Source organism: Somniosus microcephalus, chromosome 5, assembly GCF_052327205.1.
Source record: "Somniosus microcephalus isolate GS21.2 chromosome 5, FLI_Smic_1.0, whole genome shotgun sequence".
Classification (NCBI taxonomy): Eukaryota; Metazoa; Chordata; class Chondrichthyes; order Squaliformes; family Somniosidae; genus Somniosus; species Somniosus microcephalus.
This window is the reverse complement of record NC_140991.1, coordinates 245,610,237-245,682,325: the sequence shown is the minus strand read 5'-3', so window position 1 is coordinate 245,682,325 and position 72,089 is coordinate 245,610,237.

Below are 72,089 nucleotides of genomic sequence, written 5' to 3'. Positions count from 1 at the left end.
CCGCCCCCTCTCCCTCTCAGCCCCCCCACTCTCCCTCCCACACCCCCTCTCCCTCCTGCCTTCCCGCTATCCCTCCCGTCCCCTCTCTCCTTCCCGCCCCCATCGCCCCCTCTCCCTCCCACCCCCACACTCCCTCCCGCCCCCCTCTTCCTCCCGCCACCCATCCCTCCCTCCGCCCCCCTCTCTCCCTCCCGCCTTCCTGTCTCCCTCCTGCCCCCTCTCTTCCTCCCGCACCCCCTCCCTCCTGCCCCCCTCCTGTTACCCCCTCTCCCTCCTGGCCCCCCCACTCTCCCTCCAACTCCCCCTATCCCTCCCGATCCCTGCTCTCCCTCCCGCCCCCCCTCTTCCTCCCGCACCCCCTCTTCCTCTCGCACCCCATCCCTCCCTCCGCCCCCCACTCTCCCTCCCGCCCCCCACTCTCCCTCCACCCCTCCCCCCACTTTCTCCCTCCCACCCCCCTCTCCCTCCTGCCCCCTCTCTCCCTCCTGCCCCCTCTCTTCCTCCTGCACCCCCTTCCCTCCTGCCCCCCTCCCGTCACCCCCTCTCCCTCCCGGCCCCCCCACTCTCCCTCCAACTCCCCCTCTCCCTCCCGACCCCTGCTCTCCCTCCCGTCCCGCTCTTCCTCCCGCCCCATCCCTCCCTCCACCCACCCTCTTCCTCCTGCCCCATCCCTCCCTCCGCCCCCTCCCTCCCACCTTCTCCTCTCCCTCCTGCCCCCTCTCTTCCTCCCCCCTGCCCCCTCTCTTCCTCCCCCCCTCTCCCTCCTAGCCCCCCAACTCGCCCTCCAACCCCCCTCCCTCCCACCCCCCCACTCTCCCTCCCGCCCCCCCACTCTCCCTCCACCCTTCCCATTCCCCTCTCCCTCCTGCCCCCGCTCTCCCTCCCGCCCCCATCCCTCCCTCTGCCCCCACTCTCACTCCGCCCCTCCCACCCCCCTCTCCCTCCTACCCCCCCGCTCTCCCTCCCGCCCCCCTGCTCTCCCTCCCGCACCCCCCGCTCTCCCTCCCGCACCCCCCACTCTCCTTCCACCCCTCCCACCCCCCTCTCCCTCCTGCCCCCCGCTCTCCCTCCCACCCCCCCTCTTCCTCCCCCCCCATCCCTCCTGTTGTGTATGTACCTTTAAGAGAAGAACTGATTCTATACTGCAGTACCGGCAGTGACCACCCCTGTATATAAAGCCATAGCAGGCTTCTGTATTTCAGTCTTAAGTTACTCTCTGTTTAGTAAATACCTGTTATTATTGTCCTCCTGCAGTCCGTGTATTATTTATACTCGGACACGACATTGGCGACGAACAGGTTCGAACTCACCTGCAGTACTGCATCACCTCACGGGGATCTTTCCCTGAGAAGAAGCTTCTTGGAGGTCAAAGTCAGAACAACAGGCGTCGACCGTGGGCAACCGCCCAAGGATCCATCGGAGTTCGGAGAGTTGCAGGAGAGGCTGTGGAGAGCTGGGCTTGGCTCCCCAGTCAAAGTGTTCCAGCAAATCGTGCTGGTAGCAGGTAGTGCACTGACCCTTCCAGACTGCGGCGGGCTCGAGCTCGATCGAGCGGCTCTGCAAAAGGGGCCGTGCAGCGTCGTCGGGAGGAAAAGAGAGAGAGAGAGGGTGGAGCGCACAGGGCACGGTCGGTGCTCAAGAACCGGGCAGCGTAGCGAAAATAAAACAAGGGGAAGGAAAAGTGAGACGCGCTGAAGCCGCGGGTCGCCGCCATTACCCTGCAGAACGCTAGGAGCAGCGTGGCAGCAAGGGGAAGAAGGAAAAGCGTGGGAGGTGCCATTTTATTCCATTGGGGAAGAAGGAAAAGCGCAGGAGGCGCCATTTTAATCCATTGGTGAAGAAGAAAAAGCACGGGAGGCGCCATTTTAAATCACCCAAGATGCCGAAAAGTGGCAGTATCGCTGCTTTCGACAACGAGGTAGAAGACTGGACCACTTATGTGGAAAGAATTGAAGTGTACTGCAAGGCAAATGAGGTGGCCGATGGAAAGAAGGCGTCGGTATTATTAAATTTGATGGGCGCGAGAACGTACGGCCTATTGCAGAATTTAATTACCCCAGCTAAACCAATGGAGAAAAGTTTTGAGGAGATTGTTAATATCTTACAGGAACACCTAAACCCTACACCGCTGCTGATAGCAGAAAGATTCAAGTTCCATAAAAGAAACCAGCACAAAGATGAGAGCAATGCTGACTATCTTACGGAACTACGCAAGTTATCGAAGCACTGCCAGTTCGGAGCAGGACTGGCAGACACCTTACGGGATAAGTTTGTCTGCGGGCTCCAGAGTGAAGGAACCCAGAAACGACTACTTTCGGAAAAGGACCTGACGCTAGAATAGGCTTTCAGCGTGGCAGTATCCTACGAAGCAGCAGCACGGGTAGCTGCGGAAATACAACAGAAATCACAGGAATACAGCACTAACGAAATGGCGTATGGAGCAGAAAAGTGCTATCGCTGCGGCAGAACAACCCATGATCAGAAGGACTGCTGGCTTAAGGACAAAGTATGCAGGCAATGTGGGAAAATGGGACACATAGCAAGAGCCTGCAGGTCGGGAAAGAAAACCAACACTACAAGAACTACTAAGGAAAAGTACAAGAAAGTAAAGAAATTGACAGACAGTAGTTCGGAAGATCAGGAGAGTGATAAGGACTCCGGGAGCAGGAGACTAAGTTGTCTAAAGTTGCACAACGTGATTACAAAGGAGGATCACCGAACCATTTGGGTCACCCTCATGATAGCAGGGTCCCCAGTAAAGCTGGAATTGGACACAGGATCAGCCCTAACTGTCATGAATCGACGAGACTATGAGCGGCTATTCTCACACATGCCCTTGAAGGACACGTCCATTGTATTGAAGACATACACGAGGCAAAAAGTCTACCCCAGAGGAAAAATAAGGGTGCCAGTTGAATACAACGGCAAGGAAACACAGAAGCTGTACCTATATATACTACAAGATGGAGGACCACCATTATTGGGACGTGAATGGATTCAAAAAATACAATTGGATTGGCATTCCATTCAGGCGCTAACTGTGACTGATAAAAAGGATGATGACGTCACACCTGGGCGACTGTCAAAAATTCTAGCTGACGCGAAAGAGGTGTTCCAACAAGGACTTGGGACTCTAGAAGGAGTAACGGCAACGATAAAAATCGAAGATAACGCAAACCCAAAATTTTTTAAGGCCAGACCGGTGTCTTACGCGATCCGCCCAGCCGTTGAAGCAGAGCTGGAGAGTCTGGAGCATTCGGGTGTGCTGTCCAAGGTGGACTGGAGCGAGTGGGCCACACCCATCGTTCCTGTAATGAAGAAATCATTGAGCAGCACGCCTGGGGAACCGAAGAAGGTTCGCATCTGTGGGGACTTCAAGGTAACTGTGAACCCAGTCCTGCACACAGTACAATATCCACTTCCACGGATAGAAGATATTCTTGCCTCACTATCTGGAGGGAAACGCTTTACAAAGATTGATCTGGCACAAACGTATCTACAAATGGAGGTGGAAAAAGCATCTAGGAAATACCTCACGATAAACACTCACAAAGGCCTTTACCAGTACAATCGACTGGTATTCGGGGTAGCATCAGCCCCGGCTATTTGGCAGAGGGCGATGGAACAAGTCCTGCAAGGGATCCCAGAGACCCAGTGTTATTTGGACGACATCCTGGTTACGGGCGAAAATGACTGAATACCTTGCCAACCTGGAGCAGGTGCTCACTAGATTACAGGAATATGGGCTACGAGCCAACTGCCCCAAATGCGAGTTCTTCAGGAGACAAATCTCGTAATGTGGCCACATGATTGATGAGGAAGGGTTGCATAAGTCGCCGGACAAGGTTGAGGCTGTAGTCAATGCTCCAGCACCGGAAAATGTGTCGCAACTGAGATCGTTCCTCGGGTTGGTGAACTACTACCATAAGTTCTTGCCGAATTTATCTACAATTCTGCACCCACTGAATGCCCTACTGCAAACTGGAGTAACATGGAAATGGAGTGATGAGTGTAAGCGTGCCTTTCAGAAATGTAAATGCCTAATCACTTCAAAAGAAGTATTGGCCCACTACAATCCAACACTACCGATTCGGTTAGCATGTGATGCGTCTCCCTACGGCATCGTAGCGGTGCTGTCACACAAATTCCTTGACGGTTCAGAGAGGCCAATAGCCTTTGCGTCGTGCTCATTAACCTCAGCCGAGCGTAACTACGCCCAGATTGACAGGGAGGCCCTCAGCCTGGTGGGGGTGAAGAAGTTCAATCACTATCTGCACGGGCAGAAATTCACCCTACTGACTGATCATCAGCCCCTGATCTCCATTTTTAACCCAAAGAAGGGCGTTCCGGTGATGACGGCGCAACGGCTGCAAAGATGGTCACTTTTTCTAGGGGCACATCAGTACGACATAGAGTACAAGGGTACGAAACAGCATGGAAATGCTGATGGGCTGTCGCGCCTACCGTTGCCTACGGTAGAGGAAGCACCTGCAGTGGACCCTGTTGAGATATTCCATGCGACCATAGTCGAATGTCTACCTGTTACAAACTCAAGTATAGAGAAGGAAACCCGAAATGACCCAACACTCTCTCGGGTCTATGATTTGATGGTGAAGGGATGGCCAGCACATGGTGACTCACTGTTGCCAGCATTCTCACCAAGGAGAGAACAGTTGTCAGTGTGCCGGGGGACCTTGATGCTTGGATCCCGAGTGGTAATTCCACCCAAGTTGAGAGATAGAGTGCTCAATGAGCTTCATGAGGGTCATCTGGGAGGGGTAAAAATGAAGAGCCTAGCCAGGGCGTTTGTGTGGTGGCAGGGAATCGATAAAGAAATCGAGGATATGACCAAGAGATGCACAGGATGCCAGAAGGTCCAAAACGCTCCACCACAGGCCCTGCTACATCCATGGGAGTGGCCCTCATCTCCATGGCAATGGGTACACATTGATTTTGCTGGTCCATTTATGGACTCAATATTCCTAATCGCTGTGGACGCCCATTCGAAATGGCCAGAGGTCATCAAAATGTCCTCCACCACCACGGAGTGCTATTGCAGTCCTACGGACCGCTATTGCAGTCCTACGGACCATCTTCGCCAGGAATGGCTTGCCAGAACAGATTTGCTCCGACAATGGGCCAGTGTTTGTGTCAGAGGATTTCTGGAGGTTTCTGAGGAATAATGGGGTGAATCATTACACATCTGCCCCATATCATCTGGCCACAAATGGATTGGCTGAGAGGTTTGTTCAGACCTTTAAAAAGGCCATAAAGGCAATGCATTATGACGACATACCACTACAACACAAGGTGGATAATTTCTTGTTTGCTTACCGGAATGCGACACATGCAGTCACCAACCAAGCTCCAGCCACAATGTTCTTCAACCGAAGGCTAAGATGTCGCCTGGATTTGCTCAAACCAAACATAAGACGAGATGTTGAGGATAAGCAATTCCGGCACATAAATGAGAAGCCAACCAGGAGCTTCAAGATAGGGCAACCAATCTTGGCCTGCGACTACCGAACAGAAAAATGGCAGCCAGGAACGATATGCACACAGCAGGGACCACTAATGTACACAGTGGACATTGGAGTGAGCATCGTGAGACGCCATGCTGACCAGATTCCAGAGTCACAGGAACAAGCCAAACCCATACCACGAGCAGGTGCACCTGGTAATCAGCCCGAAGTACAGATTGCGTCTACCTCAGAAGCAGTGGTATTGGAAGCTGACGAACCAACCAATGACAATGAGCCAGAATCAACTCCGCCGCAAGAACAGGATACTCGAGAAAGGCGCTATCCAGTCAGGATCAGGAAGCCTCCTCAAAGACTGAACTTATAAATGATTATTTCAGTTGATGTATATAGTACAGAGAAAATTGTAATTGTAATTAGTTATTATTTAGTTGTTAAATGAATGTTATGTACTGTTTATCTAAAAGGGGAGGAATTGTTGTGTATGTACCTTTAAGAGAAGAACTGATTCTATACTGCAGTACCGGCAGTGACCACCCCTGTATATAAAGCCATAGCAGGCTTTTGTATTTCAGTCTTAAGTTACCCTCTGTTCAGTAAATACCTGTTATTATTGTTCTCCTGCAGTCCGTGTATTATTTATACTCGGACACTACACCTCCCTCCGCCCCCCACTCTCCCTCCCGCTCCCCCCACTCTCCCTCCCGCCCCTCACCCCACTCTCTCTCACCCACTCCCTCTCTCAATTTGGAACGGGCTTCCAGATGCAAACACATTTTTCGCCACTTTAAGCCCCCACCCACACCTAAACCCACGCACTGCCCCAGGTTCAAATTCTGCCCATGGTGACTGTAGATATATATATATAATATAGTCACTGTCAGCACCTTGTCACTGTTGACCAGTACACAGAGACATCACTTTGCCGGCATTGCAATAATTTAAAATTCTAGTGATCGGTCACACTCACTGCTGCTGCAACATCTCTATTAATTTGACCTCAGCAGGGGTCATTGACTGGTTAGACTGGTGGGTTCTACTACTGGGTGGGGTAGTCAGTTTGACTAAAGCTGACACTGGAGTCTGACTTAAGGAAGATAAAGGCTGGAATCTTTAGCTTGGAGTCGGGTCACGTGCGTGCTGGCTGCGTAGCGGGTCGCCATCCCAAAGATTTCAACAGTGCGTTCTGCACTGCGTGTTTAACTCAATGGCACCAGTTGAAAGAGTCATGCACATTTCCCGGCCCAATTAAATGGAGGGGGTCTGATGACGTCACCGATGACTCATTTTCAGTGCGGATATTTAAAGCAGCCTTGCGCACATCTCATTTGAAGGTTGCTGTAGGAAAGTACAAGGTGCTTTCAGGAGCTCAAAATTGCTGAATAATATTGACAATTCTGTGGGTCGTGCAGACACAAAGACGGAGGGCAGCGCCAAGATTCCCAGATGCCTTCCTGGAAGTGCTGATCTAGGGAGTAAGAGCGCCCAGGGAGGTCCTCTTCCCTGTCAATGGCTGAAAAAGACAAGCCAAAGACTCTAAGAGGGCATAGCTAGAGATCACAGAGGAAGTCAGCAGCGGGGATGTGGTCAGGAGGCCGTGGACCCAGTGCCGCAAAAGATTCAATGATCTCACGAGGTTGGGAAAGGTGAGTGCAATGCCACAATCACCTACATCCTGATGTTCCTGTCATCCCAACCCTATCACTCTGCCTTCCCAAAGCTACTGCTGCACATCACTCCTCACACCAACCTACCTTGCAGGTCCACCCATCCCTCTCAGTCTATGTACCTACTCACATCCCCATCTGACTAACCACCACTGACACTCACCCTCATCCTAATGCAATCATAGCTAGTAACACCACAGAAGGAGGCCATTTGGCAATGTCAAGCCACTCCCTCATAGTCACCCTCTACAGATGTAGCCCATCCATTCCTTACACTCATTCCATCGCTCTCACTCAAAGTTCTCTTCTTTCCCTCCTTTCAGGAGAAGAGAGCCCACAATAAGAGAGAGAGGCAGAGGACCGGAGGTGGCCCTTCAGTCTTCAGTAATTTGACTCCAGCAGAGGAGGAGGCCCTCAAAATCTGAAGATGCTATGCATGCTGCACCTTGTTCCTCCTGCAGCTCCAATCCTTACTCCTGCGCTATGTTGTGTAGCGCACCGCGTACGATGATGATTCTGGAGACCCTGGCTGGTGCGTACTGAATGGGTCCTCCAGATCTGTCAAGGCATCTGAAGTGCATCTTCATCAAGCCGATTGCTTGCTCCACGACACATCTGGTGGACAGATGGCTGTTATTATAAAGCTCCTCGATTTCATTACTTGGCCTCCTCAAGGGTGTCATTAACCACATCGTCAGTGGATAGCCCTTGTTTCCAAGCAGCCAGCCAGTAAGTCTGTTTGGATGTGCAAGGAGCTGAGGGAGGGTGGACTGGCACTGCATGAAAGAGTCATGACAGCTGCCAGGGAATCTGGCATACACATGTATGATGATCTTTTTATTGTCTGTGTGGAGTTTGCACATTCTCCCCGTGTTTGCGTGGGTTTCCTCCGGGTGCTCCGGTTTCCTCCCACAGTCCAAAGATGTGCGGGTTAGGTTGATTGGCTATGATAAAAATTGACCGTTAGTGTCTATCTGCATTGTGGGGTTTCTGTGAGTTTCTGTGAGTTTCTATGAGCTGCATATTGAGGGAGTGGAAGCCCTTGCGGTTCACAAACACTCCTGGGTGATGTGGGGGTGCCTTGATTGTCACATGTTGGCAGTTGATGATGCCCTGCACCTGTGGGAAGCCAGCCAGAGCCACAAAGCCGAGCACCTGCTCAGTAACATTGGCTTCAGCAGTGGCAAAGTTTACATAAGTGGCTGACCTGTGAAGCATGGCATCGGCCACCTGCAAGATCCTGCAAATGGCATGATGAAAATGCACTTCAGATGCCTTGACAGATCTGGAGGAGCTATTTGGTACGCACCAGCCAGTGTCTCCAGAATCATCGCCGTATGTGAGGATTGGAGCTCCGGGAGGAGCAAGGCACAGAGCGCACAGCCTCTTCAGAGGAGGAGCAGGAGGAACAGGTGGAAAATGAGGAGGAGGAGAGCAAACCTGATGTGGAGATGGCACCATCAACGGCACACATTGCTGCCCTGACACCCATCAGAAACCCAACCAATGAAGCCCAAGAGCGCGACAATGAATACCATATGACCACCAGATGTGTGTTTGAGAAAGCCAACGGCATGCTGAAGATGCACTTCAGGTGCCTTGGCAGATCTGGAGGCAACCTTCAGCATGCACCAGCCAGGGTGTCAAGAATGGTCGTGGTGTGCTGCGCACTGCACAACATTGTGCAGCAGCGAGCTTTGGACCAGTAAGAGGAACAAGGCGCAGATCCTCTTCGGACAATTTCGAGCAGGAGGAGGAGGAAAATGAGGAAGACAAGGAGGAAGAAGGTGATGAGGGCAATGCTCCACCAGCTGCTCACATTGCTGCCTGGGTGGCAGGGCCCTTATTAATGCAAGGTTCAGTGGACTGATGTCAGAAGCAAATGCAATGACCACTTTTCCCACCATCCCCCGCCATGACACTGACACAAAGCAGTCCTGCAAACCACCCCTTGCACATCCCCTCATTGGTCCCCATCAATTAATGTCTCCCCATTCATCATCAGGCAAGTTAAAAGGCACCCAGCAACCAAGAATGGGCAACACGGGAAAGTGGTACAAAATAATAAAATTTATGTACTTTAACTAAACAACAGAAATGTAACAACATTACATTTTATCATACACCATGTGCATACCCTTGTGCAACTACAATGCTTTCCTCTTCATTTTTGTTCCGCTTTTACCTGGTGCAACCCCTGTGGCTTCAGCAGAGGTAGAGGCAGGCTGCTCAGATCACTGTTCTGACTGCTGAGATGCTCTTGGCTGACGACTATGGGTTTCGGAGCCTGTGAGGACCCTGCCAAAGACTGCTCCACCTGCAACTATGCAGGAGCAGACTCGGCCATCGGGAGACTGGGTGGGGGGGGAGGTGGTGGGGGCGCAATGGGTGAAAAGTGGCAGTGCATTGAGTGGACTCCCCACTTCCATGTCGTCTTTCACCATCATCCCTCTCATGGCCCAGCCGCATTTCACTACTATCACTGTGCTGGAGAGCACTTTTGTGCAGATCTGTGTGGCACGGTAAGGCCAAGGCTAAGGTATCTGTCATCCTATTTAAGGTGGTAGACAAGTTGGCATCCAGAGTCTGCACGGCCGTGGTCAAGGCATGAATGGACTCACTTGATTGCAGTGTTTGATGTCTACGGAGCTGGCCACTCTCTCCATGGAAGAACACATCATCGCAAAAGTCCTACAACATCAACACACTTATGCTTGAGTTGACCTCCTCCATTCTCTCTGCAATCGTGGTCAGTGTGCTTGGAAGGCCTGTCAGTGCATCGCACATTCTCTGCTGCTGCTCAATGATTCTCCTTTTCATCGATGACCCCTGGGGTACTGCATCTGTTTCCAGATGAGCAGAGCTCGGCGAGGGCTGTGCCCTCCAACACGGACTCTCCACTGTTCTGTCTGCCACCACCATCTACTCTTGCTCACTTGTGAAGTGTGAGTCACCAGGTGAAAACACAATCATCTGTCTAACTGGTCCCACTGAAGTGTGAGTCTCTGAGCTGGTGCATGGTAAGCACAAGTCCTGTGACGGTGCACCCTCAGAACGAATCAGCTCCTCTGAGGAATCATCGTCTGCGACATCCAGGGACTGTTGCTGCCTGTGTGAAGGCTCTGTCAGAGAGAAAAGACATGAATTAGTACTGGCACGATAAGTATCATTATGGAGATCATCATATTTCACTCGCTGTTGAAATCAAGTCAACATGACTGAGTACCATTGACTTGTGGGTCATGATATTTAATTGTGTCGAGGTAGCTGGGAGGTCCCCGTCTCCCCATCTCCGACGGCCAGGGACTCTGAAACTACACTGATCTCCAGCACCTCATCCTCTGCATTTGTGAGCTGGGAAACCTGTGGAGGTCTACCGCCAGTTCTTGCCCTCTCCCTCGTGTTCTGTGCTCTCTTTTCCTGCAAAGAGAGAAAGAACAGACCTCTGAGTGACTGTAATGCCATCTGTTCACCTGATGGATGCAGTGCATTTGGTGAGGTGACTATCAGGAAGAGGCATGAAACTGCATAAGGATGAGGGTGAGTGGGAGTGGTGGATGGATAGATGGGGATTTGAGGAAGTGCATAGAAAGAGAAGGACTCCATGCCTAATTCTCCAATCCAGCTTCCTGTGGCGATTTGCAATTCAGGGGCATCTCAGATAGGAAACAGAAATGGAGAAAAGGAGGGAGGGAGAGAGGGAGATGGTGGAAGGAAACAGGTTGAGGGTGAGAGGGCCTTTGGTCTTTCACCACCTGCCCTTGGGGAAAATGAGTGAGAGTCGAAGAGAGTGGATGGAGTGTTAAGGGTGAAGGAAGTGACAGGGAAACAAGGAGTAGGGGTTTAGCAGGTAGTTCAAGGGGGAATAGGTAAGGGGTATGATGGAAGTGAGGTGGTGGGAGAAAAATGAGTGATTGGGGAGGAAATGGGAAGCCAGCTACTTACATTTTCCCTGCAACCACACTCCAAGTGCAGCTTACGCTGGTAGTTCCTTTCCCCATCACACTATTCCATACGGACCAATGTACACCTGAAAGGAAAGAAAACAAGTAAATACAGAGACAGAATAAAAATGAAGAGTTGTGGAGAGAGAAATCAAAGGGAAGAGAAAGAGAGAGACAAAAGCAGAAGGAGAGAGACAGAGGGAGAAGCAGCAACACAAAGACACCAGGGACAGGTAAGAGAATGACTATATTCTCCATTCTCCAACTTGCTATGTGCAGTGATTGACTAAAAATAACATAAAATCAAAGAATGTCATTTAAAAACAAGGACAAATATATTACTTTAAAAAGGGGACAAAATAAGCATATATTTCATATCTATCCAAAGATAGCTTATTAAAAATTTTACATTTGCACACCCTAATCCTGCCCTCTAACCCCACTTCATTGAAGATGATACTTAGTCTTGACTCCATATGGGCAACACCACAGGATGTCGACTAATGCTAGTATAAAATACAAATACATCTTTTTAAAGTATAGAGAATAAAAAGTAGGGGAAACAGTGTGATACAGTTACTCCAACCTCTTGATGATGACCTCTATAATGAATTTGTTGCTTACATCAGCCTCACCCATGACAAAAGTAAGTATAAACTTAAAAGAGATGTACACACAACAAATGATAATCAGTGAACTGATTATCCTTTGTGATATTCTTGCTTCAGACTCCATGACCTACCTTTTGTTGCTGTAATATGATCTACTTCAATATACTTGAATCCACCTTTTGCCTGCTTATTGTTTTAGATTTTTCTAAAGCACAAAAAATGCTTAAAGGGGCAGTTTCACGTGAAATAAATGCTTGTTGAACTCTTCTCGTTGCTTTGTAAAGGGAGAGACCCAGAGGGTACTGTATTATTTTCAATATGGTGATGCCTTGTATTTCGATGAAATTTATGTCATCTTGGTTTGAGCTTGCAAACAATTGAAAAATGTTTTGCCTATTTTCATGAGGATCAATTAAAAGAATTATATTCCTTTAAAAGAATAGAATAAAGCAGCAATATTACCATAACGGCAAAAATGGGGTTGAGCTGGCCCATGGCACAGGCTCAGTGCTGGAGTTGAACCATGAATTTTGCAAATTTCCCTAATTTGAATAGGCTACCAGCACATGAAAAGCTTGCCAAGGAAGCCTGGCCTGTAGCATACTTCATGGGGTGGGGGGCGGTGTTCGCAATAATGCAGCTGCTACGTGTGAGCAAACCTGCTCCATTTAATGATGAAGACTTGGAGATCCAACTGCAGGACACATGCTGTCATGTTTCAGGAGTTTTGACCACTCTTCTACACCGAAAGGGTTTGGGGTTTTGAGTTATATTTAAAAGTTGCGTTTAAAAAAAAATCATTTGCCCCTGGAAAGGGGTGCAGGGATCATAATACCTGATCAACCGGTGCCCGTTCAAAGTAATGCATAACTTTGTGCTGCCTGCTGATTAATATGACTATGGTATTCAGCCCAGTGCTGAACTCGCTGCTGAGTGGCTGACCACTCAGCAGGGGGCCCAAGTTCGGGCGAGGCAAGCACCAATTAAATCTAGCCTGCACTTCTTAAAGGCTCTTAAATGGGAGGTGCATTCTGTCTGCAGCAGCTCATTCAACTGGCTGGGGAAGAGAGTGAGAGCAACAAAAAAAAACAATGATGTCACAAAAGGGAAGACAGCGTGCTCCAAGGTTCCCCAATGTAGCACGGGAGGCCTTGGTGCAGGAGGTGAACATGAGGAGAGAGGTTCTGCTTACACAGGGGGCCACGAGGCCCTCCAGGCAAATGCATAAAATGCAATGGGAGCTGATAGTCGTTGTGATGAATGCCAACAGTATTGTCCGAGGACCTGGACGCAGTGCAGGAAGAAGGTTAATGACCTCACACAAGTGGTCAAGGTCAGTAAATTCATCTTCAAATGCCATATCCCACCATCTGCATCACTAGCCACAGACACTGCTCAATGCACCACATCCCCATCACTCACCTACTAACAATCTCTACCAAACATGACTCTTACCTCACATTCATAGCTTCACCTCACTCTCATGCACTTACCACTGCTGCAAGACTCACATCAACATCTCACAGCTTGCACACACTGTCAGCTATTCAACCACGGCAGACACATCACCCAGACACATTGCACCACACCGACTGACACACTTCACCCAAACACATTGCACCACACTGACTGACACACTTCATCCAAACACATTGCACCACACCGACTGACACACTTCACCCAAACACATTGCACCACACCGACTGACACACTTCATCCAAACACATTGCACCACACCGACTGACACACTTCACCCAAACACATTGCACCACACCGACTGACACACTTCATCCAAACACATTGCACCACACCGACTGACACACTTCACCCAAACACATTGCACCACACCGACTGACACATTTCCCTTTCTCTTGCAGGCAAAAGTGGTTCATAACCATCGGGAGCAGCAGCAGACGGGTGGAGGGGAAGCTCATCGGGAGAACCTGACAGAGCTGGAGAAAGTAGTGCTGGAGATCATTGGAGGGGCCAACACAGAGTCCGTGGCGAGAATTGCTGATGATGACAGTATGTTCATACCTAATCCTTCTTCTCATATCCCACTTCCCCCTCATCCCACAATCTCTTCTCACTTACAAGCTGCTGATGATGTATGCATGGATAACTTGCTTTCCCACCCTCCCTCACCACAACCCTACCATTGTAGCTTTCTCCTTTCAGATACCCAAGAAGTCCCACCAGCACAGCTAGTCCCCAAAGTGATGGAGGAGGAGTGTGAAGTAGAGGAAGACACACCGTCACCAATGTTCCTCCTAAGGGCCCGTGCAGGAAAAAAAATTAGAGGGAACATTGACCGTCACTGCATCTGACACTTGCAGGCACCAGCTCAGAAAATGTCACTGCGAGCACTTTAGAGGGTAGTATAGAGGCAGGATCTGCATGTGGTGAGTCATCGGGCACGAGTGGGGGCTGCAGCCAGGTCAGGGGGAAAGAGTAGCTCAGATGCCAGCTCCTCGGAGAGCTAGTTTGCACATGAGTTCTGCTGCACAGGACTCAGATGAGGACCTCGATGGGGCAGCCTTCAGAAGGGTGATGGGCATGCGCACAGAAATACATTGTGCAATGGCATGTCTGCTAGAGAGCCTCTTGTCAGTGTCAAGGAGCATGGAGGAGACTGGCTCCAACATTGCACGGGGCTTTGCGTGGAGCTTAGAGCCCATCATTTCCAAGAGAGAACTTGTGCACCAAACCATGATGCTGCGTGTGATGGGCGATATCACAGCTTCCATTGCAGCACAGGCAGAAGCAGCCCAACATCTCATTGCTGCAGTGGAAGCTCAGACTGCTGCCATCATGGCTTGGTTTACGAGTATGGAAAGGGGCTTGCAGGGTCTCAAAGCACTCCAGCAATGGGTCCCCAACAGATGGCTAGGAATGCTGAGGTGCCACCCCAGGGGAGTAGCAGTGGCTCCATGGAGCAAAAACCTGCTGTCCTTGCTCAGGATGACAGCATTCCTACTCCCACCACTGCCACTCCACCAGTGCCAGCCATGGCTCAGTTAGTAGCACTCTCGCCTCTGAGTCAGAAGTTTGTTTTTTTATTAATTAATGGGATCTGGGTGTCGCTGGCGAGGCCAGGATTTAATGCCCATCCCTAGTTGTCCTTGAGAAGGTGGTGGTGAGCAATCTTCTTGTACGAGGCCCCTTGGGTCAGAGCGATCATAATATGATCGAGCTCTCAGTCGAGATGGAGAGTGAGGAAATTGAATCAGAGACTAAGGTCCAGAACTTAAATAAAGGGAATTACGAGGGTATGAGACGGGAATTGGGTAAGATTGATTGGGTGGTGTTTCTGGGGGGATTGACAGTGGAGAGACAATGGCAAGCATTCAAAGATAGAATGGAAGAATTCCAGAACATGTTTATACCGGTTTGGCATAAAAATAAACCTAAAAAGGTGACTCAACCGTGGATAACGAGGGAAATTAGGGACAGCATAAAATCAAAAAAAAGGGCATATCAACTGGCAAAAAAAAGCACCAGACCGGAAGATTGGGGGCAGTACAGGATACAGCAAAAGAGGACAAAGGGATTAATCAGGAAGGGGAAAATAGAATACAAAAGTAAACTTGCAGCAAACATAAAGACAGACTGCAAAAGCTTTTATCGGTATATCAGGAGGAAAAGACTGGTAAAATCCCAAGTCGGTCCCTTGCAGTCCGATTCGGGAGAATATATAATGGAGAATAAGGAAATGGCAGACCAATTAAACTCATACTTTGGTTCTGTATTCACAAAGGAGGACACAAATAACCTCCCAGGAATATCGGCAAACATAGGGACTAATGAGAGGGAGGAGCTGACAGAAATTAGTATCTCTAGGGATATGGTGTTGGGTAAGTTGAGGGGACTGAAGGCCGACAAATCCCCGGGGCCTGATAAACTACATCCTAGGGTACTTAAGGAGGTGGCCCTGGAGATAGCAGATGCTCTAAGGATCATCTTCCGGAACTCCATTGACTCGGGAACAGTACCCGTGGATTGGAGGGTAGCTAATGTTACCCCAATATTTAAAAAGGGGGGTAGAGAGAAAGCAGGGAATTATAGACCAGTAAGCCTTACATCGGTTGTGGGCAAAATGCTAGAGTCCATTATTAAGGATAAAATAGCGGAGCACTTGACAAATGGGGAAAGGATCGGACAGAGTCAACATGGATTTACAAAGGGTAAATCGTGTTTGACTAATCTGCTGGAATTTTTTGAGGAAGTAACTGGTAAAATAGATGGGGGAGAGCCAGTGGATGTGGTGTACCTTGACTTCCAGAAAGCCTTCGATAAGGTTCCACACAAAAGATTATCATGCAAAATTGAGGCTCATGGGATTGGGGGCAAAGTATTAACGTGGATAGAGAACTGGCTGGCGGATGGAAAACAGAGAGTTGGAATAAACGGCTCGTTTTCGGAGTGGCAGGCAGTGACCAGCAGGGTGCCGCAAGGATCTGTCCTGGGACCCCAGCTGTTCACAATATATATAAATGATCTGGATCAGGGAATTGGATGCAATATTTCCAAATTCGCTGACGACACTAAACTAGGAGGAGGGGTGGGCTCTGATGAGGATGTCAGGAGGCTACAGTGCGATTTGGACAGGTTGGGGGAATGGGCAGATACGTGGCAGATGCACTATAATGTGGATAAATGCGAGGTTATCCACTTTGGGGGTAAAAACAGGAGGGTAGATTATTATCTAAATGGCAATAGATTGGGAGATGGGGAAGTGCAGAGGGACCTGGGTGTTCTTGTGCACCAGTCACTGAAGGAGAGCATGCAGGTGCAACAGGCGATCAAGAAGGCAAATGGTATGTTGGCCTTCATATCAAGGGGGTTCGAGTATAGGAATAGGGATACCTTACTACAGCTGTACAAGGTGCTGGTGAGACCGCATCTGGAGTATTGTGTACAGTTTTGGTCGCCCCATCTGCGGAAGGATGTTCTTGCCATGGAAAGAGTGCAACGGCGATTCACCAGGCTGATACCTGGAATGGCGGGAATGACCTACGAAGAGAGATTAAATAGTTTGGGCTTGTACTCACTGGAGTTTAGAAGATTGAGAGGGGATCTCATCGAAACATATAAAATTATGGCAGGCCTGGACAGGCTGAATTCAGAGAGAATGTTTCCAATGGCCGGGGAGCACAGAACCAGGGGCCACAGTCTAAAAATAGCGGGCAAATCATTTAAAACAGAGATGAGGAAGAATTTCTTCACTCAAAGAGTGGTGAGCCTGTGGAATTCCCTGCCACAGAGGGCTGTGAAGGCTAATTCAATAAATATTTTCAAGAGAGAATTGGATATATTTCTGAAGGTTAAGGGGATTAAGGGTTACGGAGAAAAGGCGGGGACGGGGTACTGAACTGGTAAGATCAGCTATGATCTCAGACGAAGATCAGCCATGATCTCATTGAATGGCGGAGCAGGCTCGAAGGGCCGAATGGCCTACTCCTGTTCCTATCTCTATGTTTCTATGTTTCTTGAATCGCTGCAGTCCGTGTGGTGAACAAACACCCACAATGCTGTTAGGGAGGGAGTTCCAGGGTTTTCACCCAGTGACGATGAAGGAATGGCAATATACTTCCAAGTCAGGATGGTGTGTGACTTGGAGGGGAACTTGGAGGTGGTGTTGTTCCCATGTGCCTGCTGCCCTTGTCCTTCTAGGTGGTAGATGTCGCAGGTTTGGGAGGTGCTGCCGAAGAAGCCTTGGCGAGTTGCTGCAGTGCATCTTGTAGATGGTGCACTCTGCAGCCACGGTACGCCAGTGGTGGAGGGAGTGAATGTTTATGGTGGTGGATGGGGTGCCAGTCAAGCAGTCTGCTTTGTCCTGGATGATGTTGAGCTTCTTGAGTGTTGTTGGAGCTACACTCATCCAGGTAAGTGGAGAGTATTCCATCACACTCCTTACTTGTGCCTTGTAGATGGTGGAAAGGCTTTGGGGAGTCACGAGGTGAGACACTCGCCACAGAATACCTAGCCTCTGACCTGCTCTTGTTGCCACAGTATTTATGTGGCTGATCCAGTTAAGTTTCTGGTCAATGGTGACCCCCCAGGATGTTGATGATGGGGGATTTGGCGATGGTAATGCCATTGAATGTCAAGGGGCAGTGGTTAGACTCTCGCTTGTTGGAGATAGGCAATGGCAAACATTTAAAGATCGCATGGATGAACTACAGAATTTGCTCATCCCTGTTTGGCATAAAAATAAAACAAAAAAGGAGACTCAACCGTGGCTATCAAAGGAAATTAGGGATAGCATAAGATCCAAGGAGAGGACATATACATTGGCCAGAAAAAGCAGCAAACCTGAGGATTGGGAGCAGTTTAGGATTCAGCAAAGGAGGACAAAGGGATTAATTAAGAGGGGGACAATAGAGTATGAGAGTAAGCTTGCAGGCAACATAAAAACTGACTGTAAAAGCTTCTATAGATATGTGAAGAGAAAAAGATTGGTGAAGTCAAGCGTAGGTCCCTTGCAGTCAGAATCAGGGGAATTTATAATGGGGAACAAAGAAATGGCGAAGCAATTAAATACATACTTTGGATCTGTCTTCACAAAGGACACAAATAACCTCCCAGAGATGTCGGGGAACATAGTGTCTAATGAGAGGGAGGAACTGAATGAAATCAGTATTTGTAGGGAAATGGTGTTAGGGAAATTGATGGGATTGAAGGCTGATAAATCCCCAGGGCCTGATAATCTACATCCTAGGGTACTTAAGGAAGTGGCCCTAGAAATAGTAGATGCATTGCTGGTCATCTTCCAAAATTCTATAGACTCGGGAACAATTCCCATGGATTGGAGGGTAGCTAATGTAACCCCACTATTCAAAAAAGGTGGTAAGCCTGACATCGGTAGTGGGGAAAATGTTAGAGTCCATTTTAAAAGATGTAATTGCAGAGCACTTGGAAATCAGTGACAGGAACGGACAAAGCCAACATGGATTTACAAAAGGTAAATCGTGCTTGACTAATCTACTGGAATTTTTTGAGGATATAACTGGTAGAATAGATAAGGGAGAACCAGTGGATGTGGTGTATTTGGACTTTCAGAAGGCTTTTGATAAGGTCCCGCATAAGAGATTAGCGTGTAAAGTTAAAGCACATGGGATTGGGGGTAAGGTACTGACTTGGATAGAGAACTGGTTGGCAGACAGGAAGCAAAGAGTTGGAATAAACGGGTCTTTTTCCGAGTGGCAGGCAGTGACTAGTGGGGTACCGCAGGGATCGGTGCTAGGACCCCAGCTATTCACAATATATATTAATGATCTAGATGAGGGAACTAGATGTAATATCTCCAAGTTTGCAGATGACATAAAGCTGGGTGGGCGTGTGTACTGTGAGGAGGATGCCGAGAAACTCCAGTATGATTTGGACAGGTTGAGTGATTGGGCAGATGCATTGCCGATGCAGTATAATGTGGATAAATGTGAGTTATCCACTTTGGTGGCAAAAACAGGAATAGATTATTATCTGAATGGCAATAGATTGGGAGAAGGGGAAGTGCAACGAGACCTGGGTCTCCTTGTGCACCAGTCGCTGAACGTAAGCATGCAGGTGCAGCAGGCAGTTAAGAAGGCAAATGGTATGTTGGCCTTCATAGCGAGAGGATTTGAGTACAGGAGCAAGGATGTCTTGCTGCAGTTGTACAGGGCCTTGGTGAGACCACACCTTGAGTATTGTGTGCAGTTTTGGTCGCCTTATCTAAGGAAGGATGTTCTTGCCATGGAGGGAGTGCAGCGAAGATTCACCAGACTGATACCTGGGATGGCAGGAATGACGTATGAGGAGAGATTGGGTCGATTGGTCTTATATTCGCTAGAGTTTAGAAGAATGAGAGGGCATCTCATTGAAACTTATAAAATTCTAACAGGACTAGACAGACTAGATGCAGGAAGGATGTTCCCGATGGCGGGGAGTCCAGAACCAGGGGTCACAGTCTAAGGATAAGGGGTAAGCCATTTAGGACTGAGATGAGGAGGAATTTCTTCACCCAGCGAGTGGTGAACCTGTGGAATTCTCTACCACACAAGGCAGTTGAGGCCAATTCATTAAATATATTCAAGAAGGAGTTAGATATATTTCTTAAGGCTAAAGGGATCAAGGGATATGGGGAGAAAGCGGGGACAGGGTACTGAATTTGGATGATCAGCCATGATCTCCTTAAATGGCGGAGCAGGCTCGAGGGGCCGAATGGCCTATTCCTGCTCCTATCTTCTATGTTTCTATAGTCATCGCCTGGCACTTGTGTGGCATGAATGTTACCTGCCACTTATCAGCCCAAGCCTGAATGTCGTCCAGAATTTGTTGCATGAACTGCTTCATTATCTGAGGAGTTGCGAATGGCACTGATCACTATGCAATCATCAGCGAACATCCCCATTTCTGACCTTATGTTGGAGGGACGGTCATTAATGAAGCAGCTGAAGATGGTTGCGCCTAGGACACTGCCCTGAGGAACTCCTGCTGCGATGTCCTGGGGTTGAGATGATTGGCCACCAACCACCACATCCATCTTCCTTTGTGCTAGGTATGACTCCAGCCTTTGGAGAGTTTTCCCCCCGATTCCCATTGACTTCAGTCTTACTCGGGTTCCTTGATGCCACACTCGGTCAAATGCTGCCTTGATGTCAAGGGCAGTCACTCTCACCTCACCTCTGGAATTCAGCTCCTTTTTCCATGTTTGGACCAAGGCTGTAATGAGGTCTGGAGCCAAGTGGTCTTAGCGGAACCCAAACTGAGCATTGGTGAGCAGGTTATTGGTGAGTGTCGCTTGATAGCACTGTCGACGACACCTTCCATCACTTTGCTGATGATTGAGAGTAGAATGATGGGGCGGTAATTGACTGGATTGGATTTTTCCTGCATTTTGTGGACAGGACATACCTGGGCTGTGTTGTGTATGTACCTTTAAGAGAAGAACTGATTCTATACTGCAGTACCGGCAGTGACCACCCCTGTATATAAAGCCATAACAGGCTTCTGTATTTCAGTCTTAAGTTACCCTCTGTTCAGTAAATACCTGTTATTATTGTTCTCCTGCAGTCCGTGTATTATTTATACTCGGACACTACATTGGCGATGAACAGGTTCGAACTCACCTGCAGTACTGCATCACCTCACGGGGATCTTTTCCTGCGAAGAAGCTTCTTGGAGGCCGAAGTCAGAACAACGGGCGTCGACCGCGGGCAACCGCCCAAGGATCCATCGGAGTTCGGATAGTTGCAGGAGAGGCTGTGGAGAGCTGGGCTTGGCTCCCCAGTCAAGGTGTTCCAGCAAATCGTGCTGGTAGCAGGTAGTGCGCTGACCCTTCCGGACTGCGGCGGGCTTGAGCTCGATCGAGCGGCTCTGCAAAGGGGCCGTGCAGCGTTTTCGGGAGGAAAAGAGAGAGAGAGAGGGTAGAGTGCACAGGGCGCGGTCGGTGCTCAAGAACCGGGCAGCGTAGCGAAAATAAAACAAGGGGAAGGAAAAGTGAGATGCGCCAAAGCCGCGGGTCGCCGCCATTACCCTGCAGAACGCTAGGAGCAGCGTGGCAGCAAAGGGAAGAAGGAAAAGTGCTGGAGGCGCCATTTTATTCCATTGGGGAAGAAGGAAAAGCGCGGGAGGCGCCATTTTAATCCATTGGTGAAGAAGAAAAAGCGCGGGAGGCACCATTTAAAATCACCCAAGATGCCAAAAAGTGGCAGTATCACTGCTTTCGACAACGAGGTAGAAGACTGGACCACGTATGTGGAAAGAATTGAAGTGTACCGCAAGGCAAATGAGGTGGCCGATGGAAAGAAGGCGTCGGTATTATTAAATTTGATGGGCGCGAGCACGTACGGCCCATTGCGGAATTTAATTACCCCAGCTAAACCAATGGAGAAAAGTTTTGAAGAGATTGTTAATAACTTACAGGAACACCTAAGCCCTACACCGCTGCTGATAGCAGAAAGATTCAAGTTCCATAAAAGAAACCAGCACAAAGATGAGAGCAATGCTGACTATCTTACGGAACTATGCAAGTTATCGAAGCACTGCCAGTTCGGAGCAGGACTGGCAGACACCTTACGGAATAAGTTTGTCTGCGGGCTCCAGAGTGAAGGAACCCAGAAACGACTACTTTCGGAAAAGGACCTGACGCTAGAACAGGCTTTCAGCGTGGCAGTATCCTACGAAGCAGCAGCATGGGGAGCTGTGGAAATACAACAGAAACCACAAGAATACAGCGCTAACGAAATGGCGTATGGAGCAGAAAAGTGCTATCGCTGCGGCAGAACAACCCATGATCAGAAGGACTGCCGGTTTAAGGACAAAGTATGCAGGCAATGTGGGAAAATGGGACACATAGCAAGAGTCTGCAGGTCGGGAAAGAAAACCAACACTACAAGAACTACTAAGGAAAAGTACAAGAAAGTAAAGAAATTGACAGACAGTAGTTCGGAAGATCAGGAGAGTGATAAGGACTCTGGGAGCAGGAGACTAAGTTGTCTAAAGTTACACAACGTGATCGCAAAGGAGGATCACCGAACCATTTGGGTCACCCTCATGATAGCAGGGTCCCCAGTAAAGATGGAATTGGACACAGGATCAGCCCTAACTCTCATGAGTCGACGAGACTATGAGCGGCTATTCCCACACATACCCTTGAAGGACCCGTCCATTGTATTGAAGACATACACGGGGCAAAAAGTCTACCCCAGAGGAAAAATAAGGGTGCCAGGCGAAGATGGTCCGTAGGACTGCAATAGTTTTCTCCGTGGTGGTGGAGGATATTTTGATGACCTCTGGCCATTTCGAATGGGTGTCCACAACGATTAGGAACATTGAGTCCATAAATGGACCAGCAAAATCAATGTGTACCCGTTGCCATGGAGAGGAGGGCCACTCCCATGGATGTAGCGGGGCCTGTGGTGGAGCGTTTTGGACCTTCTGGCATCCTGTGCATCTCTTAGTCATATCCTCGATTTCTTTATCGATTCCCGGCCACCACACAAACGCCCTGGCTAGGCTCTTCATTTTTACCCCTCCCAGATGACCCTCATGAAGCTCATTGAGCACTCTATCTCTCAACTTGGGTGGAATTACCACTCGGGATCCACGCATCAAGGTCCCCCGGCACACTGACAGCTGTTCTCTCCTTGGTGAGAATGCTGGCAACAGTGAGTCGCCATGTGCTGGCCATCCCTTCACCGTCAAATCATAGACCCGAGAGAGTGTCGGGTCATTTCGGGTTTCCTTCTCTATACTTGAGTTTGTAACAGGTAGACATTCGACTATGGTCGCATGGAATATCTCAACAGGGTCCACTGCAGGTGCTTCCTCTACCGCAGGCAACGGTAGGCGCGACAGCCCATCAGCGTTTCCATGCTGTTTCGTACCCTTGTACTCTATGTCGTACTGATGTGCCCCTAGAAAAAGTGACCATCTTTGCAGCCGTTGTGCCGTCATCACCGGAACGCCCTTCTTTGGGTTAAAAATGGAGACCAGGGGCTGATGATCAGTCAGTAGGGTGAATTTCTGCCTGTGCAGATAGTGATTGAACTTCTTCACCCCCCACACCAGGCTGAGGGCCTCCCTGTCAATCTGGGCGTAGTTACACTCGGCTGAGGTTAACGAGCGCGACGCAAAGGCTATTGACCTCTCTGAACCGTCAAGGAATTTGTGTGACAGCACCGCTCCGATGCCGTAGGGAGACGCATCACATGCTAACCGAATCGGTAGTGTTGGATTGTAGTGGGCCAATACTTCTTTTGAAGTGATTAGGTATTTACATTCCTGAAAGGCACGCTTACACTCATCACTCCATTTCCATGTTACTCCAGTTTGCAGTAGGGCGTTCAGTGGGTGCAGAATTGTAGATAAATTCGGCAAGAACTTATGGTAGTAGTTCACCAACCCGAGGAACGACCTCAGTTGTGACACATTTTCCGGTGCTGGAGCCTTGACTACAGCCTCAATCTTGTCCGGTGACTTATGCAACCCTTCCTCATCAATCATGTGGCCACATTACGAGATTTGTCTCCTGAAGAACTTGCATTTGGGGCGGTTGGCTCGTAGCCCATATTCCTGTAATCTCGTGAGCACCTGCTCCAGGTTGGCAAGGTGTTCACTGTCATTTTCGCCCGTAACCAGGATGTCGTCCAAATAACACTGTGTCCCCGGGATCCCTCGCAGGACTTGTTCCATCGCCCTCTGCCAAATAGCCGGGGCTGATGCTACCCAGAATACCAGTCGATTGTACTGGTAAAGGCCTTTGTGAGTGTTTATCACCACCTGTTGCAGGCCCAGTCTGGCAGCTATGTCCTTCAGGACTCGGCCAACTCGGTCAGTAGTGGTGCTACTGAGCCACTCTTGGTGATGGACATTGAAGCCTGGAAGGACCCGGTGGCCAAACAATTGAGGGCCACGGTGACCTTGAGTGCCACTGGCAGCATCGTTGTCACCCTGCTCTGAGGCTGTAGGTCTGGTTGCAGGAAGTGGCAGAGTTCTGTGATCACCTCCTTGGTGAAGCGGAGCCTCCTCATACACTGCTCCTGGCTTAAGCGCAGATAGGCGAAGTGCTCTCGGAAGACCCTAGCTGGGTAAGGTGTGCTGGTGAGAGCCCTCCTGCCCCTCCTCCTCCTCCCTCTGTGAGCATCTTGTCCTCTTCTTCACAGCCTCCGCTCCATCTCCCTGTCATACTCGAGCGAGAAGGGGACTGCAAATAGAGCCCCCATGACTGGGGGCAAGGGGTGTGAGCTGAAGCCTTTAAATGAGAAGCAACACCCTCTCCATTTGCAGCAACACTCCCTCTCACATGAGCAACTTTAAATAACTGTAGGAAGCTCCAAACAGTTGCACAAATTTACAGACAGCCAGTAGAAATGAAAAAGCAAGTCAGCTGCAAGTTGTTGCTGATCCCTTTAAATAGCGCTGGTGGGGGTCCTTCCTGTTGCTGAACGTTTGGTCAGCTGGTCATGATTAGGAGAGGATGTTAAATGGAGCGGCGACATCGAAAATGGCAGATCGTGCGTCAAATCAACGTTACACACTAATTGACATCACAGTCTGCCTCATTACCATATCTGCAATGAGTGCAGGCAATGGCAGAGCTGCTGAGCTGCCCAGAATGGTGTCCTCCTCGGGACCTGCCAGGAGCGGGCAGAACCGAGGCGGCTCGGAACCCGCCGGGAGCGGGCGGAAGCAAGGCGGCTCGGAACCCGCCGGGAGCGGGCGGAAGCGAGGCGGCTCGGAACCCGCCGGGAGCGGGCGGAAGCGAGGCGGCTCGGAACCCGCCGGGAGCGGGCGGAAGCGAGGTGGCTCGGAACCCGCCGGGAGCGGGCGGAAGCGAGGCAGCTGCCATTTTTTCTTCCAAACCAGCCTTAACGGCCGGCGCAAATGGGTCCAATTTTTCAGACTCAATCCATTTACTTTTGTCTCTACTAATGCCTCATTGTTGTTATTTCTAAATGTTCTACCCTAGTCACAGTACTGTGTGGTCTCACAGTAGTAGTGTGAAAACTGTAACTCCCACCTCTGTCTCTCACACACACACATGATTACCCAGAGGAGCTGGCACTCTCTGATCCTTGCTATCTGTTTTTTATGTGTTTCCTGGTGTACAGGGGCTATTGTAGTTCCACAGCAGAAGAGTGAAAAACATCTTTTGTATGCATATCTCTGTCTCTCACACATATAATCTATCCACAGCAGCTGGAAATGAGCAGCACCCCAGCCCGGTGACATTTCTAAATGAGCCCCAGACTTGAGTCAGAAGGGCAGAACTATCTGGGGGGAAACTTTTTGAATCATTTTTATCAATAATTAACCAACTTTACAGGTCAAGTTAGTGATTTTTTTTCCTTATTGTGAATTTTTATGTGTTATTATGTCCTGGTCCTGCAATGAAGGAACATAGCTGCATTGATAAGGGAAGAACCATCATCAGAGTTATGAAAAATGGTCATAGCTCATTTTATCTAGTTAGCTTCTTTTCCTTTCTTTTTATCAGAGACTGAGGTCAATTTTACACATGCATATTCATTTAATGAATGGAAAATCATGGGGAATGAGCCTGTGATTTTCCAATATGCACTCCCTGCAAGTGCCGATTCACAAAATCTACCCTGCCAGCCTATTAAGTCTATTAAGTCTGCCTTCTGTTGCCTAGGCCTCTGGAATTCCCTGCCTAAACCTCTCCGCCTCTCTACCGCACTTTCCTCCTTTAAGACGCTCCTTAAATATCTCCAAGTTTGCAGATGACACAAAGCTGGGTGGGCGTGTGTGCTGTGAGGAGGATGCAGAGAAACTCCAGTATGATTTGGACAGGTTGGGTGATTGGGCAGATGCATGGCAAATGCAGTATAATGTGGATAAATGCAAGGTTATCCACTTTGGTGGCAAAAACAGGAAGACAGATCATTATCTGAACGGCAATAGATTGGGAAAAGGGGAAGTGCAACGAGACCTGGGTGTCCTTGTGTACCAGTCGCTGAACGTAAGCATGAAGGTGCTGGTTAAGAAGGCAAATGGTATGTTGGCCTTCATAGCTAGAGGATTTGAGTACAGGAGCAAGGATGTCTTGCTGTAGTTGTACAGAGCCTTGGTGAGACCACACCTTGAGTATTATGTGCCGTTTTGGTCGCCTTATCTGAGAAAGGATGTTCTTGCCATGGAGGGAGTGCAGCGAAGATTCACCAGACTGATACCTGAGATGGCAGGAATGACGTATGAGGAGAGATTAGGTCGATTAGGCTTATATTTGCTAGAGTTCAGAAGAATGAGAGGAGATCTCATTGAAACTTATAAAATTCTAACAGGACTAGACAGACTAGATGCAGGAAGGATGTTCCCGATGGCGGGGGAGTCCAGAACCAGGGGTCACAGTCTAAGGATAAGGGATAAGCCATTTAGGACTGATGAGGAGGAATTTCTTCACCCAGAGAGTGGTGAACCTGTGGAATTCTCTACCACAGAAGGCTGTAGAGGCCAATTCATTAAATATATTCAAAAAGGAGTTAGATATATTTCTTAAGGCTAAAGGGATCAAGGGATATGGGGAGAAAGCAGGCACGGGGTACTGTATTTGGATGATCAGCCATGATCTATTGAATGGCGGAACAGGCTCGAGGGGCTGAATGGCCTACTCCTGCTCCTATCTTCTATGTTTCTATGTTTCTTAAAACCTACCTCTTGACCAAGCTTTTGGTCACCTGCCCTAATTTCTCCTTATGTGGCTTAGTATCAATTTTTTTGTCTTATAATACTCCTGTGAAGCACATTGGGATGTTTTACTACGTCAAAGGCGCTATATAAATACAAGTTGTTGTTGTTGATAATATTTTTATCAATGTGTGAGGCTCTTTTTCGCTCATACTGTTCACCTTTTGTATAAACAGTTATTTCATCAATGCCCCTTATTTGATACAATTTTAATAATATATGTTCATTATGTTGCTTACCATTCAGAAAAACGTTTTGATTAAAAATTGAGATAGCAGATTGGTGATGAATTGGTTAACAATAGTTTCCTCTGCAAACCACTTAAGCATTTGGATCTGAGGAAGGTAAAGCTTTGAAAACAACAGTTCACAGCATTGCAGATGTTAATCTATTGTCATGTTAAAAAAACATATGTAGGGTCAAAGGAAGTGTGAAAAATGAGATCAGAGCTGCTTTATACCATCTTCCCTCTGACAGTGTTAATGATGCATATCAGTGTTACCTTGTCCTCTTTGATAGGTCTTGTTTTCTTAAAACATCAGTCTTTCAGAGTGAGTTATGGCTTGCTGCAGGTTAGTCAGTGAAATACAGCATTGAAAGGATGAGGGAAGTGTTGGGAGAATATTTAATGTGGGGAGAGTACTTTTACAGTTAAACATTCATCTTTAATGTTCCTGGCTTTCATACACCCAAAATGCATATTGGGAATTTGGGTGGAGATCCTCCTCTATTTTCCATCGCAGTAGTTGGGAAATCATGCGGGATGCATGCCTCATTTCCTGATAGGCACTCCTGCTGGGAGTATTATGGATGAAAATTTACTTTTTAGTTTAAAGTACTTAGACGGCAAAATTCCTGTGCTTAGCGCCGGCTGTTAAGGCCGGTTTGAAGAGAAAAATGGTACTTGCCACACTTTGAGCGACTTCCGGTGTGGGCTGCGCTGGTCGCCATATTGGCAAGATCAATAGTGCAGCTGTTGCCTGTGTGCGCCGGAAGAATTCAAATGAGGCAGGTCGTTGCTGATTTGATGCACAACCTGCTATTTTGGACATCGCCACTCCACTGTATGCCCTCTCCTAAGCGTTGTGTTCAGCTGCACGACAGACCCACCGCCAGTGCTACTTAAAAGGACACACGCAACTTTGAGGTAAGTTGTTTTTTGCTTTTGTACTGGTTCCTGTTCAGTTTATATGAGTAGTGGCTTGGTGTAAGACATTTAAAAAGTTGTTAAAGTGTGCAAGGAGCGCCGGGAGTGCTGCTGGACATTTGCAAGATGTTGGCTGTTAAAGGAAGGCCTCTGAGAACACCACTTGCTCCCAGTCCTGGGGGGTTTGTTGCAGTCCCCCTGGTGTTACAGCATGACATGGAGATGGAGCAGAGATAGCAAAGGGGACAAGCTGCTCGCAGAGGGAGGAGGAGAAAGGCTGTCAGCAGGCCTTACCCACCTAGGGTCTCTAGTGAGCACTTCTCCTATCTGCCCCTAAGTGAGTAGCAGTGTATTCGTTGGCTCCGCTTCACCAAGGAGGTGGTTACAGAATTCTGCCACCTCCTGCAACCAGACCTGAAGCCTCAGAGCAGGGCATGAATGGCGCTGCCAGTGGCCGTTAATGTGACCGTGGCCCTCAATTTCTTCGCCAGCAGATCCCTTCCAGGCTGGAGCAGGAGACACAGCTAACATCTCACAGCTCGCCATCCATCGCTGCATCCGGGAGGTCACAAAGGCTCTGTACACTAGGAGAAGGGACATCATTGTCTTTCTCTATAAACAGAGAGAAGCAAAAGGAGCATGCACATGGCTTTTCCAGGATATCGGGCTTCCCCATGGTACAGGGTGCCATCGACTGCATACACATAGCATTGCCAAAGCCACATCTCAATGCGGAGATGGACCGTAACTACCACTCTATGTTTTATATGTTCTTCTATGTTTCACTCACTTAATGTGCAGTTGGTATCGACCACACCCAAAACATCATGCTGGTGAATGCCCGGTATCCTGGTAGCAGTCATGATGCCTTCATCCTGCGCCAGTACAGTATACCAGGAATATTCCAGTCGCCACGTCAAACCTGAAGATGGATGCTTGGCGACAAGGGCTATCCATTCCATACTTGTTTGCTGACTCCCCTCCAGAACCCCACCACTCGTGGCCAGGAATCTTACAATGAGAGCCATGCTGCCATGAGGAACATCACTGAGCAGACCATCGGGGTGCTAAAACAACAGTTCCGCTGCCTTGACTGCTCGGGAGGAGCCCTCCAGTACTCCCGGAGCGGGTATCCCATTTCGTCGTGGTCTGCTGCATCCTCCATAACTTGGCCATCATGAGGGCGCAAACCTTGCCACCATGGGTTCCACCACCACCTCGTGAGGAGGAAGAAGAGGAGAAGGAAGAGGAGGAACAGAGGAGGCAGACTGCCAATCCACAGTCCAGATGGGCTGTCTGTGAGCGCATCATCAGACTCCGGTTCCCCTGACTTAAAACACAGATCCCCGTTGCTCAACACTTCCCCACCTTAGCATCCCTCTGTCATGGCTCATCACAGTGTCCTCTTGGCTGCAATCCTGAAATGAAAACCAACACAAAACAAACATTCCAAACAAAAATTATCAATCAATCAAATGGTTCAGATGAAAGTCAACTAATCACCCTGTGTATTCCCTTAGTGCCTGTCTTGCGTGTTCCTTTGTCTGTTCTAGTTCTCCTACGCAGTGCTACCCGAGTGACTGCAGGATGGCTTGTGGAAGGCTGCTGACTTTCAGTGGGGGAAGACTGCAGGTGGCCTTGGACGACGACCTCGAGCACCTCTGGGCCTAGAAGGCCCAGCTTCAGACTGCACCATCTCAACATGGGTGGCAGCTGTCTGGGCTGGCTGGCTGGCTGAGAAGCAACAACAAGGGCACTGGCTGAACGGCAGTGGTGGGAGGACGAATGGTGTCATCCTGAGAGAGGACATCAGGTTTGTCCTCCACGGAGCCACTGCCACTCCCCCGGGGCAACGCCTCAGCAATCCTAGTAATGTGTTGGAGGACAGATTGCTGGACTGCTGTGACACCCTGCAAGCACTTTTCAACACTGGTAAACCCAGCCATGATGGCAGCAGTCTGTGCTTGTGTGGCAGCAAGCTGAGCCTGCATGAGAGCAGTCTGAACTTGCCCGGTAAAAGTTTGAGCTTCTACTGCAGCACTAAGACGTTGGATCATTTCCGCTTGTGCTGCAATGGAAGCAGAGACATCAGCCATCACATGTTGCATCCATAGGTGCGCGAATGGAGTTGCCCATCACTTCCATCCTGGAAATCATCTTCTCCAAGCTGTGCGCAAAAGCCTCTGCAAAGTTGGTGCTGGACTCCTCCATGCTCCTCGACATCGACAACAGGCTTTCTGGCAGGCCTGCCAATGCACCAAGTAGTTCATTGTGCATACCCATCAGCGATCTTCTGTAGCGATCCACCCCAGCGAAGTCCTCATCTGAGTCCTGTGCAGCAGAAGCCATGCATGAGCTCACCCTCCGGGGAGCTGGCAACTGCGCTATCCGTTCCCCCTGACCTGGCAGGAGCCCACTAGTGCCTGGTGAGTCACCACATGTAGATCCTGCCTCTATACTACCCTCTAAAATCCACGCAGTATCAATATCTGAGATGGTGCCTGCGAGTGACCATGTCTCTTCTTTCCCATCACTCTCCTCTTGCTCTTGCTGCACTGGCTGGGCAAGTTGGAGTTCTTGGGTATCTGAAAGGAGAAAGGCACAAGGGTAGGGTTGTGGTGAGGGGAGGGGGTGAAAGCAAGATGTGAATACTTACACCATCAGCAGTTTGTGAGTGAGAAGAGATTGTGGGATGAGGGGGAACTTTTGCTGTGAGAAGCAGGATTAAGTATGACACCGTCATCTTGAATGTTTTCAACATTGCTGCTTGCCACGGCCTCAGTGACGCCCCCTCCAATTATCTGCAGCATCGTCTCCTCCATGGGGGTGAGGACAGGTAGCCTTGCCTATCCCCCACCAGTTCACTGCTGCTGTCTCCTGTTATGAGCCACCTTGGCCTGCAAGAGGCAAGTGTGTCAGTGAGTGTAGTGCAATGTGTTTGGGTGATGTGCCTGTTATGGTTGAATAGCTGGCATATAGGCCCCGATTTTCTGCCAGCCGTCGGGCGGCTTTTCAGGCAGCCAGGGGCTGAAAATTGCCGAAAAAGGGGGTCGCGACCCCACACGCCTGATTCCCCGCCCCATCCGACTTTCAGACCACCGTTTCTCCACAACCCGCTTCAGCCCCGCCTGCCGCTGGCGGGACTGGCCGTCGGAACACTAATGAGCAATTATTACCTTGTTTAAGTCGTATTTCAGGGGCCGTTGTGATTTTGGGGCTTTCCCCACATCAAACACGCCTGCGGGGAACCCCGCTGATGAAACCTGGCGTGAAGCTTGCCGGCTTGCTTGCTGTCAGCTGCAGGTCATTTGGAAAAGCTGCGATTTAAAGGGACAGCACTTGTATGTTGAAGGACCTTGTTGCTGCAGGCTTGGGGCTACTTCTTCAAGGCTTAGGCACAGCTGTGGAAGGTTGGAGCCTCAGACACTTCTCCAATGTGATCTCCTGGGAAGCCCCTCTCGCCACCCTCACTCAGTGCTTCCTCAGCGGAGGCATCTACCAGAAGCATGGGACGCCTTTTCTTCCTTCCCTTCTTGCCATTAGAGGATTTCCAGCAGCAGAGGCTGCAGCAGCAGAACCAGGAACAGCATGATGAGCACCAGGAGCACCAGGCTGCTGCTCACTCACCTGAAGCTGCGCAGACCAGAAGGGGTCAGCGCTTGGAAGTGGCTTGAGAGCACCTTGTTGCACTTTAGGGGGCCATGGGGACCCGTATCTGCACTGGCAGTCCTACTCAGAAGGACTTCCATGAAGATCTGGTTTCTCTGTTCAATAGATGGCCAACGCTCCTCAAGAGATGTCATTCTCTTATGAGCACTCCCCATGTTTTCCGTACCCTGGCGAGTTATCTCCTCCATGGAGGTTGCCAACCTTTCCATGGTGATGCGTTCATGTGCCAATGACTCCACAAAGGCTCTGCTCATGGTCGCTATGGACTCCTCCATTCGCTCCACACTCGCAACGACCCTGGAGACAAAACCTGCCAGAGACTCCTGCATCTGTGCATGGAGATCCATCACCTCTTCTCTTGCGGATGGACCCAGAGGCAGAGGGTCGACATGCAGCGCAGCTGAGCTGAGCTGGCAGAGTCCTGTGCCCTCCGATGAGGACTCTCCACTGCTGTCCCTGTCTCCAGAATCTGCTGAGGCTCACTTGTGAGCTGTGAAACACCAGGTGACAACACTACTCTATGTCCCGAAGGTCCCCCCGAGGTGTGAGTGTCTGCGCTGGTGCTGGGTGTGCTTACTTCTGCTGACGCTGCGCCCTCAGAGGTTGGAGCTTCCTCTGAGGAGTCTGGTTGCACAGCCTCTTCCTCCTCCACAGTGAGGACGGGGGCTCTGGATGGTACTGTGGGGGAGTAAAGGAAGGAGTTAGAGATGTAATGCCAAGGTTCTTCTGGTGACTCCCAGCGAGTTGGCATCTGCTGACACCTGCATCCATGCAGCATTGGTCTCAGTGGGAGGCCTCTTCCTCCCTGACCTAGGGAAGAGAACCTCCCCGTGGGCCCTAACCCCATCCAATAATGCCTGCAGTGAAGCCCCATCGAATTTGGAGGCAGCTCGGGGTCTGGCACTGGCCACAGCTGCTGCAGGCTCCTCTGCCATCCTGTATGGTTCATTTGGAAGCCTTCAGAGGATGCAGTGCTTGCTATGGACCTTGAAAGCACCACAAATGATGACATCATACTGTGGGGCTTTCTGACTAGAAATGGACAATTAGCAAGGCTGCCCACATGCTGGAAATTAATTGGCCACTTGAGGGAAAATTGCGTGGAGCTGGCTGACACATTTTTTGTGTGTCAGAACCCCACATTCGGGGAAACCGACCATTTCCCACACAATCCACAATCGGGCCCATAGTGTGAGATGTGGGTGTAAGGTTTTCAGCATAAGTGTGTGAGGTGAGGTGAAGCTAGAAATGTGAGGTGTGCCTGGTGTTTGGTAGAGATTGTTGGTAGATGAATAATGGGGTGAGGCGCATCAAGCAGTGTGTGAGGCTAGTGGTGCAGTTGGTAGGAGACGGCTTTTAAAGATGCAGTTACTGACCTTGACCACTCGTCTGAGGTCATTAAACTTCTTTTGACACTGGAGCCATGTCCTAGGGGCGACACTGCTGGCAGTGACTACCTCGGCAATCTGGTCCCACATCTTCCTAACAGTGTTTCTGGAGGGCCTCCTAGCCCCCTGTGGGTAGAGGATCTCTCTTTGAGTATTCACCCCCTGCACTAAGGCCTTGAGTGCTGTGTCCGAGACCCTGGGTGCCCTTTCCCTGGCCTGTTGAGCCATTTTCGTTTGTGCTGAAGAAGTTTTACAATTTTTGATAACTAGAAGACAGATCACCTTTTAAGAGGTGCAGACAGCCTTTAAGAGGTGCAGGCTAGGTTTAAATCAAGCTAGCCTCGCGTGAACATCACGAACTTCGGCCCCCTGCTGAGCGCACAGCGTGAACAATGCTGCGCAGTGCGCTGCTATCATGCAAAGTAGCAGGTAGCCCGAAGTGTGCTTGCTGTCTGCACAGCTTTCAACGGGCACAGGCCAATCGTGCATCGTGATCCCCATGCCTGTTTCTTTACCTAATCGAATTTAACCACCCCAGTTCTTTGTATACATTGAAAAAATACATTGTACCATAAAAATATTCTTTGAATAAAAAACCTGACTTATTTCTCACCTCTACTTTGATCTGCTTGCTTCTGGGTTGGTCAATGGCATCACCAAGGGTCGGCAACACAGGTGGGCCCTATATAAAACAATGAGAACTGAGCCAGAGCCACCTGAACCAGGGGAAAACATTTAGGGGCCAATTTTCCTGGAGCCGTCAGGCGGGTTCTCAGGCGTGTGGGGGAAATTTTTTTTTTTTTTTAAATCGCAAAAATAGGGGGTCGCGACCCCCCCGGCTGATTCCCCGCCCCGTCCAATTTTCACCCAGGCGTTTCTGTCCGACCCGAATCAGTCCCGCCTGCAGCAGGTGGGAGTCGTCTTCAGGCACCTTAATCACCAATAATTGGCATCTATAATGCCATTTTAAGGGGCCCTTGCTATTTTCAGCCTTTTCCCACGTTAAACACGCCTGGTGGGAACTCCGCTGATGAAACCTGACGTGAACAATATCGGATTGCTGACTATCAGCTACAGGTCAATCAGGAAAGAAGAGATTTAATCAGACATCATTTGTAGGTTGCAGGACCTTGTTGTTTCAGGCTTGGGGCAACTTGTTCCAGGCTTAGGCACAGCTGTGGAAGGTTGGAGCCTCACACACTTCTCCAGTGTGAGCTCCTGGGAAGCCCCTCTCGCCACCCTCACTCAGCGCTTCCTCAACGGAGGCACCTACCAGAAGCATGGGAGGCCTTTATTTCCTTCCCCTCTTGGCATTAGAGGACCTCCAGCCCTATTCGCGAAATGACACATGCCACAACTGCAGAAGTTGCCATCAGAAATTTTATTTACAATAACCAGCTGATGGCATTTTTCAAATAAACACAACATTTCACCCAAGTGACTACCCTTGTGACTATTTGTGCTTTATTTTCCTCTTACGTGTGCTCCTACGTAGTGGTTCCCCTGTGGCTTCAGCAGATGTGGAGACCCCTTGCTCACTTTCCTGCTGCTCCTGTCTCGACACCTTGGGCGGGCGTCCTCTGGGATGGCGAGCCTGTGAGGGCTTGCACGCAGTCTGCTGCTCCTGCAGCTGTGCAGGGGTTGAGACCTCTATCTCCGTTGGGTGTGGACTCCGGCGGGGCTCTGACCGAGGGCTCTGCAGTGGCATGGAAGTGTGAGCACTTGGAGAGGAGCCCCCACTTCCTTGAGGTCTGCCACCAACCTCCCTCTCATGGGTCAGGTCCCCCTCAGTGCCTGCAAGTGGCTTGAGAGCAGCTTGCTGCACATCAGGGGGGCCATGGGGACCCGTTTCTACAATGGCAGTCCTACTCAGAGGGCCTGCCATGAAGGTCTGGTTTCTCTGTTCAATAGCTGACCATCGCTCCTCCAGAGATGTCAGTCTATTCTGAACACTCACCATGTTTTCAACACTCTGGCGACTTAGCTCCTCCATGGCCGTAGCCATCCTCTCGTCTACTGTAGCCATCCTTTCCACGGAGGTTGCCATCCTTTCCGTGGTGATGTGTTCATGCGCCAATGACTCCACAAAGGCTCTGCTCATGTTTGCTATGGACTCCTCCACTCACTCCACACTTGCAGTGACCCTGGAGACAAAACCTGCCAAAGACTCATGCATCTGTGCATGGAGATCCATCACCTCTTCTCTTGCAGATGGACCCAGAGCCAAAGGGTCGACATGCAGCTGAGCTGAGCTGGCAGAGTCCTGCGCCCTCCGGCGAGGACTTTCCACTGCTGTCCCTGTCTCCACCATCTGCTGATGCTCACTTGTGAGCTGTGATACACCAGGTGACAACACTACTCTATCTCGCGAAGGTCCCACCAAGGTGTGAGTGTCTGCGCTGGTGCTGGGTGCACTGAATTCTGCTGACGCTGTGCCCTCAGAGGTTGGAGCTTCCTCTGAGGCGTCTGGCTGCTCAGCCTCTTCCTCCTCCGCAGTGGGGACGGGGGCTCTGGATGGTCCTGTGGGGGAATAAAGGAAAGAGTTAGAGATGTGATGCCAAGGCTACATGCACATTGGATTTTGCAAATGCTCATAAGTCCAAATGACGTAGCTTCAGAATCATAACAGCGACTCATGCTATGTCAATGAGAGAGATGGAAAACTATTCTGTCACCAGCTTGCGGGACTGCCCCTGTCGCTCCTTCCCCAGCTTCCACAGCCACATCAGCCCCGACAATTTCCAGCACTCCTTCCTCCCAGGGGGTCAGGTGGGCTATTGAGGGTGGGCCTCCTCCAGTTCTGGTTCGCTCTGTGTTGTTGTGAGCTCTCTTTTCCTGCAATGAGGGAGACAATTGGAGTTTGAGTGAGAATGAAGGAGTGAGTGTAGAGATTGCATAGCATAGATACTTAGAGGGAGACAAAGATGGTGTGAGGCTGCAAGAACAAGGGCCCTCCCTGTGTGTTGTCAGTTGTGCTCAAAGCATCAGAGTGAGAGGGAGTGTGAGGGCTGCATGGTGGAATAGTTATGTGAATGTGAGCATAGAGAGAGAGGGAATGGATAAGGGTGCATGGATGTGACTGTGAAGTGGGATGTGGAGGAAGAGAGTGCTAAAGCTGAGTGCTGGTGGGGAAAGGCAATGGGGATCAGTTTGAGGGTGATGGAAACTTCATACTTACTTTTCCTGTACGGTGAAGGTCATGGAATCGCTTCCGACACTGTATCCAGGTTCTTCTGGTGACTCCCAGCGAGTTGACATCTGCTGTCACCTGCATCCATGCAGCCTTGGTCTCAGTGGGAAGCCTTTTCCTCCCTGACCTAGGGAAGAGGACCTCCCTGTGGGCCCTCACCCCATCCAATAATGCCTGCAGTGAAGCCTCGTCGAAGTTGTTGCCAGCTCGGGGTCTGGCACTGGCCACAGCTGCTGCAGGCTCCTCTACCATCCTGTGTGGTTCATATAGAAGCCTGCAGAGGTTGCAATGCCTGCTGTGGGCCTTAAAAGCACCACGAATGATGATATCATACTGTGCGACTTTCTGACTCGAAGTAGTCAATTAGCAAGGGTTCCCACACGCTGGAAATGAATTGGCCAATTGAGGGAAAATTGCATCAGTCTGGCAGACCCATTTACATTCGTGTGGGAACCCCGACATTCGGGGAACCCGACAATTCCCCACACCTGCAGAAAAATCGGCCCCTTAACCTTCTAAGCATTCCATAAAGCCAGCCAGGGGGTCTTATGTTCTTTAATAAATTGACATTCTTATTATGAACACAGCTAGCTTCTAGCTAGTCATTTATTCAGTACACGTTCTCTAGGTACAGTATCTGTAGAGATGCAGCATGTGTGCTCCTGTGTGCAGGCTGCCATCTTGACTGTTGCCTTGTGGGTAGCCTAGTGCCTCATGGGTAATGTAGTCTTAATATCTATACAGCTGGGTAGTGTAGTCTTATATATATACAGCTCTACGGCTCCACCTAGTGTCCACTATAGAATGACATGCTATTGATCACTACATCCCCCTTTCTTTGAGGTTGAACAAAATCAATATCAATCAACTTTCAAGAAAACAATAAAGATAATATCAGTAACACTTTTGTTAGTGCTCTATAAACATAAACATTTTCAAAACAGTCAACACATTTTCAAAGCTTTACATTGTACTCAAAGATTAAGTCTATCAGGCTTTTTTACTTCACGTGTGGATCTTCTCAACACGGGTAAGTCTGATGTGTCTTCATGAGATTGTTCTGGCGGTGAATGACAAGATGCAGTTGCGGCATTGTCATCAATCTGCTCTTGTATAGATCGAGGTCTCCTTGCGATCTTTGCTTGGAGAGGGTTTCAGTGTTTCCTTCACTCTTCATGCCATAACTCTCAATGTAGTCAATGCACTCTCGAAAAACTGCTGGCAGCTGGATCCCATCATACAGCATAGTCCTCTCAGCAGCCTCGGCTAATGGAACACCAAAGATTGGCCTGAGGGAAGAAGGAGTATCCACCAGAACTGCTTCCTGCTCTGGTGCAGGCTTCTTCTTTTCCACTGCTTAACAACATCTGCTGCGGTTATATCTTTGGACTTTTTCTCCTTGTGTTTTTCCTCTTTGTGCTTTTCTTCCTTTGGCTTCTCTTTGACCTTAAAGTCTTTTTCTTTCTTCTTGGAGAAACTAGGCTTTTTGAAGACATGGATACCCTTTGGCCTTTTCATCCTTGATGGGCTCTCTGCTTCATCACCTGAGTCATGTGGTCTGCTTATGGCACAGTTTATACGGTAGACTCTCTTGACCAGTTCTAAGTCTTCACAAGCTTTGTCACCTAGTGTAGTGTATGTACCCATCTACCTTTAAGAGAACTATTGTATGTAACCGTTCACCTTTAAGAGAACTATTTTAGGTGTGGCACTACTTTGTTTGGCTTCTGTATACGGTAATACCGACGGTGACCACACCAGTATATAAGTGTTGTGCCAGGAGTTATTGGGCAGATTCGCCCTGACCTTCGAATAGTAAAGTCCTGTTTTAAGTTACTCTTGGAGTCTGTGTATTAATTAACTAAACAACCCACAGACTTTACAGCGGCGACGAGTCCGATCGTACCCTGCGGCAACAATAATTCCGAAGCAGTTAACGAGCGTCGAGAAGAGGCAACCGCCCTCGTCATTCTGCTGGGAGAAAACTCGAGTCTGCAGAGCTGGAAAGGAGGAAGAATTCAGAGACAAAGACTTCCATCAGCAACAGGCACTGACTGTCCCTTCTGCCACGGTGAGGAGTGAGCCGATCAGCACGAGAAGCAAGGCGGCCACGGTGACTGTGAGTAAGGGAAAAGTAAAAAGAATAACCGGAGGATAAGGGCGGTGCACTCGACCACGGTCGAGGGGGAAAGGAGCCGGACAGAAGTCGGGCCCAGAGGCGCTGAGACTGGGGCAGCGTGGAGCAAGGAAGCCGCGGTACAGACAGGCTGGGGACGCAACGGCGTCGTGAGACAGCTAGACCGCGACCGGCAAAAAAGGCCGGGCAGCGACCGAAGCCACGAAGCGCTGCGACCGGGAGCGTAGGCGGGGGAAGATATAAAAACTCAGCCGCAGCCGGGGAGGGAAGCACCGGACTGCGAGACGGCTGGGAGAGGCGTTTGGGAGCCGAGCGAGCGGGAGAGGCAGAGCCGACCAAGGGAGACTGCGCGAGAGCCAGTCCAGCGGCTGAAACTGTTCTCCGTCAACGGGGTGTACCCAGCGCCGGTAGAGCCGAGCGAGCGGGAGAGACCGAGCCCGAGCAAGGGGAACTGACCGAGAGCCAGCCCAGCGGCTGAACCTGTTCGCCGTCAACGGGGTGTACCCAGCGCCAGTTGCCTTGCCGAGAAAAGGGAAAGCACTGAAGCCGACGCGCAGGCTGTGAATCTGAAAGCCAGCGGCCGTCGCCTGTGGGGGAAAGTGTACCCCTCCCGCTAGGGAAGAAACGCGGGAAGCCGCCATTAGGCAGGGAAGAAGACAGAAGCGGGAAACCGCCATTGAAGTGGGCGGGGAGAGAAGATAAGCGCGGGAAACCGCCATTTTCGCGGGAAAACCGCCATCTTAGAAAAAAAAAAAAGTTAAAGAAATAATTCGGGGTGTTATCAGAAAGAGAGGAAGATGCCTAAGCGTGGTAACATCAATGATTTTAATGCCGAGGTAGAAGACTGGGCCACGTACGTGGAACGCATCGAGATCTATTGTGAGGCCAATAAAATAGAAGAAGAGGACAAAGCTATAACCTTGCTAAACTCGATGGGCGCGAAGACATACGGACTCTTGAAGCATCTACTATCACCAGCTAAACCGGCGGATCAGACTTTCGATGATATTGTGGCTGTTCTGAAGGATCACTTGAACCCCACACCGTTGATGTTGGCGGAACGATTCAAATTCTATGCGAGAACGCAATGGAAAGACGAAAGCAACGCAGAATACTTGGTCGAACTGCGTAGACTAGCGAAATACTGCCAGTTTGGAGGGAATCTGACAGAGGCATTGCGAGACAAGTTCGTGTGCGGGTTGGCAAAGGAAGGAACGCAAAAGCGACTACTCGAAGAGAACGACCTTACACTTGACAGGGCTGTCCTTATTGCAGCATCGCACGAAGCCGCAGCGAAGGGAACTGCGGAAATGCAGCTAAAGACAGCAGCACTATGTGTGGATCAAATTACCTCGACAACAACAAAATGCTATCGTTGTGGGAAGACAACACACGACCAGAACCAATGCTGGTTTAAGAACCAGGAATGTAGGAAATGTGGCAAACTGGGTCACATAGCTAAGGTATGCCGGTCAGGGAAGAAGACCAACAACCAAAGGACCAACAACCAAAGGAAGCCATCACAGGAAAAGTACAACAAGGTACACAAGGTGGCTGAGAAGAGTTCAGACGAACAGAATTCAGACTCAGACCCAAACGGCCAGGAGCTGGGTAGTCTGAGAATTCACAATGTGAGTAAGGAAGCTGACCTACAAACTATCTGGGTCATGCTAAAAATAGCTGGAATCCAAGTGAAAATGGAGTTGGACACTGGATCAGCTCTATCAGTCATAAATCAAAGGGATTACCACCGGCTATTCTCACATATACCCTTAAGAGATACCAAGTTCGTATTGCAGACATACACGGGGCATAAAGTATACCCCATGGGAAAGATAAGAGTCAAAGTGAGAGATAGGGGTAAAGAACACCCAAGAATGAACTTATACGTACTACATGAGGGAGGACCACCACTTCTAGGACGGGAGTGGATCAAGAAAATAGACATGGAATGGCACTATCTAAAAGCCATAATGAGTGAGGACTCGGTGCAGACAATCAGCTCAGATTCTGAAACGGATGACGATAAGACCAACCCAAATATGAAAGACAAGGCTGAAATGGACTTGCCGACGAAGGTTGGAAAAATGAAGGCATGCATAAAGGCTTATGCTCCAGAGAAGAACAAAGTTTCAGAACAGAACTCCACCGAACAACGACAACCTAGTTTGACAGAAAATTCTGAGCCTGTTCAAGTTACGGACATATCCATGACGGAAGAACACCGAGCTCGGACTCAAACTTATTTCAAATTACGACAACAATTAGAACAATTGAGTTACCGTCTCGTACAAGAGATGAAAACAATGAAAAAGTTCTATGACACCGAATGGGAGAATCTGGAAAGACAACAGAAGCAGCTAGCTCAAGCAGAGAGCGACCATAGAGCCATCGTGACCAATTATCGATCACATCTCCCTTATGCTGTTCAGGAGTTAGAATATTTGCAGGAAGAAGCAAATGAAGAGGAATCTTCAGGAAGCCAGGATTTTATTCCAGTTCTTCTCTACGACTCCTTACAAGCAGAGTTTGAGAAGTTGAAAGAACAGTATGAACAGGCCCAGGCTACAATTCTGGAAGGGGTTAACTCGGCAACCTCCGAAAAGCTAGTTTCAGTGGAAGCATATGAGCAACTGAAGGTTGAACATGAGCAAGAAGTCCAAAGGCTGCAGGAAATTCTTGATGAGCTCAAGGCCAAGACAGACTCATCGGTAGAAGTTCCATCCATAGATGAGAAATTAGAGGTGAAAGACATGGCAGAACATGAAAGACAAGATGTACAAGAACTCATAAAAATATTAAAGGAAACCCAAGACAAATATGGGGCGGCAATGACCGAGATTCAACAACTTGAAGAACAGATTCAACTGGGAATCCGTTCAGTGGAAGAAAGGGAACTGTAAGAAACACAGAGACTGTAAGAATGGCCTCTGAACATGAGCTAGAGAGCATCAAGGCGCAACTTCTCCGAGCGCTGGAAGCCAAAGTACAAGAGGAAAAGAAGGTGAAAGCATTGGAGGAAAAGGTGGATGAAATGGAGAAGACTCTGACCCACAGTGTTCCCGTGGAAGAGTTAACGGGCAGCCAACTCCTTCATATGCTGAAGGACAAGACTCTACAATGGGAACAATCTGAACACGAGCTTCAATCTTCAAAGGGAAGGAGTTCGGAGCTCTCAAAAGTTATGGAAATAGCTGAGGTTGCAACACAGATTTTACAGGGATGCCAAAAGTACGCTGAATCACGTCAATGTGAACAGCAGAATGTTGAAACAGCTGCTCCAGTAGAAGGATTGAATAGCCTGATCAATCAATCCCCGAGGGAAGGGGAAGTATTGAAATCACAAACGAGGTCATTAGTGAAGGATTTGCAGGAAACCCAGAACGAGCGGGATGAATATGAACGCATGAAGAAGTCTCTTCAGGAAAGATGTCTAGGGAGGGAACAACAGTCGGCTAACGTCCAGTTGGGTACGGAAGAAGTAGCAGGCCCTCTCGCTAGACTAGCTCAGGACAACACCGAATATTACCATGACCTGTTGAGTGACACGGAATATTACGATGACTTGGTCTGCCCAGCTTGTGATGAAAACTCCCAAAGTGCAGAAATCAGGATGAAGCACTTAAAGTCTAAGGAACATAGGGAGATGGTGGCGCTACAGCTGGCAGTGGATAAGGGAGCCCCGAGAGTCTCCAAGAAGCAGAAAAGAAAAAGACGAAGCAGAAGACGATAACCATCTAAATCATTATCACTTCTATCAGATCATGCACGTGGGCCCCACGAAGGGGGCCAAATCAGTTGGAAAGTAGGAAAAATTACCAAGGCAGTCCAGCTGTTTGTAAAAGTCAGCACCGCTGGTTCAGCAGGACGGAAGTTCAAGCTGTTAAGCCAAGGGAAAGACTATTGGATGAGTCACGCTAGAAATGTGAACCGGCTACACCACAGAGATGTTGTTCGGACCGAGTCAAGACCAGAGACTGAATCTGTGAACTGTTTCCCACAGAGACTATATCTGTGAATTGTTTTACATGAAGTTGATTATATGTTATGTTTAATGGGGAATAAGTATGTTGTAAGCTAAAAAGGGAGGATTGTAGTGTATGTACCCGTCTACCTTTAAGAGAACTATTGTATGTAACCGTTCACCTTTAAGAGAACTATTTTAGGTGTGGCACTACTTTGTTTGGCTTCTGTATACGGTAATACCGACGGTGACCACACCAGTATATAAGTGTTGTGCCAGGAGTTATTGGGCAGATTCGCCCTGACCTTCGAATAGTAAAGTCCTGTTTTAAGTTACTCTTGGAGTCTGTGTATTAATTAACTAAACAACCCACAGACTTTACACCTAGTATCGAATCAAGTCTTTCAGCCACAACAGAAAACATGAGATGATGCACTTTGTCTTTGACTGTCACTTTAAGTCTGCATACACGTAAGCTATCTATTTTCTGTCCATTATAGTTCTTCAGTAGTACTGATTTTTTCTGTATTTTGGGCTTTTCTTTCATATTGTTAATGTCACTCATACTGATTAAGTTTGCTTTTGCCACAGTGTCTAGTTTCAAGGTAACTAATGCTCCATTTACCTGCAGTGGGATCATCCATTTGTCCACTTTTACTGCATTGACTTTATGTTTAGCATTGTCCATTTCTGAGGGCTGCACATTTTCTGTATCTTTTTTGATATCGTCACATGACACCATTCCGACAAAAAATGTCTCACTTAAATCAGTGTCCTCAATTACATTAACTCGTTGCCCTTTCTTAGTTTGTACTTTTGAAAAGCATTGTTTGGCAAAGTGATTCTTTCCATTACACTTTGTGCACATTTTTCCAAACGCTGGGCATTGTCTTAACTGGTGTTTGTAACCACAGCGTTTACAATTAAAAATGTCATCCTCCGATTGCTTTCCATTTCTGTTCTGCCCATGTTTCTTCCCCTTGTAGTCTTATACAGCTTATACATACAGCTATATACAGCTCTACGGCTCCACCTAGTGTCCACTATAGAATGACATGCTATTGATCACTACAGGGGGTATTTTCCAAAGTCCAGTGCCTTTGGATCAGCTCCCAGCCTAGTCTGTAGTCAAAGGTCCCTTTAATTCCGATGGAGCTTATCAGTGACATCACTGTGGTAGTCTAGTAGTAGAGGGGACCCTGCATGCCTGATCTTCATGGAAATGAAAACATTTATGTTTTCTGAAAAAATAACTGAATATTTTTTGGCAATATGCTTTTTCATGATATAATCAGTACTTTGAACATTAGCTACTCTCCCTAAATGTTCCTTCCTTTCAAGATCATTTACTGCATTCTCCGAGCTATTTGTGTAAGATCACCAATGGTCTCCCAGCGAGGAGCCATGCTCAGTGGGAGTGTGGGCTGAAGAACTTGGGGCATTGGGACCGGTTCTGCGGGAAGGGGCACCTGTACAAGATGGATGGGCTGTACCTGAACAAAGCCGGGGTCAATATTCTCTCTGAGAGGTTAACTGGTACTGTTTGGGAGGGTTTAAACTAATTTGTTTGGGGGAGAGGAACCAGGAAATAGCAAAGAGGGGCAGAAATGAGATCAAAGGGCAGAGAGATATAAACAGCAGTAAAATTAGGAATATCCCTAAAATTGCAGGGACCAGATTGAGGAAAATAGCAAAAGTGATGAAGGAGGTATTGGGTTGTATGTACGTCAATGTTCCTAGTGTAGCTAATAAGGTTGGTGAGCTGCAGGCACAAATATGGGCTTATGACATGGTTGCATTAAGAGAGACATGACTCAAACAAGGCCAGGAATAGGTTCTTAATATTCCTGGTTACCAAATATTCAGGAATGATAGAGAAGGAAAAAGAGGAGGGGTGTGGCAGTATTGATTAAGGATGATGTTACAGTTCTAAATAGAAAGGATTGACTAGGACTGAATCTATTTGGCTTGAGTTGAGGAACAGAGGGGGAGCTGTTACATTGTTGGGAGTTTTATATAGAGCTCCAAACAGTGAGGAGATAGATGAGCAAATTTTTTGGCAAATTTCAAAAATCGAGTATTAATATAAGGAGACTTTACTTACCCTAACGTAGACTGGAGAAACACAGTGCTAAGGGTAGGGAAGGAGAGGAATTTCTGATGTGTACAGGAGAACTTTCTCAATCAATATGTCTCCAGTCCAACGAGGAAGGAAGCAGTGCTGGATCTGGTTCTGGGAAATGAAGTAGGACAAGTGGAGTGTGTTACACCAGGAAATTATCTAGTTAACAGTGACCACAACATAATTCAGTTTAAAGTAATTATGGAAAGAGACCAGAAAATATCAACGGTAAAAAAGCTAAACTGGGGAAGAGCTAATTTCAGTGATTTAAGAAGGGTCCCAGCACAGGGAGATTGGAAAAGGCAATTGCAGGGTAAAACAGTAACGGAACAATGGAGGGCATTCAGGGAAGAGATAGTTCAGGTAGAAACTAGGCGTATTCCTTTGAAGGGAAAAGGTAGAGCATCAAAGCTAATGTGCCCTGGATGACAAAAGAAGTAAAAGTTAAAATAAAACAGAAAAGAGAGGCTTATCACAAATGTCAGGGGCAAGGTTCACCTAGTAACCAGGAAGATTATGGCCTGGAACTTGTGAGCCTGATGATGGCAAACTGGCAGCGTTCACCGTCATTTCGCCTTTGAAACTGACCGCAACTTCAGGATTTACCGCATGCGCAGCCTTACACGGAAATCCTGATTTTGTGGTCTGTTATTCACTGTTTTCATCAGATCAGGGAAATCTCTGATCTGATGAAAATTTCCACTTTTCCGAACAAATGTTGCTGTTAGAAACCCCATAAAAAGTTAGATCCATTCAAAACTGCATTTTTAAAGATGATCTGTGTAATAACTGCTATAAAACAACTGTTCTGGCCATGAAAAACTACTTTTATAATGGTGGAACGTCAAGTTTCTCCATTAAGTTAAAAATTGTTAGATTTTAAAATGAATAGGAAAAACATTTTTTGAAGTTTGTTCATGATATTTCAGCTTCTACCTTAACTCAATCTTTATTTTGCTCTCTGTAAAAATTTTTTTTTAAGTGATTGATTATTAGTGCTTTCTATTTCCTGGTTCCCTGTGTGTGAGAATTCTGAAATGTGATTGGCTGCTTAGACAGCTTGTTGATGTCACAGCAGCCCGCACTAGGGATTCCCACTATACAACGTTGATTTCAACTTCACGTCGGAAAAGCCAAACTTCTCGTCACAGAGATCACGAGATCTTTGTTGGAGGCCTACTTCAGGGCTAGCGGAGAATGCTTTTGTGTGTGACCGCAAATTACGGGCCAATGGAAAGTACAAGAGGGAATTGAAAAATTGAATATGGGAAGCAAGGAGAGGTTACAAGAAAAGATTAGCAGGAAACATTAAATTGAACCCTAATACATTTTATAAACATATAAAGTGTAAGTGGTTTGCTGGGGAATAAGTTGGGCCTATTAAGGACCTAAAGGGAAATCTTCATGTGGAGGTAGAGGACATGGCTAAAGTGTTAAATGAGTACTTTACACCTGTCTTCACAAAGAAAGCAGATGATGTGAAAGTTACACTAAAAGAGGAGAGGGAAGTTATGGACAGGATAGTAATAGATAGAGAAGATGTACTAAAAAGATTAGCATTACTGAAAGTTGGTAAGTCACCTGGTCCAGATAGAATGCATCCTAGATTGCTGAAAAAAAAATAAACCAGGAAACTATAGGCCAGTCAGCCTAACATTGATAGCGAGGATCTTATTGTAAACCATTATCAGGGACAAACTAAACTTTCATTAGGAAAGGCACGGATTAATCAAGAAGAGCCAGCATGGATTTGTTAAAGGTAAATCATGTCTGACAAACTTGATTGAATTTTTGGCGAGGTAACAGAGATGATTGATTAAGGTAATGCAGTAGATGTTGTATAAATGGACTTTTGGAAGGCATTCGACAAAGTGCCACACAGGAGGCTTATTAAGATGATGGAAGCCCATAGAATTAAGGGGAAATTGGCAGTATGGATACAAAAATGGCTCAGTGACAGAAGCAGACGGTGGTGGTGGTGGATGGATGTAGTTCAGACTGGGAGGTGATTTGCAGTGGTGTTCCCCAAGGGTCAGTTTTGGGTCCATTATTCTTTGCAATTTTTATAAACAACCTGGACTCGGGCGTAGGGAGCATCATTATAAAGTTTGTCGATGATACAAAACTTGGCAAAGTAGTGGATAGTGATGAGGATAGTGATAGGCTTCAGGCTGACATAGACAGGACGGTGAAATGGGCAAAAGCATGGCAGATGGAGTTCAATGCAGAGAAGTGTGAAGTGATGCACTTTGGGAGGACTAATATGGAAAGACAGTATACTCTAAATGGCACATTTTTGAAAAGTGTAGATGAGCAGAGAGACCTTGGTGTCCATATTCACAAATCCTTAAAGGTGACAGGGCAAGTTGATAAGATGGTCAAAAAAGCATATGGGTTACTTGGTTTTATAAATAGAGGAATGGAATATAAAAGCAAAGAGATCATGCTACAACTTTATAAATCACTGAAATAACAACAGAAAATGCTGGAAAAACTCAGCAGGCCAGGCAACATCCGTGGAGAGAAATTAGAGCTGACGTTTCAGGTCGAAACCCTTTTTCAAAACTGGAAAGGAAATAAAATAGATCGAAGTCAGGGCTGCGATAGAACAAAAGAAGTAAAAGAGACATTAAGAGGTATTCAAAACCAGACGCGATGCTAATAGGACAGTGGAGACAAAAGACGGCTCAGATTAGGTGTGAAGTGTACTGGCAGGATAAGAGACAGCTGCCATGTGGGAGAGAGAAGAGAGAAAAAAAAAGGAAAGGTGGGGGGGAAGGGAAGACCCAAAACAAAGGGGTGGAAAAAAATATAAGTAAAAATGTAATGGGGCCGATGTTATGATCTGAAATTGTTGAACTCGATATTGAGTCCGGAAGGCTGCAAAGTGCCTAATCGGAAGATGAGGTGCTGTTCCTCGAGTTTACGTTGAGCTTCCATGGAACAATGCAAGAGGCCAAGGACGGTGAGGTCCGAGTGGGAATGGCGCGGTGAATTAAAATGACAGGCTACCGGAAGCTCGGGGTCAACCTTACGGACTGAACAGAGGTGTTCCGCAAAGCGGTCACCCAATCTGCGTTTGGTCTCCCCAATGTAGAGGAGACCGCATCGTGAGCAGCGAATACAGTATACTAGATTGCAAGAAGTACAAGTAAATCGCTGTTTCACCTGGAAGGGGTGTTTGGGGCCCTGGACAGTGGGAAGGAGGGAGGTATAGGGGCAGGTGTTACAGCTCCTGCGCTTGCACGGGAAGGTGCCAGGCGAAGGGGAAGGGCTGTTGGGGGTGATAGAGGAGTGGACTAGGGTGTCTCGGAGGGAGCGGTCCCTACGGAATGCTGAAAGGGGAGGGGAGGGGAAGATGCGTTTGGTGGTGGGATCACCTTGGAGGTAGCGGAAATGGCAGAGGATGATCCGTTGAATGTGGAGGCTGGTGGGGTGAAAGGTGAGGACAAGGGGAACCCTATCATGGTTCCGGGAGGGAGGGGCAGGGGTGAGGGCAGAAGTGCGGGAGATAGAACGGACACGGTCGAGGGCCGTGTCAACCACGGTAGAGGGGAATCCTCGGTTGCGGAAAAAGGAAGACATGTCGGAAGCACTGGTGTGGAAGGTGGCATCGTCGGAGCAGATACGGCGGAGACGGAGAAACTGGGAGAATGGAATAGAGTCCTTACAGGAGGCGGGGTGGGAAGAAGTGTAGTCCAGGTAGCTGTGGGAGTCAGTGGGCTTGTAGTGAATATTGGTCGATAACCTATCCCCAGAGATGGAGACGGAGAAGTCGAGGAAGGGAAGGGAAGAGTCGGAGATGGACCATGTGAAGGCGAGGGAAGGGTGGAAATTGGAGGCAAAGTGAATGAAATTGTCTCGTTCGGGGCGAGAGCAGGAAATGGCACCGATACAGTCATCAATGTATCGGAAAAAGAGGTGAGGGAGGGGACCTGAGTAGGACTGGAACAAAGAGTGTTCCACATATCCCATGAAAAGGCAGGCATAGCTCGGACCCATGCGGGTACCCATAGCAACACCTTTGATTTGGAGGAAATGAGTGGAGTTAAAGGAGAAGTTGGTCAATGTGCTGGTTAGGCCTTCAGCTGGAGTATTCTGGACAATTCTGGGCACCAGATTTCAGGATAGATGTAAAGGCCTTAGAAAGGGTGCAGAGGAGGTTTACCAAGATGTTACCAGGGATGAGGGACTTCAGTTATGAGGAGAAGTTGGAAAAGTTTGGACTGTTCTCCTTGGAGCAGAGAAGGTTAAGAGATAACCTAATAGAGATTTTCAAGATGATGAGAGGTTTCAATGGAGTAAATAGGGAAACAATATTCCCTCTGGCGAGTGGGTCAATAACTAGAGGTCATAGATTCAGAATCATTGGAATAAGATCTAGAGGGAAAATGAGGAGAAATGTTTTCACTTGGAGATCAGGATCTGGATCGCTCTACCTGAAAAGGTGGTGGAAGCTGATTATATAAATAATTTTAAAACAGAGTTGGACAGGTACTTGAGGATGATCAACTTACATGAAGGCATATTGAGATTTCCTTGGGAATTGTGCACACACCTGCATGATCCTTTTCTTGTGGTTGCAGATGAGCTGAACATTGATAAGAGTAGAAGGACTTGCAGTTCACAAATGCTCCTGGATGGTTATGGGGTGCTCTGATAGCTATGTGAGTGTAGTCTTGCACTTGTGGGATGCCAGTCAGAGCTGCAAACCCCAATATAATAGCAAAATACTGCGGATGCCTGAAATCTGAAATAACAACAGAAAATGCTGGAAATGCTCAGCAGGCCAGACAGCATCCGTGGAGAGAGAAACAGAGTTAACGTTTCAGGTCTGGGACCCTTCATCAGAACTGGAAAAAGTTGGAGATGTAACATATTAAGCAGGTGCAGAGACGGTGGGGGGGGGGGGGGGGGGGGGGCGGCGAGGGGTTAGGAGGGGAGGAAGGAATTGAAAGAATATCCTGTACTTTTGTAAGAGGCAGGAAAGATAAAATGTTGCAAATGGGAATGGCAAAAATCATACTGCATGAAAAATGGGGGCAGGGATAATTATCTGAAATTGTTGAACTCAATGTTGAGTCCAGCAGGCTGCAAAGTGCCCAATCGAAAAATGAGATGTGGTTCCTCGAGCTTACGTTGAGCTTCATTGGAACAATGCAATAACCCGAGGACAGAGAGATCAGAGTGGGAGTGAAGCGGTGAATTAAAGTGACAGGCAACCGGAAGCTCAGGTCACCCTTGCGGACTGAACGGAGGTGTTCTGCAAAGTGGTCACCCAATCTGCGTTTGGTCTCCCCAATGTAGAGGAGACCGCATCGTGAGTAGCGAATACAGTATATTAAATTTCAAGAAGTACAAGTAAATCGCTGTTTCACCTGGAAGGGGTATTTGGGGCCCTGAACAGTGGGAAGGGAGGAGGTAAAAGGGCATGTGTTGCATCTCCTGTGCTTGCACGGGAAGCTGCCAGGTGAAGGAGAAGGGCTGTTGGGGGTGATTGAGGAGTGGACCAGGGTGTCGCGGAGGGAGCGGTCCCTTCGGAATGCTGAAAGGGGAGGTGAGGGGAAGATGTGTTTGGTGGTGGGATCACGTTGGAGGTGGTGGAAATGGCGGAGGATGATCCGTTGAATGTGGAGGCTGGTGGGGTGAAAGGTGAGGACAAGGGGTACCCTATTGTGGTTCTGGGAGGGAGGGGCAGGGGTGAGAGCAGAAGTGCAGGAAATAGAACGGACACGGTCAAGGGCCATGTCAACCACAGTAGAGGGGAATCCTCGGTTGAGGAAAAAGGAAGACATGTCGGAAGCACTAGTATGGAAGGTGGCATCGTCAGAACAGACGCGGCGAAGACGGAGAAACTTGGAGAATGGAATAGAGTCCTTACAGGAAGCGGGGTGGGAGGAAGTGTAGTCCAGGTAGCTGTGGGAGTCGGTGGGCTTGTAGTGGATGTTTGTTGAAAGCCGATCGCCAGAAATGGAGATGGAGAAGTCAAGGAAGGGAAGGGAAGAGTCGGAGATGGACCATGTGAAGGTGAGGGAAGGGTGGAAATTGGAAGTAAAGTGAATGAACTTATCTAGTTCAGGGCGAGAGCAGGAAACGGCACCAATACAGTCATCGATGTACCGGAAAAAGAGGTGAGGGAGGGGACCTGAGTAGGACTGGAACAAAGAATGTTCCACATATCCCATGAACAGGCAGGCATAGCTAGGGCCCATGTGGATTCCCATAGCAACACCTTTAATTTGGAGGAAGTGAGTGGAGTCAAAGGAGAAGTTGTTCAATGTGAGAACAAGTTCAGCCAGGCGGTGGAGGGTGGTGGTGGATGGGGACTGGTTGGGCCTCTGTTCAAGGAAGAAACGGAGCGCCCGAAGGCCGTCCTGGTGGGGGGATGGAGGTGTAGAGGGATTGGACGTCCATAGTGAAAAGGAGACGGTTGTTGCCAGGAAACTGGAAACTGTTAAAATGACAGAGGGCGTTGGAAGAGTCGCGAATGTAGGTGGAAAGAGACTGGACAAGGGGAGAAAAAATAGAGTCGAGATAGGAAGAGATAAGTTCCGTGGGGCAAGAACAGGCTGAAACGATGGGTCTGCCAGGGCAGTCCTGTTAGTGGATCTTGGGAAGGAGGTAGAAGCGGGCTGTGCGGGGTTGGGGGACTATGAGGACTTCCCCTCTCTGACCCCGAATGATCAGTCCTCAGCAAAGGCCTGAGCTTCATCCCCTTATACCCCCATTTGAATGAATTTCGAGCTCGGCACAATGCTGAGCTCTTCTTCCGTTGCCTTCGTCTCCGTGCCCACTTGTCTGGCCAGGAGTCTTCCCACCGCACGGCTGATCCTTTCTCCCGCTTTCTAAATTCTCGTTCTACTTGGACCCCTCCCTCTGGCCTCTTACCCTCTCTAGATCTTTTCATTGCTAACTGCCGACGTGACATCGGCCGTCTCCATTTCTCTGCTCCCCTCACTCACTCCAACCTTCCTCCCTCTGAACTTGCAGCACTCCATTCTCTCCGATCCAACCCTAACATTATCATTAAACCTGCTGATAAGGGTGGTGCTGTTGTTGTTTGGCAAACCGACCTCTACCGTGCGGAAGCTGAACGCGAACTCTCCAACACCTCCTCCTACCTCCGCCTGGACCATGACTCCACTAGCAAACATCAAGCCATTATTTCCAAGTGTGTCACTGACCTCATCTCCTCTGGAGATCTTCTCTCCATGGCCGCCAACCTCATAGTCCCCCAACCCCGCACAGCCCGCTTCTACCTTCTTCCCAAGATCCACAAACAGGACTGCCCTGGTAGACCCATCGTTTCAGCCTGTTCTTGCCCCACGTAACTTATCTCTTCCTATCTCAACTTTATTTTTTCTCCCCTTGTCCAGTCTCTTCCAACGCCCTCTGTCACTTTAACAGTTTCCAGTTTCCTGGCCCCAACCGTCTCCTTTTCACTATGGACATCCAATCCCTCTACACCTCCATCCCCCACCAGGACGGCCTTCGGGCGCTCCGTTTCTTCCTTGAACAGAGGCCCAACCAGTCCCCATCCACCACCACCCTCCTCCGCCTGGCTGAACTTGTTCTCACATTGAACAACTTCTCCTTTGACTCCACTCACTTCCTCCAAATTAAAGGTGTTGCTATGGGAACCCGCATGGGCCCTAGCTATGCCTGCCTGTTCATGGGATATGTGGAACATTCTTTGTTCCAGTCCTACTCAGGTCCCCTCCCTCACCTCTTTTTCCGGTACATCGATGACTGTATTGGTGCCGTTTCCTGCTCTCGCCCTGAACTAGATAAGTTCATTCACTTTACTTCCAATTTCCACCCTTCCCTCACCTTCACATGGTCCATCTCTGACTCTTCCCTTCCCTTCCTTGACTTCTCCGTTTCCATTTCTGGCGATCGGCTTTCAACAAACATCCACTACAAGCCCACCGACTCCCACAGCTACCTGGACTACACTTCCTCCCACCCCGCTTCCTGTAAGGACTCCATTCCATTCTCCCAGTTTCTCCGTCTTTGCCGCGTCTGTTCTGACGATGCCACCTTCCATACCAGTGCTTCCGACATGTCTTCCTTTTTCCTCAGCCAAGGATTCCCCTTTACTGTGGTTGACACGGCCCTTGACCGTGTCCGTTCTATTTCCCGCACTTCTGCTCTCACCCCTGCACCTCCCTCCCAGAACCATGATAGGGTTCCCCTTGTCCTCACCTTTCACCCCACCAGCCTCCACATTCAACGGATCATCCTCCGCCATTTCCACCACCTCCAACGTGATCTCACCACCAAACACATCTTCCCCTCACCTCCCCTTTCAGCATTCCGAAGGGACCGCTCCCTCCGCGACACCCTGGTCCACTCCTCAATCACCCCCAACAGCCCTTCTCCTTCACCTGGCACCTTCCCGTGCAAGTGCAGGAGATGCAACACATGCCCTTTTACCTCCTCCCTTCCCACTGTCCAGGGCCCCAAACACCCCTTCCAGGTGAAACAGCGATTTACTTGTACTTCTTGCAATTTAATATACTGTATTCGCTGCTCACGATGCGGTCTCCTCTACATTGGGAAGACCAAACGCAGATTGGGCGACCGCTTTGCAGAACACCTCCGTTCAGTCCGTAAGGGTGACCCTGAGGCTCCGGTTGCCTGTCACTTTTATTCACCGCTTCACTCCCACTCTGATCGCTCTGTCCTCGGGTTATTGCATTGTTCCAATGAAGCTCAACGTAAGCTCGAGGAACAGCACCTCATCTTTCGATTGGGCACTTTGCAGCCTGCTGGACTCAACATTGAGTTCAACAATTTCAGATAATTATCCCTGCCCCCATTTTTCATGCAGTATGATTTTTGCCATTCCCATTTGCAACATTTTATCTTTCCTGTCTCTTACAAAAGTACAGGATATTCTTTCTATTCCTTCCTCCCCTCCTAACCACCACCCCCCCATCTCTGCACCTGCTTAATATCTGTTACATCTCCATCTTTTTCCAGTTCTGATGAAGGGTCCCAGACCTGAAACGTTAACTCTGTTTCTCTCTCCATGGATGCTGCCTGGCCTGCTGAGTATTTCCAGCATTTTCTGTTGTTATTTCTGCAAACCCCAATGCTCGCTCAGTCGGACTGTTGTGATCACCTGTGAAATTGATATATCTACTTGCCCTGACAAATAATCCATCAGTCAACTGCCTGACTCATTTGTGCATAGCCGATTGCAGTGCCCCCTCTTATGTCTCCTGTTGCTGCCTGGAAGGATCCAAATGAGGGCGTTAGTACCTTTCACTGCCCATGGCATGGCATGGCCACCAGGTCCAGCTGACAGAAGGTCTTCCTTGAGGAGGCTGCAGAGGTCGAGGTGACCACCTGCCATAACTTTCAGAGCCTCCCAAAGCACTGCTCCTTTGGCAGGTCAAGGAAATTGAGCCCTTGCCTGTACACCTTGTTAGCTGGGTAGGGCCTTCTGTGAGCATAGCTGCTCTGTTGCTGCCTTCTCTGCTGCCCACCTGCAACTCCTTCCGCAGCACTCCCTTGCTGTTGGTGCTCCTATTCCTCCTCTTCTTCAGTCCAATACAGTACAGCTATAGTAGCGCCCATCATCACTTGTTCTTTTACCAAGTGGAGAGAATCCAAGTCACAATCCCAAACAATCTACAGGAAACTGTTTTTTATCCGGCACCGACGGGACCGGCGTGGTGCCGGTTTATCAAAAAGTCCGGATTACAGAGAGGTATAGTAAAAGGTACGAGAGCTCCGTACACAGCAACAAATCCAGGCTTCTCTGTTGCTTAGCAACAGGTGCAGGAACTCTGGCCACAGACCAAGCGTCCCTGTTGCTTAGCAACAAGTGTAGGAGCCCCAGATACACAGCCACAGATCCAGGAACAGCCACTAATATGAAGTAAAACTTACCTGAACCTACTCCTGAATTTTGCCGGTTAACAGAGATTTCCGGTTATTTAGGTAAATCGAGAGTTTCCTGTATTCACACAAAACCGTAGCCCACAATGAACTGAGGGTGCAACAGCTTTATTCAGCTCGAGCATGCTTAACTTTAAGTACCTTGATAAAGTTGCAACCAATCCCACCATCGTTCCCCTGAAAACTTTGCTGACCCGCGAGAAGCTTGCGCTGCAACAGTTAAGTTCAATTTGGGGTCCTAATTGCATTATAGGACTCAGATTTAAATATGTTCATGAGCCTTCTGTCTCTCCATAGCAGGAGGCTCATTGGCCCCAATAATAGTCGGCATTAATATCGCGGCAGCCCGGGATGGGTTCCTTGGGCACGATTTTCCCAATGGAGGCGGGTTGGAGGTAGGTTTCAGTTTCGGTGGGTTCCAAACCTGCCTCCATTGAGAGGTGGGAAAAATTTGCAATTTTCCCCTGATTGGCCAGTTGATTTCAGAGGTGTGGGTTCCCCTGGGCCAATTAGTGTTTTGGGACTGAAATTCACCTCTGCTGACTTCACTTAGCCAGCTTCATTTAAGGGCTGCTTGCTGCCTTGGCTCATCCCACTGGATTTTGGTCAATGCTGCACCACCTCCAAGCTGTTATCTCCTTCAAGAATGGCCAACACCAAGGCAAGGGCCTCCCCGAGGTTCTCCGATGAGGCGCTGGGAATGCTGGTTGAGTCGGTGAGAGCCAGCAGGGAGGTGCTCTTCCCCTCATCTGGGAGGAAGAGGCCTCCCAAAGAAACCAAGGCTGTGTGGGTCCAGCTGGCAAGGGAGATCACCTCCAGATCAGTGTGCAGCAGAACATGGCTGCAGTGCCATAAAAGGTTCAATGACCTTGTAAGATCAGGCAAAGTGAGTATACCTTCAGCTTGACCCTCCTTCTGCTCCCCTTCTCCTCTCATTACCAGCACTCTTCATTGTCAACTTCCTCCTCCACATCCCACTTTACCCTTACAACCCTTGCACCCCTCACTCTCGCTCTATGAACCCAATCACTTCACTATTTGACTATGCTGCCCTCACACTCCCTTTCAATGTTATGCAATGACAGTGACTTACAACACACAGGGAGGGCCCTTGGACATGGAACCTCACTCCATCTTTGTCTCCTTCTAAGCATCCATGCTCTGGACTCTATACTCACTCCATCATTCTCACTCCAACTCCACTTGTCTCCCTCACTGCAGGAAAAGAGAGCCCACAATAGAAGAGGAGCAGCAAAGACAGGAGGAGGGCCACCTTCCCTAGCCCTTCTCACCCAGGCTGAAGAGGCGGCCCTGGACATCGCGGCACAGAGGTGGAGGTGGAAGTGGGGGACCGACAGATGGGCGAGGCAGAGCAAGCTGGTGACAGAATAGTTTTGCCTCTCTCTCATTTACACTGCTTGAGTGATTGAAATGGCTGCTGGTGTACATTATTAGAATGCCACTTGAGCATCTGCACTATTGCATGTGCATGCCACACTTCCGTCAAATGTCTAACCCATGCCTTTACTCCCCCACACGACCATCCAGAGAACCCCACCCCACTGTCGATGAGGAAGAGGCTGAGCAGCAAGACTGCTCAGGGGAACCTGCAACCTCTGAGGTCGCAGCGTCAGCAGAATTAAGTGCACCCAGCACCAGCGCAGATACACACACCTTGGTGGGACCTTCGGGAGATAGAGTAGTGTGGGCACCGTGTGTATCACAGCTCATAGGTGAGCATCAGCAGGTGGTGGAGACAGGGACAGCAGTGGAGAGTCCTCATCGGAGGTCGCAGGACTCTGCCAGCTCGGCTAGGCTGCATGTGGACCCTGTGCCTTTGGGTCCATGCAGGAGAGCGGTGCTGGAACTCCAGGAGCAGGTGCAGGAGTCTCTGACAGGTCTTGTCTCCAGGGTCACTGCCAGTGTGGAGAGGATGGAGGAGTCCAACTCTAACCTGAGCAGTGCCGTTGGGGAGGCAATGGCGCATATACGCAGCACCACGGAAAGGATGGCAACCTCCGTGGAAAGGCTGGCTACGGCCATGGAGGAAATAAGTCGCCAGAGTCTGGAAAACATGGTGATTGTTCAGAATAGACTGACATCTCTGGAGGAGCGATGGGCTGCTATTGAACAGAGAAACCAGAGCTTCATGGAAGTCCTTTTGAGTAGGACTACCAGTGCAGATACGGGTCCCCATAGCCCCCCTGATGTGCAGCAAGGTGCTCTCAAGCCACTTGCAAGCGCTGAGGTGGACCTGACCCATGAGAGGGAAGTTGGTGGCAGAGAACAAGGAAGTGGGGGCTCCTCTCCAAGCGCTCACACTTCCATGCCACTGCGTAGCCCTCTGTCAGAGCCCCAACGTTTGGCGAGCCCTCACAGGCTCGCAAACCCAGAGGACGCCCAACGAAGGTGTCGAAGCAGGAGGAGCATCAAAGTGAGCAAGGGGCCTCCACTTCTGCTGAAACCACAGGGGGAGCACTACATAGGAGCACACATAAGAGAGAAATAAAGCACCATTAGTCACAGGGGTAGGCACTTGGGTGATTGTTTCTGTTTATTGACAAAATGCCATCCCTGTTTGAATGTATAAAAATGAGGTGATGGCCAACTGTTGGCGTGATGGCATCTGTTATTTCGTCTTAGGCAGCTCCACATTGCGGGCTCTGCGACACTTGCGTGGTCAGGTTGGTGGCCAGAGTGAAAGGAGGCCAGAGAGTCAGGTCCATTGTGTATCATGTGTTAAGATGAAGCCAAGGACATGTGCCAAAATGGCCAACCTATTCAAATTTGGCCAGGATGAGTGCATTCCTTGCATCACGGGCAGCCATGTGCTCATGTGCTGCCACTGCTGCTGGTCAATATGCCGCTGCTCGGTCCTCCTCCTGCTCCTGCTCCTCCACCTTCTCCTCATCCTCATCTGAGGAGGCTATGAACTGAGCCGCTTGCTCATCAGGAAGCTGCAATCCATGATGCTGTGCCATGTTGTGCAGTGCACAGCAGACCACGACCATTCTGGAGACCCTGGCTGCTGAATACTGCAGGGTTCCACCTGATCTGTCAAGGCATCAGAATTGCATCTTCAGCAAGCCAATGGTTTGCTCGATGATGGACGTAGTCGAAATGTGGCTGGTGTTATAGCGCTCTTCAGCCTCGTTAGCTGGCCTCCTAATCGGTGTCATTAGCCACTTCTTCAGGGGGTAGCCCTTGTCACCAAGGAGCCATCCGTTAAGTTGGTTTGGTGGATTGAAGAGCGGAGGAACACTAGGGTTCTGCAGGATGAAAGAGTCATGGCAACTACCACAGAACTTGGTGCAAACATGCAAAATCTCCTTCTTGTGGTTACACACCAGCTGCACGTTGAGGGAGTGGAAGCCCTTGCGGTTGACAAAGACAGCTGGGTTCTGATGGGGTGCCCTAAGGGCCACATGTGTGCAGTCTATGACGCCCTGCACCATTGGCAAGCCTGCCATATTTGCAAAGCCAACTGAACGCACAATGACACTTGCTTGATCCCTTGAGAAGTGGATGTGATTGTGGGCCTTTGCAAAAAGGGCATCGGTAACCTGCGTGATGCAACTGTGGGCGGCCAAGTGGGAGATGCCACTGATGTCTGCTGATGATCCCTGGAAGGAGCCTGAGGCAAAAAAGTTGAGTGCCGTGGTGACTTTGACAGCCACTGGTAAGGGGTGTCCATCTGCTCCTCTGGGCTCCAGGTGTTGGTGCAGCAGTGCAAAGATGTCTCCGTCAACCTCTCGCGAAAGTCTCAGCCTCCTTTGGCACTACTGCTCACTCATGTTGAGGTAGCTTACCCTCTGTCTGTAAACCCTGAGAGGGGGGTGTGGTAAACCACTGTTATACCTGCCTGTGTGGGTGTTTGTATTCCACTGTGTACATGTCTGTACATGCCTCGGCTGACTCCTCCCACGAGTCCAGGTATAAAGGTGACTGCTCCACAGTCCCTCTGTATTCTGGGCTGGTCGACCACTCGAGGCACACCATCATTCTCTTGTTAATAAAAGCCTGTTAGTTACTCGCTTAACCTCAGTCTTTTGAGTAATTGATAGCGCATCAATTTTATTAACAAGATTTTTTATAATGGAGAAGATCCTCACACCAGCATGCCTGGACTTAGACCATCGGGAGGCGGACGCATCCACCAAGTTTGCTCACTGGCTTAGGTGCTTTGAAAGATTCCTGATTGCCTCCGCTGCAACGGTCAAATCGGATGAGGACAAACTGGATGTCCTGACCTCCAAAGTGAACCACCGAGCGTACTCGGTCATCCAGGACGTGACCTCGTACACGGCTGCTCTCAAGCTCCTCAAGGACCAGTACACGCGCCCAGTGAACGAGGTGTACGCCAGGCACCTCCTGGGGAGTCGTAAACAACAACCTGGGGAATCGACCGAGGAATACCTTCAGGCACTGTCTGTGCTTGGCCGGGCCTGTGGTTGTAAGGATGTAAAGGCCGCCGTGTACACAGAGGAACTTATCCGGGACGCTTTTGTAGCGGGCCACAGGTCCAATTACACCCGACAGCGACCGTTGGAGCAGAGTGACCTCGACCTCAACAAGGCCTCTGAACTCGCACTATCATTGGACGCAGCCTACCGGGGCATGGATGCCTACTCCTCTGCACCATGGACGCCGCGGGGAACGACAGCCTGGGACACGGTAGGACCGTCTCATAGCGCCGTGCCACCCCAGCCACATCCCAGCAACGGCCCAACTACCGCAGCAGTGTCCCAAGGCCAGAAATGCTACTTCTGTGGCCAGGCCAAACACCCCAGAGCGCGCTGCCCGGCGAAAAATGCGATCTGCTCGGGCTGCGGGAAGAAGGGACACTACGCCAGCGTCTGCAGGGCCAAAGCCACCCCGAACACCAGCAGCGCTGCGTGTGGGCCGTGCGGGCCGCCATCTTGGGCCTCCCCAGCCATGTGCGAACCACCGGAACAGCAGCCATTTTGGACGCCTCCAGCCACATGGGGATCATGGATGCCGCCATCTTGGACGCCAGCCGGGACGCAGCAGGCCCCCAACACCATCTCATCTGATACCCGCAGCGACACACCGACCCCTACGCTGGCCTCCATTACGCTGGACCAAGCGAGACCGCACCAACTGGCCCGGTCCACAATGGACATTAAGGTAAATGGTCACGAAACAACCTGCCTTTTTGACTCTGGGAGCACGGAGAGCTTCATCCACCCCGACACGGTGCGGCGTTGCTCTCTCCCGGTCCTGCCTGCGCACCAGCGGATTTCTATGGCCTCCGAGTCCCAGTCGGCGGACATTGGCGGCTACTGCGTGGTGACACTGTTAGTAGACGGGACTGTGTATGATAATTTTAAACTTCTGGTCCTGCCCCACCTCTGCGCTGCCGTTCTACTGCGGTTACATTTTCAGTGCCACCTTAAAAGTGTTACGATGGCGTACGGTGTACCCCTCCCCCCTCTCACAGTCCGCAGCCAGCAGCTTCCAAACTGCCCGCCGCGCACCAGGTGCAGCCTCTCCACACTCAGAGTCACCCCCCCCCCCACTGTTAGTTAACCTCACCCCCGACTGTAAGCCCATCGCCACAAAGAGCAGGCGATACAGTGCCGGGGACAGGGTTTTCATTAAAACTGAAGTGGAGCGGCTCCTGAAGGAGGGGATTATTGAGGGCAGCACCAGCCCCTGGCGAGCCCAGGTTGTGGTCGTTAAGACCGGCGAGAAGCAGCGCCTGGTCATCGACTACAGCCAGACAATAAATCGCTACACCCTGCTGGACGCTTACCCACTCCCCCGCATAGCTGATATGGTCAACCAGATCACGCAGTACCGCATCTTCTCGACCATTGACCTGAAATCAGCGTACCACCAGCTCCCTATCCGCCCTGAGGACCGCCAGTATACTGCCTTTGAGGCAAACGGCCGCCTCTATCACTTCCTTAGGGTTCCCTTTGGCGTCACCAACGGGGTCTCCGTCTTCCAAAGGGAGATGGACCGGATGGTCGATCAAAATGCGTTGCAGGCCACTTTCCCATATCTGGACAATGTGACCATCTGCGGCCATGACTTGCAGGACCATGACGCAAACCTCGAAAAATTCCTCTGCACCGCCCAACTCCTGAACCTGACGTATAACAAGGAGAAGTGCATATTCCGCACAACCCGCCTCGCCATCCTTGGCTGTGTTGTGGAACACGGAGTCATCGGTCCCGACCCCGACCGGATGCATTCCCCTTATGGAACTCCCGCTGCCCACTGCCTCAAGGCCCTGAAGAGGTGCCTAGGGTTTTTCTCCTATTACACCCAGTGGGTCCCCTACTATGCGGACAAGGCCCGTCCACTGATCAAGTCCACCTCTTTTTCCTTGACGGCAGAGGCCCGCTTAGCCTTCCACCGTATCAAGGAAGACATTGCCAAAGCCACCATGCACGCAGTGGATGAATCCATCCCCTTCCAGGTGGAAAGCGACGCGTCCGACTTTGCCCTGGCCGCTACCCTTAATCAGGTGGGGAGACCCGTGGCCTTCTTTTCACGAACCCTCCAGGGCCCGGAGACCAGACACTCCGCTGTTGAGAAGGAGGCCCAGGCTATTGTGGAGGCTGTGCGTCATTGGAGGCACTACCTGGCCGGAAAACGATTTACCCTGCTCACTGACCAGCGTTCAGTTGCTTTTATGTTTAACAACAAGCAGAGGGGCAAAATCAAAAACGACAAGATCTTGAGGTGGAGAATCGAACTTTCCACCTACAATTACGAGATCTTGTACCGGCCCGGGAAGCTCAATGAACCCCCGGATGCTCTATCGCGTGGCACCTGCGCCAGCGCGCAGATCGATAGACTGCGGGCCCTCCACAATGACCTCTGCCACCCGGGGGTCACCAGGTTCTTCCACTTCATCAAGGCCCGCAACCTGCCTTACTCCATTGAGGAGGTCAGGACCATGACCAGGAACTGCCAAGTCTGCACTGAGTGCAAACCGCACTTTTATAGACCAGACAGGGCTCACCTGATAAAAGCCACTCACCCCTTCGAGCGCCTGAGCGTTGATTTTAAAGGGCCACTCCCCTCCTCCGACCGCAATGTGTACTTCCTCAACATTATTGATGAGTACTCCCGTTTCCCGTTCGCCATCCCCTGCCCGGACATGACCAGTGCCACGGTCATTAAATGTCTGAACGACCTCTTCACCCTGTTCAGTTACCCCAGCTATATCCATAGCGACCGGGGCTCATCGTTTATGAGCGACGAACTCCGCCAGTACCTGCTCGCTAGGGGTATTGCCACAAGCAGGGCCACCAGTTACAACCCCCGGGGGAACGGACAGGTGGAAAGAGAGAATGCGACAGTTTGGAAGGCTGCCCTGCTAGCCTTAAAGTCTAGGGGCCTTCCGACCTCCCGCTGGCAGGATGTGCTCCCCGATGCGCTCCACTCTATTCGGTCACTGCTCTGCACTGCCACTAACGCCACCCCTCATGAGAAAATGTTTGTCTTCCCAAGGAAGTCCACATCGGGGACATCGCTACTGCCATGGCTGACGTCCCCAGGGCCGGTCCTACTGAGAAGACATGTGAGGACCCATAAAATGGACCCCCTGGTTGAGAGGGTCGACCTCCTCCACGCCAACCCCCAGTATGCTTACATTGCGTACCCGGACGGGCGGGAGGACACAGTCTCCATACGAGACCTCGCACCCTCGGGGGCCCCAGTAACCCACTACCCACTACCACCACCCCCCACGATCCAATATCCAACCCCAGCAGACTGCACGCCTGGGCCCCGCGACCCGCTCGACACCCACGAGGACTACACACCAGTGCCCCAGCCTACGCGGGACTCGACGCCGGAAGCTTCACTACCCCTGCCGTCGCCACGTCGATCACAGCGGCAGACAAGACCTCCGGAGAGACTCCAATACACAAACTTTTAATACACTTCACCCCGCCGGACTCATTTTTAAACAAGGGGTGAATGTGGTAAACCACTGTTATACCTGCCTGTGTGGATGTTTGTATTCCACTGTGTACATGTCTGTACATGCCTCGGCTGACTCCTCCCACGAGTCCAGGTATAAAGGTGACTGCTCCACAGTCCCTCTGTATTCTGGACTGGTCGGCCACTCGAGGCACACCTTCATTCTCTTGTTAATAAAAGCCTGTTAGTTACTCGCTTAACCTCAGCCTTTTGAGTAATTGATAGCGCATCAGGGGGTATCTCCTGCGGTGACGTGCTTCCATGCGCTGGCACCTTCTGCCCTGTGTAGCATCAGGTGGGTGAGCAGGAGGTTGGCACTCCTGCTGCTGTTGTTGCTGTTCTGGTTCTGCTGCTGCCGTGGCTGTTCCTCATCCGAATCTGAGCTCCATGGTGAAAGGAAATAAATGGTTCCCATGCTGCTGGCTGATACCTCCAGTGGGGAAGCGCTCAGTCCAAGTGGAGAGAGGGTCTTCCAAGGAGGTTCCATAGTTGAGAGATAGAAGCTGAAGCACCTCCGACTTCGGTAGGCCTGCTAAAAGTGCTGAAAGACCTTTGGAGCCAAATTTCTGCCACCTGCAACTGCTCCCTGATGAAAGCTCCATTTTAATGGTGGAGCTGCAGCTGTGAGGAGGCTACCCACTTGTCAACCCGCCAGGATCAGCTGGCGTGGTTTAGGAGGGTCGTGCAACACACACAAAATGTGGTAAAATAACAAAGGCCTGTCAAAATAGGATTATAGAGGCCCTTAACTACTATTTAAGGGTTTTAACTACCTCTCCCGACTGATGGAGATGGGACCGAATCGCACCCATGAAACCCGCCTCCGGCAAAATTGCGCAGAAGTGGGTTGGAGGCAGGTTCCGAACCCACCCTCAGTTTTTGCCATTTTACCAACTGTCCTGCCTCCAAACCTGCCTCCTCGGGGCTGGGAAAATTGCCCCCCTTGTTTTCAAAAATCAAGGCCATTTTGTGGCATAAAGAATCCACCAAACCTGCCATTTAGGTTAAAACTTGTCAGACAATGGTGATGAGGTAGCAACAGCTGATGTTTTGTTCCAACAACAAAACATTCAGTTTTGTGGAGAGATTAGAGAAGCTAGGATTGTTCTCTTTACAGCAGAGAAAGTTAGGGGGAGATTTAATAGAGGTGTTCAAAATTTTGAAGGGTTTTGACAGAGTACATAGCGAGAATCTGTTTCCACTGGCAGGAGGATCGGTAACCAGAGGGAACAGATTTAAGGTAATTGTTATGATCTGGAATGCATTGCCTGAAAGGGTAGTGGAAGCAAATTCAACAGTAAGTTTCAAAAGGGAATTGGATAAATACTTGAACAGCAAAAATGTGCAGGGCTATGGGGAAAGAGCAGGGGAGTGGGACTGTTTGGATAGCTCTTTCAATGAGTTGGCAGAGGTGCAATGGCCTCCTTTTGTGCTGTATCATTCTATGATTCTATTCTATGGTATCAATCAGAATTTGCAGGTCAGCGAAACCACTGTTATGCCATTTTTCAAAAGTTTGTCACACCTCACAACAGGAGGGTCTCTGTACATATTTGCATATAAGACAATCCCCAAAATAAAAAAAAGACAATTTCCTGAAAATTCCACTGAAAAGACTAAAAACCACCATTTAAAACAAGAACCAATCTTAGAAAGCTTCGTTCTAGCAAAATTCTCACTTCCCCACCTTTACAACCTATCCCTGTCATCCACTGCTGATTTTAAATCTTCTTTCTATCCTGTTGGGTTGTCTCAGATTTTAACTCAGTCGTGGATCCTAGGCTGATGTCAGGGGATCGGAGCAGCAAAGTATAGTGACACTTAATAGGATTGAAAAAAGAAAGACTTGCATTTATATAGCGCCTTTCACGACCAAAGCACTTTACAGTCAATGAAGTACTTTTGAAGTGGAGCCACTGTTGTAATGTGGGAAACGCGGCAGCCAATTTGTGCACAGCAAGGTCCCACAAACAGCAATGTGATAATGACCAGATAATCTGTTTTTGTTATGTTGTTTGAGAGATAAATATTGGCCAGGACACTGGGGATAACTCCCCTACCTATTGATAGGTACCTACTGGGACACAGCTGTTCCTGGGTTCACCATTGTGGAGTAATATCCACCAGATATTACTGCACAAATAAAAATATATGACCCACATATTTAAAAAATCCCTCCTACATGTAGACCCACACATAAATTCAGTGGGCTGTGCCACCAGTTAGCGCCCAAAGAGGGCACTTAGTGGGTTTAGTGCCACTGGCCACGCCTCCCGCGAAATTTAGCGGGGCGCTAATGGCGGCGTTAGCCGGTAGCGCTGCGCAGTGCCCCGCTACCGCCCCAATCGTGAAATTTGGTAGCGGCCCCCGCTGTAACGCCGGTCGCAATTTGCGACCGGTTCAGGGGGGCCTACCTGCGACGGTAGAGGCGCTGAGGTGCGGGGCGGCCATTTTTTTTGCTGGCCGCCTGCCAGCACCTCTTCGCGCAGCCGTCCCCAGCCTCCTGAGCACCCCCCCCCCCCCGCGTTGTGCCGGCTGTCTCCCAAGAGCCCGGCACTTCTCCTCGGTGCCGGGCTCTTTTGCCGGCACTCGCGATCTCAGATCGTGCTGCAGCAGGCCCCTCCCCTTTAAGAAGGGGAGGAAGGCCTGCAGTACCGCAGCGCGCCGTGCCGCAGCGTGTGGCGCTGCGGCACGTTGCGCTGCAATTTTCATTTGCAGCGCCCCAAGACGGATGCGGGACGCTGCGAGTAGCGCCGCGCTTCCGTTTGGGGCGCTCAAACTGAATTTCCGGGGCGGTACTTCCGGCGCCCTGGCAAGACTGGCACCCCAAACAGGGCGCCACCGAATTTCTAGGCCCTAGTCTTATACATGAGCATTTGGCAAATGATTGTCATTTAAAACTAAGAAAATGACAACTTAACTACTTGAGAAGTGTGACAAAAACAAACGTGTCACTGATTGGATTTTCTTTTCATTCCCACTAACAGATTTGAATTGCACAAATGTATCTGCAATAAAATTCTGCATAACCATCCTTTTGATTCTGGTTTGCTAAATTCCACAATATAAGGGAAATTACACCTTATTTTCTGAAAGAGGAATATATAGCGTTTTATCATTTTTCTTCAGATATTTACATCTTTTCTGTTACAAAAGGGCGCTGATAATGTTAAGTCAGTCCAGTGCTGTCAAAGTCCTTTAATTACTATAAAATCCATTTAGATCTTTTGCTCCTGATTTACTTTTCCTCAGCTTTAATACATTTCCCTGCAGTGCACCTTGCTTGTCCCAGTGGACAGTATGTTATAGAGTCAGAGTTATTCAGCACAGAAAGAGGCCCTTCGGCCCATCGTGTCCACGTCGGCCATCAAGCCCTGTCTATTCTAATCTCATTTTCCAGCACTTGGTCCGTAGCCTTGTATGCTATGGTGTTTCAAGTGCTCATCTAAATGCTTCTTTAATGTTGTGAGGGTTCCTGCCTCTACCACCCTTTCAGGCAGTGAGTTCCAGATTCCAACCACCCTCGGTGAAAAAGTTTTTCATCAAATCCCCTCTAAACCTCCTGCCCCTTACCTTGAAACCATGCCCCCTGGTTATTGACCCCTCTACTAAGGGGAAACGTTCCTTTCTATCTACCCTATCTATGCCCCTCATAATTTTGTACACCTCAATCAGGTCCCCCCTCAGCCTTCTCTGCTGTAAGGAAAACAACCCCAGCCTGTCCAGTCTCTCTTCATAGCTGAAGTGCTCCAGCCCAGGTAACATCCTGGTGAATCTCCTCTGCATCCTCTCCAATGCAATCACATCCCTCCTATAGTGTGGTGACCAGAACTGCACACAGTATTCCAGCTAGCGTTTTGTACAGCTCCACCATAACCTCCCTGCTCTTATATTCTATGCCTCGGCTAATGAAGGCAAGTATCCCATATGCCTTTTTAACCACCTTATCTACCTGTCTTGCTGCCTTCAGGGATCTATGTACATGCACACCAAGGTCCCTCTGAGCCTCTGTCCTTCGTAGGGTCCTACCATTCATTGTGTATTCCCTTGCCTTGTTTGTCCTCCCAAAATGCATCACCTCACACTTTTCAGGGTTAAATTCCATTTGCCACTGTTCTGCTCATCTAACAATCCCGTCTATATCATCCTGTAGCCTGAGGCTTCCCTCCTCGCTATTTACCACTCCACCAGGTTAGGCTCACTGGCCTGTAATTCCCTGGTTTATCCCTACTACCCTTCTTGAATAATGGTACTACATTAGCTGTTCTCCAGTCCTCTGCCACCTCCCCTGTGGCCAGAGAAGTTCTGAAAATTTGTGTCAGAGCCTTGCCTCACACAGCAGCCTGGGATACATCTTGTCAGGGCCTGGGGATTTATTCACTTTTAAGCCCGCTAAAACCGCTAGTACCTCCTCCCTCTCAATACTAATTTGTTCAAGTATATCACAATCCCCCTGCCTGATTTCAATGCCTACATTATCCTTCTCCATAGTGAACACAGATGCAAAATATTCATTTAAAACCTCACCTACATCTGCCGGCTCTACACACAGGTTGCCACTTTGGTCCCTAATGGGCCCTACTCTTTCCCTGGTTATCCTCTTGCCCTTAATATACTTATAAAACACCTTGGGATTTTCATTTATTTTGCCCACCAGTGTTTTTTCATGCCCCCTCTTCGCTCTCCTAATTTCTTTTTTAAGTACCCCCCTGCACTTTCTATACTCCTCTAGGGCTTCCACTGTTTTTAGTCCTTTGTATCTGCAAAAAGCCTCCCTTTTTTTCCTAATCCATTCTTGTATATCCCTTGACATCCAGGGTTCCCTGGGCTTGTTGGTCCCACCCTTGACCTTTACGGGAACATGTTAGCATTGTGCTCTCTCTATTTCCTTTCTGAAAGACTCCCACTGATGTGGATTTTCCTACAAGTAGCTGATCCCAGTCCACTTTGGCCAGATCCTGCCTTATCATATTAAAATCGGCCTTCCCCCAATTTAGAACCTTTATTTCCGGTCCATCTTTGTCCTTTTCCATAACTACCTTAAATCTCACCGAATTGTGGTCACTGTCACCAAAATGCTCTCCTACTGACACTTCTACCACTTGCCTGGCTACATTCTCTAGAATTAGGTCCAGTACCACCCCCTCTCTTGTAGGACTTTCTACATGCTGGCTCAAAAAGCTCTCCTGGATGCACTTTTAAGAATTCCACTATCCCAGTTAATATTGGGGAAGTTGAAATCCCCTATTATTACCCTATTATTTCTACACTTCTCTGAGATTTGCCTACATATCTGTTCCTTTATCTCCCCCTGACTGATTGGGGGCCTATAGTACACTCCCAGCAAAGTGCTTGCCCCCTTTTTGTTTTTAAGTTCTACCCATATGGCCTCATTAGAGGAACCTGCTAAGATATCATCCCTCCTAACAGCAGTAATTGACTCCTTGATTAATATTGCGACACCCCCTCCTCTATTACACCCCCCTCTGTCTCGCCTGAAGATTCTATACCCCGGAATATTGAGCTGCCAGTCCTGCCCCCCCTCAACCATGTCGCTATGATAGCAACAATATCATACTCCCATGTGTTCATCAACACCTTCAATTCATCTGCCTTACTCGCAAGACTCTTTGCATTAAAATAAATGCAACCCAGCCTTGCCATACTCCCTTGTGCCGTTACATATTTGCTCTGCCTTCTAGGCTGACTTGTTTTTTCCTCTATATTTGGCTGTGCATCACCCCCTACTATAGCTCCGCTCCGTATCCCATCCCCCTGCCAAGTTATATAACCACCCCCCCCCGCCAACAGTACTAGCAAACCTCCCCGCAAGGATGTTGGTCCCATTCCGGTTCAGGTGCAACCTGTCCGACTTGTACAGGTCCCACCTTCCCCAGAAGCAGACCCAGTGATCCAAGAAACTAAAGCCCTCCCTCCTGCACCAACTCTTCAGCCATGCATTCATCTGCTGTAACCTCCTATTCCTATATTCACTAGCATGTGGCACCGGGAGTAATCCAGCAATTACAACATTTGAGGTCCTGCTTTTTAATCTGCTACCTAGCTCCCTAAATTCTTGTTGCAGGACCTCATCCCTCTTTTTACCCATGTTGTTGGTACCAATGTGAACCATGACCTCTGACTGTTCACCCTCCCCCTTCAGAATGCCATGCAGCCGTTCAGTGACATCCTTGACCCTGGCATCAGGGAGGCAACAAACCATCCTGGAATCATGTCTGCGGCCACAGAAATGTCTATCTGTTCCCCTTACGATAGAATCCCCTATCACTATTGCTCTCCCACTCTTTTTCCTCCCCTCCTGTGCCACGCATCAACTTACAATCAGATTTTATTTAAAAGTTGATTTATCTTGACTGAGAGAGATTCGAGATTTTTTTAGTGCTTTGTTTTTTAACAGTGTTCATTTGTGAAGTCTGACAAGGTGCTATTTGGAAAAAGATTGATTTAACCTTTCAATATGCAGCTTAAAACAACTGCTAACATCATGCCATTCTAAGAACAAGAAAGGGCAGATTGTAAGTTTTTTGTTATTAGATTCTGTGAAAGTTAATTCAGCTTTTGACGCCTTGAGTAATTAATACCAAGAAAATGAACACAATTATGGCCGATGCTGATTGTTGAACAGATGCACATATACATTCACTGAAGTTTATCATCTACTGGTAAGAAAAACGTCTCCAGGAAGGACTGCTGACCACTGATCATTTCAGAACATCATTATAGGCACCTTCTCTTTTGACTAAACATGCCACAGATTCCTTCCTAGGTTCAGTAACAGGGCCAAAATAACAATAACTATCGGTAATGGATAAGCCCAGTTCCTCCAGAAGTTTTGCATTTTAGAAATAGTTTCACTTCTCTCTGACCACGAAAACTGTAAATATGTAGGAATGATAGGTTGCCACATGTCCTGTGGCAAGAACAGGAGATGGGTTTGGAATGCTTGCAGGTGTCTGCCTGGAAAAAACTATCAAAAGGTACATATGACATGTAATATATTAATTACATGCCTCAGTCATTGTAATAACATAGATTACCACTCTAGGAAGAGAAATGTGGTTTTAGTTAGGACTGACTATGTATAGAGATAGATCTTAATAAGTATTGTGGGTTTTCTGAAGAAATATGGAGAACTGTTCTGGTTACAATGTGCAGTGACACTGTAAACCTGTTCTTAAATACATTTGCAACATTATTACACATGATGATGACCAGAGCATTTCTTCCTTCTCCCCTTCATCTTTGGAGAATACCATTCTTTAATCTACATTCTTTAATATTATCTTGACTTTAATAATCTGTTTGTCAATCTTTCTCCCAGATAAAGCTGTGTGACTAACTATGATAGACATCACAGTCTCACATCAGTATGTCACTGAGTTAGTCTGAAAGACACATTAAAGCAATTTGCTAAATCACTGAGAAGATAGTTAATTTTTGGTGACTTTCAACAATGAAAATCTGCAGAATATTGTTGTGTATGTACCTTTAAGAGAATAACTGGTCTCAGACTGCAGTACCGGCAGTGACCACCCCTGTATAAAAGGTGCTAGAGAGCCTCTGTTGTTTAGTTTCGTTATTGACTTCCACCAGTAAAGATCTGTTTGTTTTCACTCCTGCTAGTCCGTGTCTCAATCATTCACGGACTTAACACTGGCGACGAGTAAGAAACGTACTTACCTGCAACTCGGCAGCAGCTCCGACGACGTTGTTGAAGGTCGGAGCCAGAAGAAAGAAAAAAAAAAAATAGAGTCCATTGAAACTCGAGAAACGGGCGTCGACCGTCAATCATCGGGTTAAAAACTTGCAGGAGCGACTTTCCAGAGCCAGGCTGGGTTCCTCGGTCCGTGGTTTCCCAGCTAATTGGGCTGGTGGCAGGTAGTGCTCTGATCCTTCCTGGGCTGCGGCGGGCTGAAGCTCGATCGGGTGGCTTTTCAACGGGGCCGGGCAGCGAGTCGGGAAGCAAAGAGAGAGAGAGAGGGTGGAGCACACAGGGCGCGGCCGGTGTTTCGAAGCCGGGCAGCGTTCGGACCTAAGAAGAGGGAGGGAAGTGTCCCAGAGGGTCCGCTCCACGACGGGAAAATAATAAAAGAAAAAGAATACGCGCAAGAAACCGTGGAAAGCAGCGCTAACAACAGCGGGGAAGAAGGCAAAGCGCGGGAGGCGCCATTTTGTTAAATCGGGGAAGAAGGCAAAGCGCGGGAGGCGCCATTTTAGATTTGCAAGATGCTGAAGACTGGCTGTATCACTGCTTTTGATAATACATTAGAGGACTGGACCACGTATGTGGAAAGAGTCGAGGTATATTTCGAGGCAAACGATATAGCGGAGGGGAAAAAGGCATCGATATTGCTAAACTTAATGGGCGCTAGAACATACGGCCTATTGCGGGACCTGATTACTCCAGCCAAACCGAAGGCGAAGAGTTTTAACGAAATTGTTGCTGTCCTACAGGAATACTTAAACCCTGCACCGCTGTTGATAGCAGAAAGATTTAAATTCCACAGGAGAACTCAGCACAAAGATGAGAGCAATGCTGAGTATCTTACGGAACTACGCAAATTATCAAAGCACTGCCAGTTCGGAGCAGGACTGGCAGATACCCTACGGGACAAATTTGTCTGTGGACTCCTGAGTGAAGGAACACAGAAGAAGTTACTCTCAGAAAAAGAGCTGACGCTAGATAAGGCTTTCAGCGTGGCAGTATCGTATGAAGCAGCAGCCAGGGGAGCTGCAGAAATTAGCAAAAACCACAGAAATACGGCACCCACGAAATGACACGGGGATTTGCAAAATGTTATCACTGCGGCAGAACTAACCATGACCAGAAGGACTGCTGGTCCAAAGACAAAATATGCAGACAATGCGGGAAGATTGGACACATTGCACGAGTTTGTAGGTCTGGGAAGAAGACCAGCGACAACAAAAAGGCTACTAAGGAACCATACAAGAAAGTACAAAAGATGACGGACAGTAGTTCCGAAGACCAGATGAGCGATAGTGAATCCGGAAACAGGAGACTAAGCTGTCTCAAACTTCACAATGTGATCGCAAAAGAGGATCACCGAACCATTTGGGTCACTCTCACGATAGCAGGGTCCCAAGTTAAAATGGAATTGGATACAGGATCAGCGCTAACCGTCATGAATCGACGAGACTACGAGCGGCTATTTTCACACATACCCTTGAGAGAGACATCCATCGTCTTGACGATGTATACGGGGCAAAAAGTATACCCCAGAGGAAAAATAAGGGTGCCTGTCGAATACAATGGCAAGAAAATACGGAAATTGTATCTCTACATACTGCCAAATGGTGGACCACCGTTATTGGGACGGGAATGGATCAGGAAGATAAACCTAGATTGGCATTCCATTCATGCAATGACGGTGGACGGTAAAAAAGATGAAGACGTCACTCCTGGACGATTGTCAACAATCTTAGCTAACGCCAAAGAGGTATTTCAACAAGAACTGGGCAAGCTTAAAGGCGTAACCGCCTCGTTAAAAATAGAAGAGAATGCAGTTCCCAAGTTTTTCAAAGCGAGACCGGTACCATATGCAATTCGCCCAGCCGTCGAGGCAGAGCTGGAGAATCTGGAGAAGGCGGGCGTGTTGTCTAAGGTCGACTGGAGCGAGTGGACGACACCCATCGTTACTGTCATGAAGACAACGTTAAGCAATAAG